Genomic DNA, 60,948 nt, shown 5'->3' with positions numbered 1-60,948 from the left:
AACCAATGGCCAACTAGCAGTGAGAGACTACGTTGGTTCCTCCCTACTGTTCCTCCTCCAGAAGACTGCACTACAGAGAAACCAGCTTTGAACAGGAGATGCTGCACTTTTCTTCTTTGGAACTGTTTTGATGATGATGATGATGATGATGATGATGATGATGATGATGATGATGATGATGATGATGATGGTTGTTGTTGTTGTTGTTGTTGTTGTTGTGTTGTGCATGTCTTTTTTCTCTTGAAATTGTTTTAATTGTAATGGTCTTTAAATATTGTTATTAATATTGTTTAATTGCACTTTTAGTATTTTAATTGATGTAACTGTTGTTATAATTCCATTCCCCCACCCCTATGTCCTGGAAATGCGGAAAAGGCAGGATAAAAATGAAAGACACTATTTACAGTAGGGGCGTGTTTTGTATTCAGACAAATGTGCAAATAAAAAAATGATTTAAGGAATCTGTGTCTTTCAAAGGCAGCCACGGGGTGGAGCAACACCCCCATTGATCTGTCATATTAAATCTGGCATTCATACATTGCACTTGGAAGCAACAAAAGAGAAAGTAAAACTGAAGAAGATGAAGGAACATATGGTTTTTACTGTCCTTGCTAGTCATACTGCAGAGTCATTAGTTAACTTATCAAAGCCTTGTGGCTACACAGATCCAAGGAACAGGAAGGATGGGGGCGAGATAAAAGACAAAAAGTGTAGAAAAGAAGGTTCACTAACATTGCTTCTACTAGGGATGGGGACTTGAGTCATGGGACTTGCTGTCAATTTGGACTTAAGTTGCATTGGTGACTCGACATAGACTCAGGGTTTGTTTGTTTTCTTCCAATGACTTGGACTCGATTTGGAACTTGGAACCCACCCCTCCCTTGGGATTTGGGACTTGATACTAAAGACTCAGACTTGGGACTCAAAGACTTGTCAACATCTCTGACTCTGATAAGAAGGAAGCAAAGAGGACTGAGCCCATTGCCCTTTCAAAGGCCCTCACTCCTTTCCCAGTGGCTTCTTTGGGAAGTTGATCAGGACTTTCTCCAGCCAACTGGAAAGAAAAGGAGGAAATAAGTATAAAAATTAAAAGATCACTCAGCTCTGCAGACGGTTGTTGGTGCCTTTCTGTTCTGCTTGTTGTACATGGTCTATGATGACCTGGCTTTACCATTATTGCTCATTTGCATAATACAATACAAAGCAATAGACAAATACTGCTACAGATCAAGACAAGGGCTGTGTTGGAGCGTCAGCCCTAATTTAGGTGCCTTCTTTTTGGGAGGGCCCTGTGCATATCCCTAAATTAAAGTATTTATAATGCTCTGCATAGCCTTGGGCAAGCTGCACAGTTCCATAGTGCTATCAAAAAGGAGGACTTGGAGACCACTTCTGAATTATTTATCCCTAACCCCAGTAGACTCACCCTAAGTTGGAATTCACATGGTTGCACATCCTTAACTATCCGTTAGACTAATTCTTAGCCAGGCATAACTTTCGCAAAGTAGCAGACAGAATGGGCTGGAGAACCAAGGATTAAATCCAACTGTTTGGTCCCTGGCTGCAGAGCTAAAGGTTGGGATTTGAGTTCCCCACTGTGCCTCCTGAGTGAAAAGCTGGTCTGTTTAGCTTTGGGGAAACTGGACAGTCCCACAATGCCCCCAGAAGAAGGGGAAAATAAACCACTTCTGAGTACTTTATATTTAGAAAACTCTAGAAAGGGTCACTGAAAGCCAGAATTGATGGCACATAATGATTATTATTATAGCCTCAAGTGGACCAGATCCGCTAAATCAATTATACTCCAGTCAAAACTTATATAAGTCCCATTGAGTCTAGCTGTCCGTTCTAGGTGGAACTAACAGTTTAGCTCTGAGATACATTAGAAACTTTGAACTAAAAGCATATTTTCTATTTGTAAGGGGTATCGGAGTGTCAATAATGAAGCTCACAAAAAGATGGTTAAAGATGGACACCCTGAAGTAGGTATGTTTTGAAAGCCTGTGCTGCAGAGGCCATTGTGTAGTTCAGTGGAAGGAAGAACCATTTGATTACTCAGTCAATGTATGGCCATCACCTATATCAATGGTTCTCAAACTTGGGTCCCCAGAAATTCTTGGACTGCAACTCTCAGAAATCCTGGCCAGCACAGCAAGTGGTGAAGGCTTCTGGGTATTGTAGTCCAAGAACAGCTGGGGACCCCAGTTTGAGAACCAGGGATCTGTATAGCATATCAGATGACCTAAGAAGTTGAGGATTTAAATGTCACCATGGCAACAACCATAGAAGATGTCTTCAGACAAGTTGCTGCATTTGAGTCATTCATTTGCAGATTGGAGTGACTGCTCTGTCTTTCAAGATTGTTGTAATATAGGTATGGGGTTTATGTGGCCTTCTGGGAGTTATTACACCGCACATCTCATCATCCATCACTACTGGCAATTCTGGCTAGAGCCAATGGGAACTGCAGTCAAGTATGTGCTCATAGATTCCACGTCTGTGTTATAACCGCTATCAAGATAAGGTAGGTGTGATCACTTTCAACGAAGGGCTGTAATGCCTGGTCACATGCTTGATTATGCAACCTAGATGTGTCGCTTAGCAGGAATTGGCCACAATTACTTATACAAACTATGCTTAAGCATCAATATATAATCCTTGCCTAAGGATTATATTAATGGCAATGAGCGAGCAATCCAAGGTTTTTTTGACCTCCAACCATCCCATTTCAAGGAAGCAAGCAAAGAGATTCATGGTTTTACATTACTCAGCACCCTACCTCGTATATTCACACACTGAATTTCTTTAAAACATATACCTACACTGGGTTTTTTAAAGTATCTTTGTTTCATAAAATGAAAACATATTGTAAAAAAAACAAAAGAATAACAGACAGAACAACAAACAAATAAAAAACATTAATTATACACCAACAAATTGAAACAAAGTTCTCCCCCGCACTGGGACCAATGGAGAACTAGCCCTTTTCCTTTATTTCAAAGATTCCCATTCCCCTACCAAAATTGTAATGTTTCTTCTGATGGTGCTCTTCCCTTCCCCTTTATTAATACATAATTAATAAAATCTCCCCAAATTTCTGCAAAAGTATGCCTTTTAAGGCCTCCTTTCTTTACTTTAATATTACATGTTAATTTGTCGTTAATAGCTATATTTCATACCTCTGTATACCATTCACTTAATTGAAAATTATGTTTTATTTTCTAGTACAGTACTTGGCTATAATTAATCTAGCAGCTGTGATTAAATTAGAAATTAATTCTATAATTGCCCAATTATATTCCACCTTATCACCTTATCGAGTAGACCAGATAGGCGGGGTATAAATCAAATAAATAAAATAAATAAAATAAAAATATTAAAACACATTTACAAATGTGTGATGAATTTAGTCTACTGGTTGGTATGTATGTTACGTGCCGTGAAGTTGGAAGCAACTTATAGCAACCTCAATAAGGCTTTCAAGTACTGTATGTGAGATAAATAATTAAGGAGTGTTTTTTACCAGTTCTACACCTTCATTGAGTTTCTATGGCCAAGAAGGGATTCAAACCCAGGTCTCCTGAATCCTAGTCTACCACTCTATGCACTACACCATTGCTGGTATTTACATACATGTAAATGTTTGTCTCTCCCGCCAACCTAGCAGTTCGAAAGCATGCAAATGCAAGTAGATAAATAGGGACCACCTCGGTGGGAAGGTAACAGCGTTCCGTGTCTAAGTTGCACTGGCCATGTGACCACGGAAGATTGTCTTCGGACAAAACGCTGGCTCTATGGCTTGGAAACGGGGATGAGCACCGCCCCCTAGAGTCGAACACGACTGGACAAAATTGTCAAGGGGAACCTTTACTTTTACCTTTAAACGTTTGTCTAAACAAGAGATAGCATGGCGTAGGCAACCAGTCTGATGCAGTGGACAGAGTGGTCCGCTAAGACTCTGGAGACCTGGGCTCAAAACCCTGCTCACTCATGAAAACTTACTGGGAGTGCAGAACTAGTAAAAACCACTCCTTAATTATCTCACATACCTTGAAACCATTATTAGGGCCACTATAACTGAGAAACAAATTGAGGCTGCATAACATAACAATATTGCCTATGTGTTTCCATCACTTTGTGTCTCCAGCTTCATTATCAAGTTTACTGACAGGTCATAACCACCCTCCCACCGCAGAGAAACATTCACATCTCCAAATGATACCTCTGATGCACTGCTGCCCAAGGGCACCAGTTGAGGACCCTCAAAAGTTGAGGATACATGACACATGTACGAACACATAGGAAATGGTTATACTGATCAGATGTGATCAATGGGGAATTTGCAAACGGGGAATCATTTTGTTTTTGATTATTTTGGAACGATTTCCACAGTTTTACAAATTTATTGATTGATGCAGCAGGAAGAATTTGAGCTGTTGAACACAAAAAAAGTGTGGGGGGAAGCTAAACTGATCAATTGCCCCATCCCTATGGAGAAAGTATATCTGTTTCTTTGATGCATCCTTTCGCATACAAGCCAAGGTGCACATAACACATCTGATTTCCACCCTTTCAACTGCCATTAAATTTGTTGCTGCTGTTATGCACCACTAAAATATGAATCAGGGCCTTCTGCCTCCTACTCCAACACTCTGTCTATTAGGCTGGGCTCTCGACTGTTACAACAGCTATTTGTTATATTTCAGGCAAAATCCAAAGAAATACTGTAAAACAAAACAACAACAAAGGCCAAAATCACATGATACCTGGAAGACTAGCTATTATATTTTAATGTGGGCTTTCATGGACAAGTCCACTTTGTCAGACATATGGAAACAGAATGAAATGTTGAATGAACTAGCATTGTATTTCGGAATACAAAGCAGCTGTCGAGCATGGCTAGAAATAATTAAAATGAGAAGCCCTTTAAACGGTAAAGATAGGCTCAGGAATTACTGTGTAGAGGAAAAAGTGGAGAAAAAAATGCTTCTGGGCGCCCTTGCCCTTCCTTAAAAAGCAGCAGGAGCTGGAAGCACTGATGGGAATACCGTTGGTTGTAATGAGCGAAAAAGACCTCTAGGGGGCTCTGCGTTCTTTTCCACACGGAAAGGGATTATGGAGTCCGTTTCACCGATTTCAGGAGATTCCTTCCCGCCCCCCTGCCCCATAACCGGGTTTATGAACAAACAAGAAAACGTGGACTTAGACCTACAACATTCAGTCTATCTACCGAAACTTCAGGGCCCTGGAGACTGCAAGAACAGGACGTTGCTTTGCACTGACAAAAGTCGTTTCTACGGCCTCGTTACTTAACGTATTTATTATATTTTATTTCATACGGCGATCTCTTCTGTAGTACTTCGAACACATGTTTCTGTATGGGAACAGTTTGAATTTACCGTGCCCCCCCCCCAAAAAAATGGGGGCCATCCCATAAACAAAGACAGTTTTCTGTTAATAGTGTTAAATTCATTTGCGGGGAAACGGGACGTGTACATGCTCCACCAGTCCGTTAAAAAAATTAAGAAAGAAGGAAGGAAAGAAAAGGACGAGCCGACCAACATTATTTTAACCTCTTTTGGCTTTCATCGGAGAACAGCGCAAAACAATCTCGCGCGTTTACTCAAAATTAAAGTCCCAAAGTACGGAATGGGCCTTGCCGTTAAAGAAACGTGGCTACGGTTTCCTCAACTTTTTCTGGATCGTACCCAAAACTCTCCTCCCGTCCCACTGCAGTGAAAGTATTCAAGGGTACACACGGTCTTTGCTAAACGCGCTTTTGCTGCTGCAACACCAAAGCTTTCTTGGAAACAGGCCTGCGATTTAAATAGAAATTACATTTCCATTAACTGTCCTGCAGGCCTTAAATTAAAGGGTTTATTAATTAATTTAAAGTCACCCGTCGAAATGAAGATTCTTTCCCTCCCGTCAAAAATATTTTCAATAAATACCTGTTCCACAACAGCAGGAATGAAATATTATTGTCTATAACTTTCCCTTCCCTCTTACAACAAATACCGAAACCAACATACCTATACCTATATCTGTATATTGCGGTATAATCTATTTACAGCAACGACGTCCCAGATTGAGCAAGTTCTCTATCGGATCCCTAAAAAGTTACAAACAAGGAACTCGGAATCTCGTCTTACTTGTAGCTTCTTAGTGATTAAATAAAGGTTTCACCCAACCTCAAACTTTCCTTTTTCTCTCCTGTCCTTAACGAAGGTGGCTTTAAAATCGATCGTCGGGTTTGCAGGACGAATGGTTTGTTGTTGTTTTTTTAAAAAGGAGAAGAAAACCAGTCCTGAACGCGTTACAAATTTTAAACAACAACATCAATCTTATTTAAACTGCGAAAGCAGAAGGTTATTTGTATAGCGGGTTTTTTTGGGGGGGAGGGGGGACCCGAAAGCATCATCCAACGTTTCCAAGCTCTGCGAAACCAAGTTTTGTGGTACAGTTAAAGGCTCACAAGTTGTAAGTACTGTAGTATACACTTTAGTGGATGGTAGGTCGCTTACACCTGAAGCGGGCTGCAGTCCAGGAAAGCTTAAACCAAGAAAACACGATCGTCTTCAAGATAGCGCAGCACTCTTCGTTTTGTTTGCAAGACTTCCCATCTAAAAAGTAGAACGAGGAATTAAGCTGGTCGTCAAAACTCCACCATTAAAACACCAATTTCACTTATTGACAAGTGCTTAATTTTGACGACATCGTGGTCGGAATAGATACAAATAAAACAACTCCCAAAAGCAGAAATCAAGTGTAGTAACCATAAACGAAGCGGTGGTGTTGGATTTGTATTAATGGTGTTTTCAGATGCACTGTGGTCGTCAGAAGTTAACAGCGTCTTCCTAATCCATATCTCTACGAAGTATTTCTCACGGGGCTTAATCCAAATTCAAGACTGCCTCCTAAAACTGTTTCCTAGATTTGAGACTCCATTTTAAGAAAACTCTACAGTACATTTAATAGTTTTCGGAGAAGAAACCCATGGATGCCCACGGGCGAACACGGGGACGCTTTTATCCCCCAATCTTAAAATTCATGTATTATTTTAATGTACACAAACAAGCACAATATTACTGCGCCCAAATGATGCTCACGCTACTAAGCGGAGAGTCTTAATATAGCCCTATATTATTTTCTTCAAGTGAAAGCATCGGCATCTTATGTACTTTTAAATACTGTCAAATTATGGTTTGCTCAAACATGCGAGTGCTGTATTTCAATTACGGCTATCTAGAGTGTACATCTATTTCTGGGGGGATAGCAAAGAAGGAGAACCAGAACGACTGCTTAATTTTCTAATTTTTATTTTTTAATCGTTTCGTTCAAGTTATCATTTCCCCCCAGTAGAATGTAATTTTATAAATCAATATTTCGCTTGCTTTTACTCAGACAAGTGTTTTTGCGCACTTATTGAGACTGCCATCTCTCATGTCATCGCAAGCAGCAAGAATTAACTTAAATCCCATCCGAGTGTGCATCTTGGCTATTCAGCAGAAGGAAAGGGAGGAGTGTGAGATGCTATTGTTATTAATGATAATAAAGATGCATTTGTAGCTCATTGATTAATTCTCATCAAAACTCTAGTCTTCATTTATCTACTCTACAGGGGTTTCTTTGGTGTCATTTAACTGTATTTCCTGCGCTAATTAAAAATCTTGAAAGAAGACCGTAATATCTGAAGGCAAATTCTATCAGAAGAGAAGAAGAACAGGACCCGGTACGAAAACAATACTAATTACGTGTTACAAAACAAATGAATTGTTTCCAGTCGGGCTACGAATTTTTAATTACGGAGCCCCTCCTCGAAAATATGGAAACCTCGGGGAAAGCAAGGAAATGCTCATGATACCAAAACGGAGTTTTTCTTTGTTTCAGATGTAATTTTATGTTATTAACTTGACGGGTTTTTGAAACAGAGTTATCAAAACTTCGAAATCAGGGCTTGAACGCAAATCCACGGAAATGTTTAGAATGTGGTGTTGGTTTTTTATTTGCCAAAGCAAGTCGTATTCAATGCCGTTTCCCCCACGCCCCGTTTTCCAAAGGGTACCATTCAGGATCGGCTGCGGAGCCATTCCCGTGTGAACCGTTGGCCAGAGAAAAGACACGCTCGTGTCAAACTGACACGGGATTCCGCAACGCTTGTGAAAGCACGTCGTTCGTTCACGTGCGTTGCAGAATCCTCGGGAATGTCCCCTGTTGTGTTAAAAAAAAAAAACATTTTTCTCTCTCTCATCTGCGAGGAAAACTCAGCAATCATTCTGGGCATCGAAGTCTCTGGAACAGGATATGGACCATCCCATCGAAGTCGGTAAGATGGATTTCCCCGGTAAGAACGTAGCATCTCCGCTCATAAGACGCCCCTGCGACGGCAATCTGGGGCTCGGCTGGTCCCCCTCCCAGGTTCATCTACTACTACACCCCAATTCCGCGGCCCCCCCCATTTCCTCCCGGTCCCGTCCTTAGTTTGAACCAAAGTTTCCTCGACGGCCAGAGAGAGAAGGGGGCGGGACAAACGGACGGACAGACAGGCAGGCGGCCGGGATCGCAGAGCTCGGGTGGCGCCTAGGTTAGGCAGTGCCGTCCCATTTTGGCACGCCGACCCTCGACTGGTTGTTGGAGGAGCCCCTCCTCCTCCTCCGTCAACCAGCCCTGAGCCCCGAGCGGGAAAAGCTCGGCAACGCGTTGAAGCGCTATACGGATCGGAAGGGGGGGGGCGAAAGAGAGAGAGAGGAATTGGAAGGCAGCCCCCCCTGGAAAAGAAACTTTTGGGGCGGGGACTGGACACCTGCGCGGCGCGCCCTTTCCTCCTCCGCGACTTTTTCTTCTTCTTCTTCGCCGCCTGGGCGATGAGCGCCAGCGAGCTCCAGCCGCCGCCTCCGGAGTCGGCTCCCGGCTCTCCCCCGACGGCGCCCGGCCGCCCTCTCGCCCCTTGGTCGCGCGGCCACCGCAGCAGCGGCACCACCGACGCCCGCGAGGCGCCCGCCATGGCCGTCTACTGCAGCGAGGCCTTCAGCGTCTATCCGCAAGCCGCCACGGCGGCGGCGGCTGCAGGCACGGCGGGGCAGAGACCTGCCGCCGCCACCTACGCGCTGGGCGACTACGGGGCGCCGCCGGGCGCTGCCGCCGGCTACCTGTGGGGAGTCAGCGGGGCCGGGCCCTACGTGCAGAGCGGCGGAGGAGGTGGCGGCGGGGGTGGGGGTGGCGGCGGGGCCCCTGGGAGCGCGGGCGCGCCCTCTTTCCTGCCCTACGGCTGCCCGTCGCGGGGCGTCGGGGCCCCGCCGCCGCTCTTGGGCCCGGCCTCGGGTCCCGCCTCGGGCTCGGCCTCGTCGCCGTCGGAGCTGGGCTGGCTGAGCCTCGCCAGCCAGGAGGAGCTGCTGCGCCTGGTGCGCCCGCCCTACTCCTACTCGGCGCTCATCGCCATGGCCATCCAGAGCGCCCCCGAGCGCAAGCTGACCCTCAGCCACATCTACCAGTACGTGGCGGAGAACTTCCCCTTCTACAAGCGCAGCAAGGCCGGCTGGCAGAACTCCATCCGCCACAACCTCAGCCTCAACGACTGCTTCCGCAAGGTGCCCCGCGACGAGGACGACCCCGGTGAGTGCGGGCCTCGAACCGCCCCCTCAGGCGGGAGCGGGAAGGCAAGGCAAGGGCAGGGCAGGGCGGCGGGCGAGGGAAGGAGGGAGGGAGGGAGAGAAAGCCCAAGCCGTCTTCCTTGCTTTCCAAGGAGCCCGCGAAAAGAGTGCTTCTGAGCATGGGCAGAGCGCTGACGCAGAATTCCCGCCTGTCGACTCCTGGTTTCTCTCTGCCCTCGATAGGAGCTAGATAGAGATTGGTTCGCGGGCCCTAAATGGATAAACTGGGAAGTTTGAGGCCGGTGCGTGAGCTCCGGGGACAGGTGGGGCGGAGGGGCTTTGTACTGCCCTTGGGACCGAAATGAATGCCACTCAGCAGCAGGTCGACTCGAAACTGAAGTCCTATTGATTTCCTTGGGAATTGCGCCCAGTTTACGCTCCAATCTTCTCAAGAGGGGTAAATTCCAGAAGGATGAGGAGTATCAGCATCCAGGGTGGGTGGGGGCTTTACTCGCAAGTAAGAAAGTTAAATCTGCTGCATGTTTGCTCTGAAGTTCCTCCCCCCCCCCCTTTCGCTGGGATCTACTTCCAGGACAGTGCCCCACATGTCTTTTTAGGTGAAAGCTGGATGATGTATCTAGTAAAAGTACTTGGGTGTTTTTTGAGAGAACAAAGAACGAATTTGAGGATAAATCCCATGGCTTTTTTCTGAGTGTAGCTATACAGAATTGTGCTGCTCTATGCCTATAGCATGCGAAATGAATGGTCGTGATGGAGCTTTTTGTGCTTTTAGGATGAGGAATGTGCTCCTCAGATGACCTAGTACTAAATATCACTATTTAAAGTAGTGCGCCCCCCTCCTCTTAATTTCTGGTTGCCAGAGCAGATTTGCACATATAGCTGCAAAAGTGGCAAAATTATCACTCTCTCATACTTTGTTTTCCTTCCTGGAAGTAAGAATTCTAATCCATGGTAGTTGTAGATGAAGATAATTCTGGTTAATTATCTGTGTGTGGCATGTATTCAACTCTCTGATCTCCATGCCTGGGAGTTATGTGCTAGTCTACTGAAATTGAGATTCCTTCAGTCTGGGAAAGGGGACTTCCTTTCAGATCAAACAAAGACGTACAGTACACACACACCTTATTTTGGTCTTCATAGTCCATGGTTACTCTCCATCTTTATATCTGTAACTAACAAATGCGAATACATGCACCGGCCTTCAAGGTGTTTTATCTCTGCTAAGTGATCTTAAGGTATACTGTCTGGGAACTGAGGTGGGAAAATGCATATCCAGGATACAACTTGTCACATTTCATTTTCCAGTAATGAAAAAGCTCCTGTGAACAATAGCTTTAGTTAGATGTCCTTGAAAAATATTTGGCAAATTTAATTTAGTTCCAGGATTTACATCCTAACTTTGCAGTTCTGTTTTTTATTTATATATGGTGGCCCTTCAGACTCAGTTCCTTTTGGGGGTATAGAAAAAAATGGTACAGTCATACTTTTCAAGTTGATAGTGAAGATAATTGAGTGAAATTACTGAGAGCCTTTGGATTTTCATAATGTTGTAAACTATAGGTTGCTCTCTCATGATAAAAGATTATCCCCATTAAGCATAGCTTAGCAAATTTATTAATCAGAGTTTCAAACCATTTTTTTTATGCCACTCCAAGATGGCCTAGCCACTATCGCTGGTGGTCTTAACACCTGTTGGATTCTGGGAACTGTAGTCCAAAAAGTCACACTTCCAAGCCCACCTGTTAATAACCTTGGTAATTTATGCACACCACAAAGGAATACAAAGATCAATTTCTTCCTGGCTTTTTCAGAGTACACTAAGAAGAATTGCCATTACGCCACATAATGTTTTGTTTTTACAAACTAAAGATTTTTGAGGTATTTATTTATCTTTTTGGCTCTCTTTGGCTATCCCTGCAAGTGGCTAGATAGTGTGCCCTGACCTCAAACAAATGTATTTGTTTCACGTTCCCTGTGACTCCAGAAATCTAACAAACTAGCCTGACTATATTTATTTTATATGCCAATAATGGTTTATTATTATTATAGACAGTGTGCCCAGACAATGACTGCGCTCAGAAGTCTCTTAGTAATAGCTTGTAACACATAGCCTCTTTTACTCTTTGCACTTCTTGTGTCCTAGGCTTTATAGATGGTTGCTTCTAGATCAGTGGACCAAATTAGATGCAACATTAATCATGCATTTAGTGACTGCAAAAACAAACATGTTGTTTTAAGTAAACAGCAGCTGGGGAGGTGCAGTGTAGGCTTCAGCCACCGTCCTGATCTTGCTGTTGCCCCTACTAATTATTATATTTTCATATTAATGCGAATTACATGATAAATGCCACTTCTTTAATTATCGGGAGCGTCCTTAGAAGATGTAGTAGGGTCCCTCTGGACTTCATCATAAGCTTTACTGGGATTCCTCAACAAGGTGATCAGCAGTGGGGGACAGATTTTCTTGAAATACGAGGCCTGAAATACGTAGCCAGTGTTCCCTTGTGATGCTTAACTGGAAGGGGACTGTAGTGCAAGCTCTACTATGCATCCTCGCAACCAAAATATAAAATTGGAATACTGTAATCAAATTGTTATTTACATTTGTGCCCCGCTTACATGTAAATTGAGGATGTTGGTTTTTTCATTAAAGCTTGGCAAAGTTACGTTTCTGGGATCGGAATGTGCTAACTAACATGGTACCCAGCTAGCTAAAGTTGCCGTACTCTCACATTTTATCTAGCCAAGTGCTATTTTAGCTAATACAATTCTAGTCCCAGAAGTGTGTTGGGCTGATACAAAGAAGCAGGAGTGCCAATATGCAAGACAAAAGATGATTTGGCTCATCTCAGATGCATATCTGAGAAATGAAAATGGTATCCAGTTAGCTAAAATGAGTGGTACCCAGTATGGTGTAGTGAACAGAACAAAGTAGGGATCGAATCCCCATGCAGTGATGGAAACTCACTGGGGGAGGGGTAATGGCACTGATAAAACCACTCCTTAAATATCGCACTTACCTTGAAAACTCTCTTAGGATTGCTGTTCGCCAGATGCAACTTGACAGCACATGACACAAGCACATAGCTAAAGCGTACCCAGGACGAGGGACCACCTGGGATAAGGAGTGGGGGGAGTTCAACTTCTCTCCCTTGTGTGTTCTTTTTGGAGGAAAAATCAAACACACCCACTATAGAAAAGGGCAGACATGTGAATACTAAACATGACTGCTGCTGTCTCAGCTCCCTTGCCCCTCAATGTAAGTGTGGAGTACCATCTACCAACAGACCTTTCCTGCTACCGTCTATCTGTGATACTGTGTTCTGCTGTTGTAGTTCCAGACAGTTCTGTTTACTCCAGTCTCCACAACTGTAATTGCTTTGAATCATTAAATCATTGATCATTAAAACTCACCCTAAATGATAAATACTGGCTACATTATCTTTTAGGGTGTACAAATTAAATGATAATATACCCTAAATGATAAATACGGAGGCCTGCAAACACATAAATGTCCATGCTTGGAAAATGGCTTTTGTCTCTATCATAGTGAGACCCAGATTCTTTGGCAGAGTGGTTTTGGGGAGATATGATATGAAAAGTAGGAACTTACTGCTTTATAACATACCTACTAATTTCTAATTTGAGTTTCTGAAAAACACAAATTGCTTATTCATACTGTACCCAGCACATAATAGCCTGTACAAGAAGGAATAACCTAGCTGCTCCAGACAGCTTATCTGCTTCTAAATGGGGACCCTTGTACAGAAAAAAAGTAGCCCTACTCTCTCTCAATCACACACACACACACGTGCATGCACGGACAGAGAGAGAGAGAGAGCGCTGGTATTTGTACAACACCTCCCCATACTTTTTATTCTTGTGGTCAGGAGGAAAGAGTCCTGATCTTTTCACTCTGGCATGGGAGTGAAAAATTTCACAGCATATGACAACTTTTTTGAAAGAGTGTGTCATCAAATTGCACTATTTTTATACTGTTGCTGCTACTCATTACACTGTAGTTCCCCCCCCCCCCACCTTGGATCATTCATAAAATGCCCACATGAATCAGCGGTGTAGCTCGTACCTTTTGGACATTTTGCTCTCCTGATTTCAAGAGATTCTGGAAGGGGAGGTTTGTAAGAGGAGACCCTGACTAATTTTAATGTTGAGGGGTGGAGACTCCAATCCTTGCTCTGTGAAGAATAACCTTATCAGATTTACTACTGAATTTGTATCCAGGCTTGATATTTCAAAAAATAAATGAGACTGTTGTTCTCCAGCCTGTTCTATTGACATTGTCCATTACTGGTTGGAACATAAGCCCACAACACTATTGACAAAATCATCATCTAGCTGCTGTGCAGGAATGCCTCTTGTTTTTTCTTCAGCCAGATAGAGAAACGATGCAGTTGCCATAGGTTAGGCGAGGTCAGCGTTTGAACTTTTCTTGCTCTATAAATATCAGAACTCACCCTTTTGGACTGTAGTGCTCAGAACCAACCATCAGACTTAGCCAGTGGCCAGACTGACTGGGGGATTCTGGAAGTTGCCGTGAAACAAACAAACAAAAAACAGGAAAAAGCCCCAACTTCTCCAAGCTCTGATTTCTATAAATGTCAACCATAGATCAAAAAGGCGAAATATGTTTGGTCTATAGCTCCTAGAATACCTTGACCATCATTGCCACTAAACTGTACTGGAATCTATAGGACAAAAATAGCTTTTCCAGGTTTTGCCACAGTTAAAGCAAAAGAGAATGCTGGACATTCGTTATGCCAGTGATGCATTATGATTAATATATAGCAGCAAACACCATTTTAAGTTTCAGTGCCAAATAGTTCTGAATATAATTTTACTTTGCTGGAATTCTTAGCAAGTTGCTTGAAAAGAATTTAAAACTCCTCCATCTTAGCCATGCAGACTTTCTTTAACAGAAAAGAGTCCGATGGTCACTTTTCAATTGTCTCCATGTCAGTATGACTCATTAGTCAGATATCCAAACAGATACTGGGTTTGCAAATATTCAGATGATGTAGAACTGGGTATTTAGGACAAAGCAGGCAGAAGAGTGGGTTTGTAGCAGAAATATATGCTTGTGGAAGTTGGTATTTTAAAGTCTTTCCTTTACCAGACTCCCATGAAATTTCTTCTCTGAGCCATTTCTCCCAATTTGGACAGGAAACCTGGTGCTTGAGTAGAGGAAAAAGCCAGTGAGGGAAGGGTTAATAATTCCAATATGCATCTGCTTTTCTTACTTAAGCCAGCCTCTTGACTTGCATTGCATGTTGGGGGCAAATATGGAACTGGAGGCCCTGTGGTTGCTGCCAGGATGTAGCCTTGCAACGGAGATGGGAATTTACTTTTGGAGGCCATGACAGTTTCCAGAACAACTCCCTGAGAGTTGCAATTTAGAAAACTAACTTCTCACATCTCTGACTGTTGTACAAGCTTGGTTTTTGATATTGCCCCAAACTATCCAACGTAATAATTTGAACCATGTGAAATGTGACTGCATTTCACAACACCAGAGAGAACAGCCCAATTAAAGAATTGATTTCATCATCCTCATCTTAAAACTGCTGAATTTATATATCATTTGTGATAAACCATTTGGCTTCCAACACCCTACCATTTGTAGCACAAGAGTTATGCAGTTTATTGTGTAACAGGAACATGTTAGAGGGTAAGTAAGATGCAATGTAGAAAGTTACTGTACATGATCTGGGCTGGATACAATAGACAGGGATGTGGCACTGCGTGTTAAACTGCAGAAGCCTCTGTGCTGCAAGGTCAGAAGACCAGCAGTCATAAGATCGAATCCACGCGACAGAGTGAGCTCCCATCTCTTGTCCCAGCTCCTGCCAACCAAGCAGTTCGAAAGCATGTAAAAACACAAGTAGATAAATAGTTACCACCTTGGTGGGAAGGTAACGCCGTTCCTTGTCTAGTTGTGCTGGCCATGTGACCACGGAAACTGTCTTCGGACAAACGCTGGCTCTATGGCTTGGAAACGGCGATGAGCACCGCACCCTAGAGTTGGACACGACTGGACTAAATGTCAAGGGGAACCTTTACCTTACCATAGACAGAATTTAGAGGTCTTTGGTGTGTGGGCACCAGAACTTTGCGGCAGCTTGTGACTACAGACAGAATACTGTGCTGATAAATTGGGAACCATCTGAGGTGGCGTCCAGGCTGTACTAATGGCCATCACCAGAAGTAAAAAATTAGGGAATCTGTGCATGAGGGCATGCATCTGGGCATGCATGCGCTCATGCGCAAACTCCATGTGCGTGCACATTGCTCTTGGGATCTCAGCCAATAACAGGAATTAAGGACATTTTGCATTTGGTTAATGGAGCTTTCCCTCTTATTTCCTGCAGCTGTGAAAACTGCCCAGTACCAAAACAGTTTTTGTAAGAAATGAGCTGCAAGAAGAAAGGGTTCAAGTCTAGCTTCCCTCAGATGAGATGTGCAGCTGCTAAGCAGTGATACCTGCATTACTCTGTGGTTAAGTTACTGCATAGTGTTTAGAATACAAAAGCTCTACCTGATATAGTTGAGTAGGTCACAGTGAACACAGATGTGAAGGTGTAGCAATAAAAGGGTCATTTACTGATGCATAGAAGGTGGGTCAAAAGCTGTTGCACATGCACAGAAGTATTACCTGTGCCTGAGATCAAATGCAAATCTTTGTCTTTTTCATCCTCAATGACATTGGTTGGTATCCTGACCCAGAACTATAAACGGAGATATTTGGGCAAACTAGCTCATGCAAAAATAAATAATTAAATAAATAATTTTTTAAAATATTAATAATATAAACATTATAGTCCACAAAGATAAATATATTATGATATTTAATTTATATTCAGGAGGATTTTTTGTTATATATGTGGACTACCTGAAGATGGTTTTGAGAACAAATATCACTGTAAGGGAGAAAAAGACTTGTCATGAAGTTACACATTTATCTGCTTGATATTATTCTATGTTAAAGTATCATTTTCAGGTGTATGGAAAGTCATAGTCAGATGCCTAGCAATAAAGAAAAGTAAAATAAAATAAATAAAGTAGCCATGCTGACATTCCTGATATTGACTGCCTAATACACACTTGGATCATCACTAGAAATGGGGATGACTCACGATTTTGGTGAGTCGTCCTGCTTCGTGAGTTGTCAAAAGCTGATAGCTCACGAAGCACAAAGTTGCCCCCATGAACCAATGAATAATGAATTTATTCGTCGATTCATGGGGGGGGTACTAAAAAACACACACACACCTGCCTCCCCCGCTGCCACACCACTGCAGTGCCACTGCCCCCCTCCATCCCACACACACCCTGACATCACCACCCCTTCATTCCCATACGAAGGGAGGGAAGCCATCCTATGGCTTTTCCATTCTGCTACCGGCCTGCTGATCAGCTGATCAGCAAGCTGATAGGCAGCCACGCACTCCCACAGCCACCCACCCCCACAGCCTACCCCCATCCCCTTCCTCTCCCTACCTTAGCCATCCCCATCCCCGCTGACACTGCCTTACCGTAATCGTTGCTGCCACTGCTGAGGTCTCCATCAGGCCTCTGCACCTGTAGAAAGGGAAACTGGCTGCCCTTTGCAAAGATGGCGGCTGCGGCTTCATTTAGGGTAGAGGGCGGGTGGCTGCCTATTGGCCCGCCAATCAGCTGATCGGCGGGCCAGTAGGCAGAATGGAAAAGCCATAGGATAGCTTTTTTTAAAAAAATCGTATGGGGATGAATAAAAACGGAGAAATATCCATTGATCTGTATTCGTTGAGACTTAAAATTTGACAAATACGGATTGATGAATATATGACAAATTGGCTATATTCGTCAAAAAAAAGTTCCGTTTTTATATTTGTGCCCATCTATAATCATGACCATTAACTCAATTCATTGCTGTGACGTTCATGGAGCTCTTCTGAACTTTTCTGATTTTCATTCCGTTTTACTTCAGCATTCTCTGCCAAGCACGCAGTGTGCTATGATCCCTTTAGTCCAGCTATTATGAATCACAGGAGACTAGGACACTTTTCTGTGGATGCGGCTGCCCCCTTCCTAGGTAGAGGTAGCATGACAGATAACATGTTTTGTTTTATTCATGAATGTTTTTCTATTTTGGTGAAGGCTGATTGATCCTACACTGGCAGGTCTCCTTTCAACGGTTTGAACTCCATTTTCTCTTTGGATGAGAAGTGCACATGTATATTTGGTTGGGTGGTTGTCAACAAAGTGCCTCCTCCCACTCTGTTTCCACAGGTGTTCGATTGGCAAGCGGAAATAAAACTGGGAAAAATGGTCACTTGGGAAATGGCATTTGCATTCAGCAATTGAGTTGGCAAATGAAATAAGAAATTCTGTTTTATTGAGCCCTGTGGGATGCAGGTGTGTGGAAGGAACGCAGGTATCATCTGTACCTGAAAGCCCTTGCAAGCCAGAATGCGGAGGAGCAAATGGGTTGTTATTGATCATTTACTTTAAGCAATAGGAGGGATGGTCTTGAGCGGTTGTCTCATCTTGTATAATGGTAGCCCGTCCTAATAGCCATTCTTTGACTTACACACTCTTATATTTGAACAGTGGGTTTCACTTTCCTATCTGAAAAGACCAGGACTCCAATGTTTCATCAATAGTTCATCAGTTTTAAGGACACATAGATCCACTTTTTAAAAGGTACTTGGCTGGTGTTGCTGTAATAAGAAATGAAAAAGAAAATATTAAAAATGGGCTTCCTTTTAACAAAGATTAATACTTCTTTAATAGATAGTAATTTCTTATGCATCATTCACCCTAGAGGCTATAATAAGAGTTGGGCAAAATGCATGTTGTAAGAAAGCTAATTGCTTGTTTAACTAGTTAAAAGACAGATGAACTTTGAATATTTTATTCGACTGACAGCCCAAGCATTATATTTTGTACGCCGTATCCATAGTGTCTCTATTCTTTGTCTGATTCTACAGTAGGTTTTATAGAGGGAAATCCATTCCCCCCTCCCCTTTTTAGTACAGTATTTCAGTGTACAGGCATAGCTAAGATCACGTGTGGCACATGTGTGGATTTTCTGCTCTTTGCAGGAAGAGGTTTCCTCTTCATAGGGTTGCCAGATACATGTGTACGAAAAGGAGGACATAGAAAGCCAAAAAGGAGGACAAAGGAGGATGTATTGGGGGGGGGCTCTGTGCACGGGGTAGGGTGGGGGGGCGTGTCACCTTTGGAATTAGGTATTGGGGAGAATAGCTCTTTGATCATGGGGCAATACCATAACCATTCAACCTACTCAGTCTTAAAAGGTTAAGACTGGGAAAGTTACATTTTTTGGACTACTAAACTCCGAATCCACTGGCCACTGTGTTTTCTTGTTTTAAAAATGTTTTAAAATAAAAACAAAACAAATCTACATATACACTTACTGGGCTTCCAGGACCAATGGAGACAATCTGTTCTTTCCTTTAATGGAGACCCATCCCCCTTGTTTTATTTATTGATTTTTTAATTTAATAAAAGCATAATAAAGTGAAATAAAAAGTTTAAAAAGTTGTGTGACAGATTTGAAACACGTTATAAAAACCAGAAAAAAAAAACAGAAGGCGTGGATTTCTCTCAGCTTGAGAAATGCAAAGGGTGGAGAAAATGGATTTACACACACACACACGCACACACACACACACACAAAGCCATTTTCTCCACCCTTTGCAATTTCTCAAGCTGAGAGAAATCCGCTTTTGTGTGTGTGTATGTGTGTGTTCCAGCTCCCACAAGCATAGGGGATAACTCTGCATATGCTCCTGGACCTGGAAACGCACTCTGCACATGCCCCAGTGTCAGGGGGTTAGGGCAGAAGGGGGGGATAAAAGTGCCTCCTGTTCCCTGGCTTTAGGAGGAAGGAGGGACCGGACTGGCCCCTATTTCCCTGGCTTTGAACCGCCACCCTCCCCAAACCCCAGAACAGCCTCCCCTCCAGCAGGCAAGCAAGTGCACTCACTTCACTCCTGTCCAGGTTTCCATCCATCCATCTCTCTCGCACCTTCCTGCCTTATACAGCTCCCAGGCAGAAGCAGCCATCCACAAGCCGGGGATTGATTACCCAGGGCTGTCAGCCCTAAACAATCAAGCCACCTTATTTCCGATCTCTGAAAGAACCGGAAGATTTACAAGTGCCTCAACCAAGGAAGTAACAGGGGGTGGTTCGGCTGCAAGGGGTGGGGAAGGGGTGGGGCGGGGGTGGAGATACAAAAGCCAGACATTTAAAAGTTTTTTAGTTTTGCCTGCAGGACGGAGGACATGATCCTGAAAAGTAGGACATGTCCTCCTTTTGCCGGACGTCTGGCAACCCTACCTCTTCATCCCTTTTTTTTCTGTCATCCTTCAGGGAAGGGCAATTACTGGACCTTGGATCCCAACTGTGAGAAAATGTTTGACAACGGGAACTTCCGCCGCAAGCGCAAGAGGCGCTCCGATCCTGGCAACGCCTCCACAGCTTCCACCGTTTCTGCTTTGGGGACTTTGAAGACTGAGGAAGGGCACACCTCCTCTGTTGCTCCAGAGAAGCCCTGTGGGGAAAGCCCCTCCTCTGAGCTGGAGCCTGTGGCCTCCATGAGGAACCATTCCAAGAGCACCTCTCCTCCCGTGATTGTTTCGCCTACCCCCAGCTGCCTCAGCACCTTCTTCAGTGGCATGAACTCCCTGAGCAATGGAGGCCGCCTTCCCGGGAGCTTCAGCGGTGAGTTGCATCACAGAAATCTCTCAGCTGGGCCACTGACTGGCAGCAGTTTCTCCCAGGAAGTTCCTCCAACAGAGCAGCTGCAGCGAGTTTCCGGGCCTGCTGGGGCCTATTACAACCCATTCCATCCAGGCAATGGTGGCCAGTCAGCCCAATACAACCATTTATACAACTTCACAGTCAATAGCCTCATCTATGCCCGGGAGGGCACAGAAGTGTAGCCCATTGTTCTGATCGCTTTGATCCCACAAGGTAACAAGAAGGCCAGGTCTATTACTCTTGCATCCAGGAAAATTACGCCTTCATTTTGTTTTGTTTTGAAAACTAACTCCATGAGTTCTGGGAACAAAAAGCTTCTGAAATATGATCTTTGAGGGAAATTATGCAACACAATCTGGACTTGAACTAATATTTCTGCATATTGCAAAGGCCAGTCATCACTGAGTGATTCCAAACATTTTCTGAACTGAAATCTAATGGGGTTTTTTTTTAGGTTGTTTTGTTTTTAAGTGCTAGAAAAGAGATCATGTATAGGAAAATAACTGTATTGCTTGTTGGCTGAGTTTTTGTGTTATGATTTCTATTGTTAAGCCTCTGTTTACAAGCGCCGTGGTGTAAAACAGGAAGATGAAGAGGTCTTATGAAGTGCCTTGAACAATGTTTTTAAAAAGTGAGGACAGATGCTTTTGCCAGGAAGACTGACCTATTTGAAACTTTTGTTAGCTCCCCACTTCCATATCCTTGTTTCTGAAGTTCACAGACCAGCACAATGTATAGATGTACTGGGATCTTGATGGGTTTGCATTTGATTTGGTCAGGGTTGGCTCTCATTAGGCAGACTGAGGCAACTGTCTAAGGTGGTTGATGCAATGGTAGCCTCTCCTTTCCTCCTGATTCTCCTCAACATGCCTCTGTATCGGAAGAGAGAATGGTGTGTGCCACATTGGCCCAGTCAGTGCACCTTCAACTTGCCTGTTGCCTCAGTGGGACTGTCCCATTGCCAGCATTGAAGTAAAAGTTCAGCTGTCCAGGTTGCTTCAGAATGTCATCTCATCCTTTGCTTCAGGCAGCAAAATGTCTTGGACCAGCCCTGGGTTTCATGAATCACATGTGCAGGCTTGTCCCAGAGCAAAACAGTTTATGGGTGCCATTGTGTGTTTGATTAAAGTGCTGTATAATTCTCTGGGACATTTATGCAAGCTTTGCAGGTTTGTATATTGAAAGGCATAACTAGTAGCACCTTTGTGTAAGCAAGCAAATCATTTGACAGCAATTTTTGGGTACACAATTGGTAGGTAAGTCCTACAATACAGTGCTCCTGGGACTATGCTGCTTTAGGATGCAAACTTCAGTATTTCTGTCTCCACCATAACAAACATTTCTAGCCTATAGGAAAATCTGCTATGATCCAGAGAAGAGTGCAGCATGCTTTTTTCCCCCATTGAACATCCAAACACACAGTTGCACAACAGCATTGTACATAAGTGTAGTCCTAGAACAGTGACGATTAACCTTTTTGGGCCCAAGTGCCCAAACTGGAAAAAACAACAACAAAAGCCCCAGTGGGTGGTGGTGGACGTGGCAGTGGCAGAAGTGGTGGTGGAAGGGGCAATCCTGGGCATGGAGGTGCCTCGAGACCCCACTCCGGATCCACTGCCAGTGCCAGCTGCTCCAGATCCTGACCCGCTGCCTGTTGGGGCACTAGTACCACGGCTGCAGCTGCCTTCTCAGTTTTGGCTGCAGGGTGGGGAGTGTGGTAGCGATCCGGCGACTTAAGGCTCATGTGCCTGCAGAGAGGGCTCTGCGTGCCAGCTGTGACTTGCATGCCATAGGTTCACCTTTGCTGTTCTAAAGCAAGAGGATGTGGTGGATACGATTATGTGAAGGAACCCTGCCTTCCATGTCACATGAGCCTGAACCCAGCTGCTTCTCTGAAGTAGATCAGACCTATAGAATAAATTGTTGAGTGGTAAGCCAACACTTCTGCAAATCATGTTGTTTTAATGGGTCTGTTCTGGCTAGGACGAATTACTGAATTTAGGCTGTAGGTACCAGGATCAGGACTTGTTCTCTGAAGCTATGCAGCTTTGTACCAAAGATTATTTGGGGGTGGGGTGGGGAGGGAATTGCAGTTTTAGCAGAGCAAACACCTTGCTTTTTTAAAAAAATACAAATTACTTTCTAATACTGTAAGCCACTCTGTAAATTTATTTTTACACATCTTTATTTGTAAATTATAAACTTGAAAATGTACTTATTTATAATGCATTGGGAAAGTTTTACATATTTCTTTGGTAGTGTATTAAAGAAATCTAGAAATACTGGAAATAAAAAAAAATTGAAGTTGTTACATTTTTAAAACATTTTCTTGGCTTTCGATTGTTGTATCTTTTGTGTCTGCACTGCAGTTGATTGATACACAGACTATATATAGACATGCAGGTTTGGGGAACCATGTTGATTCACTAAAAGCAAAGCGTGCTGCTTGTATACTGCCCCATAGTGCTTCAAGCACTCTCTGGGCGATTTACAAGTTAATTTTGCAGGCTGCACATTGCTCCCCCCCCCCCCCAGCAAGCTGGGTACTCATTTTACTTACTTCGGAAGGATAGAAGGCTAAGATAACTTCTTTTTGAAATCTTAGAGTGTGGTCAACCTTTCTTTACAAACCTTGCTGAAACGAAGTAAAAACTACACCTGCACTTCTCCCATTCATTCCAGCGGGTCTTCTTTAGGAGAACTATGCCATTTATCAGATGTTTCAATTTCATAAGCTAGACTAAACTTGAGACCTTTAATTGGTGTTCAAAGCCACAGTTTCACAATTCCTTCCCATTGCATGCGTCTGTTTCTTTAATATGAAGATGTGATCAAGAGCACACAGATCCTGGACCAAGTCAAATGCAATGGGCATCTGCTTGTAATTCTTATGAATGAACTGTATGTATACTAACTTACTTTTTTTTTGAATGAAGTTGAATCTAAGGGCATCACTACATGTTATATTAATCATGCTTTTAAAAAGCACACTAAATGATGCAATTTTTATTTTGATATAAAGGCAGTCAGTAGGCTTGCTTGCTTTCAGAATGGAACCCAGTGTTTTTACTTCTACGAATGATCATTTCTGTGACTGAAACTTTCTTATGGAAAAGATTTCTTTTAGAGCTTGGCTGGGCATTCTCTAGAGCAGTGGTTCCCAATCTTGGATAACCCAGGTGTCCTTGGACTGCAACTTCCAGAACCCCCAGCCAGCCCAGCTGGTGGCAAAGGGTCCTGGGAATTGCAGTCCAAGAACGTGTGGGTTACCCAAGAACCACTGCTCCCAAATCAACATCTACTGTTAGGCCTTGGACTGATTGTAACTCAGGGACAAACTACCTGCCGCAGTGGGATTTCCTCACAGATATTGTGCTTCAGTTTATGTGATTTGCAAATTAAGCCTATATTTATGTTGGGTTCCCAGTCACATAACAGCATACAAAGTGTAACATGCTGAATTCAAAAAAACTTTTCTTACAAGTTCTCATTTTTAAAAAAATATCTCAGTCATTTACAATAAACAAAATGGCTAAAAGTATATAGCATAATAATAAATAACAAGACAGCATTAAATATAATACATGAAAACCCAGGTGTAACCAACAAAGCTAACCAATGGGGAAATGGCTAATAAAAGAAATCTAAAGGTTACACTATCTATTGAGAAATAAGTTATACCCATTCCTGAGCTATAAATATGTGTAATAAAAACAACATATGGCCTTGATGGCTCTGGCCTGTTTCTTAACAAGAGTTTCACATACAATACGGAGAACAATGTTTGAAACTGTAGACTTGTTTGTGATAGGGCAGAGGGATCTGCTACTCCATTCAACAATGCTAGGGTTAGGAGGTGTCCGACCACTGTGTAGTTCAAAATTCATGGATAACTCTTATGCCCTTGCAAATGTAAGTACAAAGCATAAACAGTTGGTAGGGGACACACACACTAGCCTTGACCAGTGTCAGCCTCCTGACAGGCCCCACTGCCCTCTCTTGCTGCCATGTGGACCAACCATGACAAGAGAAGGGGCAGGCCAAGCTGCTGCCATCAGACCGAGGGGCAGCATACGGCCAACAACAGGACCCTAGGTAAGTCTGAGACCCGCCTTTCTCAGGCCACTTTCTGAAGACAAATAGCACAGAATTCATTCGTTTATTTATTTATTAAAAGTATGTAACCAATACTGTTCTGTTCAGGTTTGTGTAATTAAAGAGAGAAGTGTATTTAGAAGTCAAATTTTCAACTGGGTGCTAACTAGCCCCTAGGATCCCAGGGGTTATACCTGTGCAATGTGGCACATATCTACGCAGAACATATCCTTGTTGAGTTTAATGAGGTTTACTCCCAAGAAAGTGTTACACAATTGCAGCCTTAACCTCCTTGGGGTGCATGTCCAAGGCCTCAGAGCATACGAACTCATTAACTGCCACATGGAGGCAATGGCAACACATCAGGTTGGTAGTGGTAGTAAACTGATACTGCATTAAAGGCAGCTGCATAGTGGGGTCTGAGAATTTTCACCCCAGAGCACCTTTCACAACCTTTTACATTTATTTGGGCTGGTGCACTGCTGTACCCATAATCGTCATTTCCTGCAGAACTGTGGATTTCTCTCCAGCCGGGAGGTTGGACTAGATGGCCCTTAATGCTTCATTCCAACATCACATAGCATTCCATTCTGTGAAACCCCAGAGGGTGGCGACTGCAGGAGCTTCAGCAGAAAAAGGTCAACAGAGCAGGGCTGCAGTGGAACCAATTAGCTCGAGAGGTGGTGAGTGCATCAACACTGGAGGCATCTAAGAGAAACTTAGACAACCACCAGGTAGATATCCTTTGATTTGTATTCCTGCATTGAGCAGGGGGCTGGACTCGATGTTCTTATAGACCCCTTCCAACGCCCTTGTTCTAGGATGTCTGCAGGATAAAGAGTGGTCTGAACAGCACCATGACCCATCACCATACCCCATGTGCCATGAAAAATTTTAAACTAATTTTGGTATTTTAAATATATATTATAGCTCAGATTTGATTCTCAGCTTTAGACTTCTACAATAAGGTAGCACATTAAAATCTTTCTAAACATGTGCCCAAACTGATCAGGAACAAGCAGAAATCAGTGGGAAAACAGTCTCCAGTGGCATCTGTCAGTTGCCATTGTTGGGGATCCCTCTCCCAAAGGCTCCGTGCCACAGAATGACACCAGAGGCTGATCCTGTGTTGCGAATGTTCCTGAAGGGGTTCATGAGAACATGCTGAAGCCCTTTTATGTTTGGGAGGAGATGGGTGTGAAAGCAACCTGAGATTTCCACCTGTCTGGAATTTCCCTCATCTGGCAGAACTGAGTGTTCACAACCTGTTTTGCTACAGGGACAATGGAAACATTAATGTATTTGTATACCGTACCACTCCAGTGGTAACCTGATTAACCCTTTACCAGTTGGGTCACAATGCTTGGGCATCTATTGTACACACAACTTGCTTTTGGGCAGCTTGATTCTTGTGCCCAATTCTGATGATAAGAAAGAAATTGTTTTCTGACCCCCATGTGCCCATGTCAGATTTGATTCTCAGCTTTAGACTTCTACAATTGGTAGCATGTTGAAATCTGTTTTTCTTTCTAAACATGTGCCAAAACTGATCAGGAATTCTAGAGAAATGTCTTCAATCCACACTGATGCTATTGTTTTCCTTGGTAGAACTAACATTTCTTCTAAGATAAGTGATACCACTGATTCAAAGCAGCCGTTTTGCACTTAAGCAAAAGGACAAGAGTGTAGACTTACGTAAGACTATTCTTCAGTTATCTGTGTTTCATTATACCATAAGGATTAGTTTGATGCTTACAGTATTATATTTTGACACAATCAGTTCAATGTATACCTTCTCCACCTAAGTGCATCTTGTTGAGATAATAACGTTTTGCATGCTTTGTAACCCTGGGTGGGAGGGAGGCTTTTAGGAACTAAAGGAATTCCCTCCTTTCCCACTAAACAATTGCTAAAGTATTTTTCTCTCACCTCTGTCTTGCCCCTTTCTCTTCCTGTTTGTTTGCTTTGCATCCTTTTGTTGATCTCTGTCTGCTCCTGATCTTTGACCATGTGGCCAGCACGGAGGTTCTATCTTCCACATGGTTGGAACTCACCTCGCCTCATTTTTTATCCTTCTGACTGTGACTATAGAACCAGCTGTAAGTAAAGATACCTTCTTTTCTATGTTAAATTCTTCTAGAGTGACTACTTTAATAAAGTGCTAGTCTATGGATGATGAGACCGGGCTGATCTCTGCACAGTTCTTACTCTGCAAACTAAAAGGGAATAACCAAAGTAATTTTTCCAACACAACCCACTCTCAAACAACCTGCCCTCTTCTTTCTTTCCTTCAATAAAGAGACAATACATTTGATGCTGGTGTTTACAGCCCTTCCAGGAACCCTAATTAGTTACCAAGGCATGTGTGAAGATTTGATTCAATAGTCAAGGGTCAACATGTATTGTAGAGCTCCATTGGCACAACAGGAATGATGTCAGCACAGCAACAGTTTGCTGCTAATTAAAGGCTTCTTTTTTATTTCAGGGCAGAATTTAGTCTCATTGAATGTTCATGCACCATGCAATCAAGAAAAGAAACTTTTCAATTAGCAGTAATCTGCTTCAACCAGTGGCATCACTCACACTATACTGGCACATCTCTGAAAGAAGATAATGGCTAATACAGTGGTGCCCCGCTTGATGATTACCCCATTAGACATTAAAATCGCTTTATGACTAGTTTTTTGCGATCGCTAAAAACGACGATTCAATGGGGTTATTTTGTTTGATGACGATCGGTTCCCTGCTTCGGAAACCGATTTTTCGCTTCACGGCAATCAAAAATAGCTGATCGTCAGGTTTTCAAAATGGCCACCTGCTGTTTTCCGGACCTATTTCCGGAAGACAGCGATTGAAAATGGCTTCCCCTATGGAGGATCTTCGCTTTACGATGAGGCATGTCGCCCATTGGAAGACATTGAACAGTTTTCAATGCATTTCAATGGTTTTTTTACTTTCGCTTGATGATGATATCGCTTAACAGCGATTTTAACGGAACGGATTATCGTCGTCAAGCGGGGCACCACTGTATAGGAATATATGTGTGTGTTTATGTGCTTTCAGAACAGAATTGTTCCACACAACCAGGTGTAAAAATAATGACACTCCCATGAATGAACGTTTGGGTGTGGCTATTAGGGGTTTTGTCTGGTCATGAGGACAGGTGTACAGGATGTGGCCTAGTACAGTAGACAATCCTAACTCTTCAGTGGTCATGTGTCTTCTTTTATGATGATGAATCCCATATTTAGCAGTGTCCTCTTTGAAGAGCTGTTTGGCCATTGTGCAATAATGCTACACTATGTATTGTCATTTGATACCACTGCAACTCCCATGGTTCCCTCCCACAGAATCCTGGGTTTGTAATTTAGTAAGATGAGATACATACTGTAGAACTTCACTGATGCATAGCTTTGGTGCTATGGTTCAAGAGAGACTTGAAAACACTGTTGAACAACAAAAGTTAGACAGATGTAAGAAATGAATAAATAAATATGAATAATTCTATGCATGTAGAGCAAAGCATTCATATGATCTGGTTTTAGAGGAAATGCCTAGGAAATAATGTACATGTCAAAATTCTGAATAACAGGCAAACTTTTTTGTTACAACTCCCATGTTAGTAATGTGACCGAAGTATTCTGGTAGTTGTATTCTCTATTTTTCCAAGTTTGTTTTTCTACTCCTGCAGGCTGTTGGACCTGAGGCACCTACACAGGACTTGACCTGGCCAAACCACATTTGCCTCAACACATGGATAATTTATGCTGCTGAGAGGATTTTGGCCTCTGAGTCCCAGATTCCGCCCCCCCCCCCAAGTTCGGAAGATCAATTGGAAGCATTTCTGACTGGCATATGGATTCCGAGCTATCGCTCCCCCCCAAAGCTACCCGTCCCTCCCATACACATCTGCTAAACTGCCTCCGGCTCTGGCTCCAGCACAGTGTGTGTGAGGAGACAAAGAGATCCCCCCCCTCTACATCCCTGCCCCCCCATCCTATGGACTGCTATGTTGCTACGTTTTCCAAAACCCCTCAGAGTCATGAGCACCACTATTTTGGAGGAGCCTGAGAAAAGACAGTCTGTTCTTTTTCTTTGTCAAATTTGAGAAGTTACAGCCAAAAGGTCTTGATTTTTTTTAATGTAAAACCTTTAATTGCCCCTGCCCCATGCAGACACAAATGACCTTTTTTCTCTGCAAATTTAAAACAGATGAAAATACAAATCTTGCTTCTCTTGAAAAAGAATGGTTGGTCACAGCTGCTTTTATTTGGAAACAAATCCAGGCTACAGGGGGTGAAATACTAATCCTGAAAAAAGGCCTTTTAATAGTGAAACCGTCCAACTTTCTTATAAACTGCCTTACCAACATGAACCTTCCAAAGTTAGAAAGTTGAAGCTTATGAGCTGGGAAGGGAGAGCTGAACTTTTGACCTTGCCAGTCAGGACCAAATGAAATGATTCTCAGGAAGAGAACTTTTAAACTCCTTCCTGGCCAAACAGACATTAAAAAGCATGTTTCTGGTTATAGCAACATTTTAAGTGATATTTAAAAAGGAATAGAGAATATTCAGAAGCTCACTAATTTAAACTGAAATTACTGGGCATTTGGCTCTGCAGTTGGGATGGTCTTATTTGATATTAGCAGAGCTTTGGTGCTTATTCCACCCATCTTTTCGCTACACAATTCTTTGGTAATTAAGTTTTCTTGGAAAAGGCCAAGCCAGAGGCTTCTTCTCAGCCCATATGAGAATATGGTGGGAGGGGGGAGAGGCACACAGTAGGTGACAGGAAAGGAGGGAAGGATGATGGCTTCCCTCCTCCTTTCCTCCCTCCCTTTCTCCCCCCAGCTTCTCCTCCCCCTCCTTCCCATCTCCCCTTCTCTTTCACTTTCCCTTCTTTCTTCCCTTGCCCCTCTAACCCTTGCAAGGCAGTGGAAGAGCCAGAGGGTCAAGACAGAAGAAAGGAACCTGGGAGAGAGAAGAGGGAGACAAGAAAAGGAAAGGAGGGGGAGGGAACCCTCCTTCCTTCTCTGCCATGGTGCCCAACACTTGAACTGGATCCCCATCTTTGCTGGAGCCAACAGCTGCAGCCATCAGGTAAGGGTGTCTGTGGGTCCACAGGTGCGGGGATGAGATGCGACTCACGAGGGGAACAGGAGGCCTGGAGGAGGCTCAGGTACACCTGCTGATCAAGACTATTACATTGTGGGACATTTCACACCTCATGTCTGAATTTCAAGAAATGCTTCAGGCATCAAGTGTTTGGGCAGACCTCAGCCTGGCCCCCTGGAGACCTGGCAAGTTGGTTTTAGACAAAGGGAGGGACAGAGGGATCTGCTGAGAGCAGACGGGATCCTGGAATACAGATTTGCAATTCTGACTAATACAATAATCCATCCCAGTAATTCCTGATATTCTCTCCCACCTTTTTGCCAGGCCTGGTCTGACTGGTGTTCACAGAGATTTGCAACATTCTTTAAAGAGACCTATTTAGGGAAGGGAAGAGAAATTTGTCAGAGAGATTACTACTTTCTCCATAAACGCATGCAACGTGGAAGAAATTTGAAAATTCAAAGGGCTACAACTTTAGATAAAGTTGTTCAGCAAAGAAAAGGGAGTGCTATGGCTTCCTAGCTGGATGGTAGGGCGTATAGCCAAGCTGCAATAAGGGGAGGAGCCATGTTCATGAAGTGGGAATCAGGATGGAATCTGATGTTACCACAAGTCAAGGTGGAACAAGGCCAAGAGCTGGTACGTTTAGGCTGCTTCGGCAATGTTTGCTGAAGGCAGAATCTAGGGCGGATTAGTGGAATCAATGTCTGTTTCCCATATTTCCTGATTCAAGCAATTCTTATGTTGAATCGCCACACCAAGGTGCAACCAGTTTTCCAAACTTACATGGTTGAGCAGAGGTATTTACCGAGGTCTCTTGAGTCCTAGTCCATCCTTCTATCTGCTACATCACACTGGGTCTTGAACACTCATTACCGTTCAGCAATTGGCATGGCTGCACATGAAATGTCTAAAGGAGGTTCCTTCCTTGGTCCTTCAGCATTGTCTTCTTCCCATCATCCATGGCTTTTTCAAGTTGCCACACATTCTTTGTAGGTGTCAGTTGTCCTTCTTCCACTGGGCCTAGCAGGAACTGATTATTAAGTATTAGGTCCCTGCGGGGGGGGGGGGGGAACGGTACAAAATTAAGACATTTGAATACAAATAAATGAGAGAGAGAGTCTCCCCTCTTCTCCTTGCAGAAATGATGCATCTGAAGAAGACCTACAGGTGAAACCAAAGCATTTAGCCCTTTAGAAAAGTGTGTGTGGACATAATTAGCATCCCATCGCTACTTCTGCACCCTGGAAAGAGATACCTTCACAAACAAAATGATGCTGGAATATGTCCATGAATGGTTTTAGGACAGGGTTTCTGAAAGCTACATGGATGGATTGTCCAACTGATACAGTTCCTTATTCCTGCCAGTTAATGAAGCATCCCTTTTCTCTACAAAATGAACATGTCTTCCTTTCTTTCTTGACCACAATAGCAAATAGTAACTATGGCGATAACCCTGCTTTGGCTCATGTAGGAGGTTATTTGCATGTACCAATGGGAGCTGTTGGGAGGTGGAGTCAGAGATGAGAGACTGAAGTGAAGAATTAGTCAGTGGGAGTTAGAGAGTGGCAGAGTTAGGAATTAAGGGAGGCAGCTAAGAGTGTTGAACTCATAGGGAATTTGTTTTTTTGTTTGATTTATATACTGCCCAACTAGAACGTGTCTACTCTGGGTGGATTATATATACAGTGGTGCCTCAACTTATGAATGTCCCGACATATGACCATTTTAAGCTACAGCCAGCTCCAGCTGCAAATTTTTGCTTTGATTTGCAGCTGGAGCGTCGAGTTACAGCCAAAAAAAGGCAGAGAAAAAAGGCAGAGAATTCAAATTGCTAACTGTTGGTAGGCGAAGGGGCTGCTTCTTTGTAGCTCTTTTGCCCCAGCAGTTAGAGTGTGTGCAATTGGAGGTGGCTTTGAGCTGCCTGGTAAGGTAAGGTGCTGCTTTCTGTTTTTTAAAAACTGTTCTGGGTGGGTTTTGCAGCATGGTTTTGGGCTGTGGGGGTTATGTTTCTGTGCTGTGATGGATCTTGCAGTCATTGTTTTTGGGTGTCCCCCCCCCAAGTTTGCTTGCTCTCTGTTTTTTTTTATTTTTTTTTTTATTTTTTTTTTTTTTTTTTGCATTTCTGAAGGGTCTTGCATGGTTTGTTTGATTTTCTTTTCTTCTTTTTTCCTTCGGCCGGAACAGATTAATCGCATTTCCGATGGATCTTGCAGTTATTTATATATATATTTGGTGATTTTTTCTTTGGACAGAATGGATTAATTGCATTTCAATGCATTCCTGTGGGAAATGGTGCTTCGACGTACGACCATTTCAAGTTATGACCAGAGTTTCAGAACCAATTAAGTTCGTAAGTCGAGGCACCACTGTAATATAAAAATAAACTAAGATAAAATCCAAATTAGTCCAAGATGGGAAAGGAAAAAAGAAGAAAAAGGAGAGAGAAAAAGAAAAGAAAAGAAAAGGGGAGATACGCTAGGTAATGGCTGTAGGGAAGGCATGCCTGTATAGCCATGTCTTTAGGTTAGTCTTGGAGGCTCTCAGTGAGGGAGCCAGGCAGATCTCTACAGGTAAGTCGTTCCAAAGGTGAGGGCCCACTGCCAAAAAGGCCCAATTTCTAGTTTTTTCCCATGAGGAGTCTCTTGGCGTTAGGCCCTTCAGCTGCCTGGTCTGACTGGAGCGGGTGATATGGGTAGAACTGGGCGGAAGAAGGCGCTCTGCCGGATATGAATCCTAAACCATTAAGGGCTTTATATGTAATAGTTAGCACCTTGAAATCAATGCAGAAGCCGATAGGTAGCCAGTGTAAGGTGGCCAAGGTGGGGGAAATATGGTGAAATCTTTTATAGAAATCTGTTAATAGACTGGCCGCCATGTTCTGGACTGCCTGAAGCTTCCGCCTCAGTCTTAAAGGAAGCCTCACATAGAGAGTGTTATAGTAGTCTATTCTTGAGACTATTAGTGCATGGACCACCGTGGTGAGCACCCCGGCATTTAGATAGGGACGCAGCTCAGAGATCTGCCAAAGATGTAAATGCGCAGACTGAACCACGGACGCTACCTGGGTCTCCATGGTAAGCGCCGGGTCAAGATGGACCCCCAGACTGCAAACCAAATTCTTTGTGGTGAGAGTCACCCCCCCCCCCAAAAAAAGAAAGGGAGTTCTCAAAACCACTCACTTTGGGACCACCCACCCGCAAGACCTTTGTCTTGTCCAGGTTCAACCTTAGTCCGTTCAACTGCATCCATTGCAGAACAGCCTCCAGGCAGCGCCCAAGAGACAGAACGGCATCCACTGCAGATGGGAAAAAAGGTAATGTAGAGCTGGGTGTCATCAGCATATTGGTGAAGAAAAGCTCCACCTCCCCAGATCACCCCCACAATAGCCTCATATGGATGGTACCAGCATTGCGGAGATTATCGAACCCTGCAGGACTCCACAACTGAGGGACCACAGGGCCGATACATTCTCCCCAAGCTGAATTCTCTGGGGACAGCCCTCCAATAAGGACCAGAGCCAAGCGAGAGCAAGGCCAACAATCCCCATCTCAGAGAGCCTCCCCAGGAAGATACCATGGTCAATGGTATCAAAGGTGGATCGGATATCATGGAGGACAAGCAAGAACATTTTGCCCCTGTTGGCCTCCCCAAGTAGGTAACCCAGCAGGGCAACCAATGCCATTTCTGTGCCATGGTGCGGCCTGAAGCCCGGCTGAAATGGATCCAGGGCATTGTTTTCATCCAAGAGAGTCTGAAGCTAATCGGCCACCACCCTCTTAACTACCTTGCTAAGAAAAGAAACATTGGTGATGGGCCTATAATTGCCAATATTTCTGCCACCAAGCTCGGTGTGGTGTCCATCCTCGTGCCCCTTGCTTGACCTTCAAGCCTCAGAGCACCCAAAGGCAAACAAACCCCACTCTTTTACACTTGCTGCCACCAGGTGATCTCTAAATCACCATTACTTCAGAAAGATTCAGGTCCACACTTCAAGTCCTTTTAAATAAAACTTTAGTTTATTGATTACAGACTCATAAATATCTTCAGTAGCTAATTACTCCTAAATTTCCCAAACTACACACTCTATTATTCTGTCTGACTCTTACTCTCTACTGCCTGACTTTTACATTTCTCTTACTTACTCAATCTACCTCTTGACTCTCTGACTCCGCCTCTTATAGCATCTCTCTCTGCTCTGCCTCTCAGCAACATTAATATGCATGAATCATTCCATTCCATAACAAACATGAACCATTACATGATATAACATGAACCATAGACCTAGTAAATAGAGAACGCTACACTCGGTTTCTTTCTAATGGGCCTAATGAGCATTTCCTTCCTCAAGAAGAGACCCATTTATTATTTCAGTGGCCCATTCAGTTATCACTGTTAAGAGAGTTAAGAGTGAAACAAGTTATTACTGAACTACTGAATACTTTAAAGTCATTGAAAAACCTGTTCAAGTGAATGGTATCCAATAAACCTGCTTTTGTTAAACTTTACATTAAGCATGGACCTCGATCTTTCTTAGCAAACATTGTTGACAGAGATCAACTGGTGGCAGCGTAAAGGAAGGAACATGTCATGGGCCTCAGGCTAGTGAAATAATCTGGGGACATGCGAGGGGCGCGTCACAATTGGTGTACAGCAACAGGATACAAAAAAATCCAGTGAAGTCAAAGTACCTTTGGAGTGGAGTCATGGGTACCTTTTTAGTTAGGATCTGTGATGAAGAAGTGGGTGACCTGCTAGAGCTTTTGTGGAAAGGGTAAGTAGTGGGGCTTCTGAACCCAGATCTGGGGGAACTTAATATAGGAAACTGACTCTAAAGGAAACTCTTTTACCTCAGGATTTTAGAGACCCAGTGGGCTAGTTCAAAATCCAAGGCTCTGAGAAAAACGGAGCAGTGGTGGATAAGAGTGGAAGCCAGGGTCAAAACAGATCTGAGGCAATAGGAAAATAAAAAGTTAAAACTAAAATTATTCTGTTATCTAAAGACAGGAATTGCTCAGACAAAGAAACTCAATAACAAAGGTTGTGAGCTGGAGAGCAGCTGGAGAAAGCTGCTGAGTAAAGCGCAACAGAGTTACTGGGGAAAACAGCTGAAAGAGAAGTTCTTTTAAAAATACAGTAGCATAAGAAAGTCCATTTTAACTCTAAAAGAACAACAAAAAATCAGCTATGGGGGAAGTTGAACCTCAGGAAGCTGAAGGTAATGGAAACCCACAAATTCAAAGTGAGGAAGAAACTGAGGTCTCATTAATAATTGCCTCATAGGGAGAAAATATTCAAAGCTCCCAAGATTTTGAAAAGTGGAAGCTAGTACTGTACAAGAATTTAAACTGAAGGAGAGGGTACTAGAAATTAAAGCCAGCGCTGAAGAGAAAGCTAAGGATCAAGAGCTCAAGTAATTGGAAATTAAAGAGAAATCCAGGGCTGAAGAGAAAGCTAAGGAATCAGAGCTCAAGGAATTGGAAATTAGAGAGAAAGCCAGGGCTGAAGAGAGAGCTAGGGGATTAGAGCTAGAAAATAAGCAAAGGGAATTTGAGCAAGAAAACAGGCAAAGAGAAATGCAGTTTCAAATAGAGATGAAGAAACTGGAAATTGCTGCGGCTGCTGCGGCTGCTGCGGCTGCTGCTGCTGCTGCTGCTGCTGCTGCTGCTGCTGCTGATGATGATGATGATGATGATGATAATAATAATAATAATAATAATAATAATAATAATAATAATAATAATAATAATAATAATAATAATAATAATAATAATAATAATAATAATAATAATAATAATAATAATAATAATAATAATAATAAAAGTGTGGGAAGTCTCTCAAAAATCAACCTAAAGAAAATTTTCCAATATAGGAATTGAGATTGTCCTGAATCTTTCCTAATTTCATTTGAGAGAGCTTGTTGGAACTTTGAGATTAAAGATAATGAGAGGATGATAATTTTAAGATCACAAATAAGTGGAGTTTTGGCTGAATTTTATTCTCAGATGCCTCTGGAGCAAGCTAGAGATTTTGAGGCATATAGAAAAATGTTGTATTCCAGATTTGGAATTAATTCAGAAGGAAATTTAGTTCAATTTCCAAGAAACCTGAGGAGTCTTTTGCCCAGTTTGGAGCATGTTTGACACAATATCTCAATAAATGACTGGAACAGGAACATATCACCTCCTTAGACCAAATGAAAAATGTGTTTGGCTTGGAACAATTTATTCAGTTTTGCCAGGGGAATTACATTATTTGGTCAAGGACATGGATCCTAAAAATGTGCTACAGGCATCTGAATATGGTGATGCCATTAGTGAGATCAGACATCCTCAATTCTCTGAGGTAAAAATTGGTAGAAAAGGTTGGGATGACAGGAGGAAGTGCCCGTACCCAGTAGAGATTACCTCATAAATACCAAAGCTAATGGAAGCCATTTCACAGCCAAAGCCTCATCTCCAGGTGGGCATCCAGGTGGGCGTGCAGGCACCCGTGCACATACGCGAAGGGGTGAGGGACCGCTCACGCTGGTGCTGGCAGGTGAGCACTCCCCCACCGCTTCGCGCATGCACCCGAGAGTACGCGCACACCCGCATGCACATGCGGGGGGGTGCCTTCCTCAGAGGCTCAGCCAGTCTGCGGTCCTACAAAGGTTGAGGATGACTGCTCTAGAGAGACTATTTTTATTGACAACATACACTTTTTCCCATGTTAAAATGTTAAGGTGACTGTCATGTGCCAGCAAACCCCTTCTGACTTCTAGTGACACTAACAGTCTTTGAGGTATGCTAAATATTCCAGGAGTGGTTTGCCATTGCTACTTCCCAGTGGCCCAAGCGGTGGTTGAATCCCATACCACAGAAGTTGTCAAAGGTTACTACATCCCCACACAAACAGACATACCTTTTTCCTTTTGTATCACAAACATCCATCCTGATTATGTTAAGGCTCAGTCTGACTGTTAACTGTCTCTTGGTTTGCAAAGAAACAAAAACCAGTCCAGATTGTGACCTCATTCTGACATCAAAGAGCTGTGTTTCTGTTTGGCCTCAGCTGTCTCCATGCCAACTGTAGCAGCCAATCAATGTCTGTGAATAGGGAACCATTGATCTGACTCTTCAACAAATCAGGTGGTCAGTTGCATCACAGTCCTGAAGAAGATTCTGTTGTCATCTATGGCTATTGTAACTCAGGATTCTGAGAGCTGTAGTCCCAAAATGTAACATTTCCAAACTTTGCTTGGTATGTTGTTTTTTCTGTACCATCAAGTTGCCTCTGACTTATGATGATCCTATGGACTAGTGACCTCCAGTGTGTCCTATTATTAGAAACCTTACTCAGCTCTCACAAATTCAAGGCTGTTGTTTCTTTAAAGAAGTCAATCCATCCATTTCACACTCAGTGTTTGTCTTTTCCTGCTGCCTTCCACTTTTCATATTTCAGTCTTGTCTTCTCGTGGTATGTCCAAAGTATGATAGCCTCAGTTTAGCCATTCTTGCTTCCAGATAAAATTCAAGCTTCATTTAATCTGGAACCCATTTGTTTGCCTTCATTGCAGTCCACTGTTATGAGTGAAACTCTCCTCGGATACCACTTTTCAAATGAATCAAGTTTTTTTCTGTTGACTTTCTTCACTGTCTACCTTTTTCATTTGTACATAGTAATTTGGAACAAACTTTTCAATGTTATGAGCTAATGAGTGAAGCCATCCACAGTTTGACAGGATCCGATAGATGAATGAACTAAAGATTCAATCTTCTTATAGGTGAATGTTGCAGTTGTGGGAGAACCTAGCCTGACATAGTTTGCAGATCTCTGAAATCTGTTCACAGTATTGCCTACCAAGAGTAAATAGAAAGCAATGAAACCACAAACCCTGTTGATAATAGGACTTTTTGGATTTCACTCCTTCATAGTTTCACCCAAGTCTAAGTTGCTTGAGGGCAGATAACAGCGTGTTGGGGGGAGTGAGGATTGGAATCCAGCTGGGGATGGTCCTGTCTAGGTTGACAAGAGTTCTTTTGGAATTGGGTGACTATGTACACATCAATAGACAAAAAGCCACAGCACTTTATTAAAGAAACAAGAGACATTAGAGCAACAAGCAAAAAGTGTAAAACAATAAAAGAGAGAATAATCACAGGGTCCTTCTGTGCATGAGGGATCCCTGGAAAATGGTGGTAGGCAATGCCAGGAGGAGAGCTGTTGCCCAGTGCCTCTCTTGAGTTACATACCACCTTCTTTTCCTCTTTCCTTTAAATTTAAGAAAGAACATGATGCCTGCTTAGCATATTTTACATTTATTAACAGATGTGTATTTCTTTGTTCACTGCACATTTCATAGATTGAGCTCCAGACAGCATACCTGTTTATTTCCCTCCTCATGTCATCACAACGACCCTGTGGGGTACCAATTTTTTTCGTGCTTTGTTATATATCTATAACTGTACAAAATTGTTAGCATACGTTACTTTGTACAATTTCCTTTCTCGCACCTTTTGTGTTTTGGCTTTAATGTTCTTTTTTTTTTAAAAAATCACATTTTCAAGCACATAATATAATCTCCCTCATGTGGGATGCAATTTAAAATAATGACAGTGTATCAGTTAGCAAATAAACATCAAGGGAAAGATCAGTCTAACTAGAAAGAGAAATATAGTGTTACAGCATGCATGGGGAAATGGTTATGTGAAAGGAATTATGAAATGGATAAATGAGAGGTGGGAAAGCTACTATGCCATCAGGCACAGAGATCAGAATTGGGGAGAAACCAGTTCAGTTCCTCTTTGAGCCATAAAGCTCATCGAGTAGCAGGGGGCCTGTCACTTTCTCTTGGTCTGGCTGCGATTGTGAAGACAGAACAGAGATGGAAGGGGAGAACAGTATACACTGCCCAGAGTGGGGGCAATTTTATCAAGGAAAAGAAACGGTGCCTATATTATCTCCTGCTTTGTCAGTGGGCTATAAGGTGTGAAACTAGGAGTGGCTTTTTAAAAAAAGGAAACGAGGGGGTGAGGGTATGATTCCAGGAACTAAGGCTTGCTTGTTTACTTCTTTCTTTCTTTTTTTAGCACTTCCAAAATCTGAATGTACTCAAACGTCAATGGAAACAAGCTACCCTAAATTCCAATCTCTCTACATTTAGGAGGATTTTCAGCCAGCATAACTGTTTTTCCAACTGTCTTGCCACCTGTAACTTCAGTGCATTGTACGTGTTAATCTGAGAGTCTCTTCTGTTTCTAGAAATGTCTCAAGTATTTCTGCACTGAGGAAGTAAATCCAATTAGACCCATATGATACAGAGCCAATTTTTTTTCTTTTGAAACTACAAATATGAGTTTCTGGGTTTTGGCACACTAGATTGGTTGCCAAAGTTTGTTTCTCCTTGTTGTTTCCTCCTCTTACTTCTCCAAGCAGTAGACAATAACAGGGAGGCCTCCTTGTGAGGAGAGAATATTGGAAAGATCTGCTCTTTTTGTCCCATGGGTTGATGTACAAATGCACAGGAAGCAAGTGGGCACAGGAAATGGCATTTTAATCCTGAACAACACTGGTCATCCAAATCAACTGAAGGTCCTTTGCAGTACTCTTTTTCTGAGTTAATACTGAAAAAGTAACAAACTGATTTTGCCATCTGACTAAACTGTTCCTTATAGAGTCTACCTGAGCAGGTATAACCTTCACTTGAAGTATTTTTCCATAATGAATCTTAACAAGACCGTGAGCTATAGCCGAAATACAACTGCTACTTCTAACTAGAGTAGATCTATTGAATCATTGGGATTTGCACAAGTGTTAACTTATTATTATTCAGCACTTGATTCAATAGTTCTGCCTTATTAAAACTAATAGCTGGATTTATGTCTTAAAAAGGGAAGAAGTCGACCAAACCTTCATGGCACAATGCAAAATTACGGTCTTGTTAGTCCACCTGAATCATTTCTTACTTTTCTCTAGAACGCCATACAGGTACAGATATTGCATAGACATGAGAGAGATGAGGATAATGCACTCTTCTACCACTCTTGTGCAGTCAACATAATTTGTGAAAGAGGTTAGGGATCTACAAACTGCATGTATCAATTCTGTATGTACAGTAAGGGCCCCTGTTCTTTGCCCCTCAACAACTGAATTAAACACTTTGGATTGCAACTAGATTTAGCAATACAGTATCTAGTGTAGGTACCACTGCAACCTATGGACAACTTAAATGTAATTGATTTCACTGAGTCTGCTGTAAGTACGACTGTGCCTGAATCTAACCCAGAAGAAAAATTTGGAGTTGAGATATGTCAATTCTCCCAGAATTCTGGAGCTGTGGTCCAAAACCACAAACTGGCATACCTCTAATTAGGAAGTTATAACAATAACTTTGAAGGCACAATGGAATAACAAAGCTTGGAATGCCATGTAAAAGTGCCAGTTTTTCTACAGTGTAATTGACTTCTCTGATTTGAGCTTTTACAGTTCAACTGCAAACTCGGATTGTAATATACATCCAAGTTCCAACACTGTTTGTTTGTTTGTTTTAACTCTATATGGGTGTGTATGATGTCACTGTTGGGCATGTCAGGGGCTGAGCGTGATGTCACAAGACTGGAACCCTGTGTCCTGCTCCCACCTCCAAGCTCTGGGGCATGAACCTCTCCATTGTCTGGAGCTGGGTACAAGAATATATGCACATGTTTGATTGCCACGTACTTCTTTTTGCCCCCAAAGCCTTTGTATCTCCCTGTGTACATTGAAATAAATAAATGAACTTAATCTGAGGGGTAGCACTCCCTTTCCAACCCCAGCAGAAACCTGTATAGAAACACACAAGAGGCACATTACCCAAAGAATAAATCCTTTGGCAAAGTTATTGATTATAGTGGCTCTTCCACCCATGCATTCTCTCCCTGCCAAGATCTCCATCATATCCATCACCTCTTTGGAGCGTCCACAATATAACTCATCTCCTGGAAGAGACAACCACCATCTTCCATGGTCAAGAATTTTTGGATCTGTGATTTTAATGTGAGCCTTTTAAAAAAATAGATTCACACATCCATATGTGCAAACAGAAGCCCAAAGCGGGATGGAGTTGAAGAGACAACAGTCAAGGGGGAAGCATGGAGGTAGGAGATGATGAATGGGGAAGGGGCAGGAGTTTTATCATAAATATATATATATACCAGAAGTGAAAAACAAGATTGAGTGCCATTCTGAGCCACTGTACAAGCTGGCATTGTGTGTTACGATGGGAGTCACTGTTGGTTTTGTCCCCCTGAAGAGTGTAATTTTGCCATACTTGGTTCTCTACTGTATGCAAGTGGAGTGGAATCTCTATCACCCTTTCTAGCCACAAGGTGAGGGGACACTGACCACTTGCCCTTCACAGACCAGCCTGTGCTGCCCTTACACGTAGAGCTCTCTCCATTTTGAGAGAGTATTCACAGAAGAATTTCCCATGGATTTGATGTGTCTGGTTTCCCATTCTGCTATTCTTAACGGCAGTCAAAGTCTGCTACTTGGAGCAGTTGCATCATCTTACCCTAACAGTAAGGCTGCCTTTAAGACTGAAACTAACATGGACATTATGCAGCTAGTCCCATCACACATATACAATCCCAGATGAGACGGATACATAGCCCTGTCATCCACAAAGGTTTCCTTCTGGATCCATACACTCCCTTTTATTTTGTGACTGAGGGAACCCAGTCTTCATCAAACTCTGGGTTTCTTGTAATGCAGAGTGGCAGAACTGATACATGCCGTCTTCCTCTGTCACTCAATTAAATGGTTCGTTTACGCAACAGGCTGCCTTTTTGAATCCCAGCTAGGTCACTCTTAGGCTGAGGTAACATTAATTATTTTTCCGCTTGTCGGATCCCATGAAAAGGATGTGAAAATGGCCTGTTTATGAAAGAGAGTGGGCAAAGGCTGTGAGCTGATTATGTCAAACATATTCAAAGCTTCCTCTGGAAAAGGGATTGTGATCAACAAAGCATAGCCCACACCTGCACTCTTTTCTCTACAATGTGAGTTGGTTGAGCTATGAAGCTAGTTACCAGAGAGAGAGGGCGGGGAGAGAGAGAGAGAGAGAGAGAGAGAGAGAGATTAATCTTTTTTTTTTAAAGGAAATTAGGTTCTTCTACTTTTAAAGAGAGGGAAATCCCCTTTGGTTACAACATGGACATCATTGCTCTTTGGAACTTTGGAAGAATTCCTTTTATGGACTACAGGTTCCAAAATCCCCCAAGATACCCTGGACAATGGGCGGGATTTGGAAGATGCACAAGGTACTGACACCTCTGTATTCATACATTCATCAGTTACATAAATGAGCAGAAATGGATAGAAAGTCCACATCTCTTACCTCACGGGAGATTTGATGGGCTTCCCAATTAAAGACAAAAAGGCCCAAGAAGGGATAGAAAGAGACCTTGAAATTGTACATATATCTTTAGCAGCACACCCATAGGTCACTTGGCCATGCTGCCTGAGTAGCCTGCGGGCAGAATCCTGCTCCCTTATGTGATCATGTAAAAGTAATTACATAAACAATGCTACCAGGCTGCACCTCATACACCCAGCTTCCTCTGGTTGCACACCTAATCAGCCTGTGAAAAGCAAAGTCCCACTTGTGTGACAACCCTTATGTGAGTGTTTTTCCCCAACAGAATCTGCCCTGTAAGTTGTCCAGAAAAGCAACTTTTCTAAGCTCCAGAGATGGGTACTGGAAAACAGAGGCAGTTCCTGAACATCTGGAATTTTTATGCAACATGCTTTTCATAGTTGGAAACAGTAATCTCTCTGGACAGCTCTAGAGACCAGTTTTTAAAAGGAGTGTCTCTATATTCTAGCACTCAACCCCAAAGCTTGGAGAAGTGACTTTATTATGAATGAGCACTCTCTGAATTGAATCGGTGTAAAGCTTCAAGATGTGGTGGCGCTGCGGGTTAAACTGCAGAAGCCTCTGTGCTGCAAAGTCAGAAGACCAGCGGTCGTAAGATCGAATCCATGCGACGGAGTGAGCTCCCATCACTTGTTCCAGCTCTTGCCAACAAAGCAGTTTGAAAGCATGTAAATGCGAGTAGATAAATAGGTACCACCACGGTGGGAAGGTAACGGCGTTCTGTGTCTAGTCGTGCAGGCCACATGACCACAGAAACTGTCTACGGACAAAATCGCTGGTTCTATGGCTTGGAAACGGGGATGAGCACTGTGTCCTAGAGTTGGACACGACTGGACTAAATGTCAAGGGGAACCTTTACCTTTACCTATAGCTTCAAGAATTTTCGATGCTAATCCCTGAAAAGTACCAATGTGAAAGGCTAAGTCAGATGATGGGAAATATACTCAAGTAGAATCTAGATATTTTCTTTTCCTTTCCTTTCCTTGACAGGCCTCCTACTTCACCATAACAATTTACATGGCAGCATTTTTTCACAAGATTATCTGTGCTTTAAATCAAAAGTTAAAATTGCAGTCTCATCTAGGTGAATTGAAGCTCAATACATTTTTACCAATTGCAATCAGAAAGAAGCTTGACTGAGTTCAATAGCACTTTCTGTCAAGTACAGTACACCTAAGATTTCCTAAATTTTGTTCCTAAATTTTAACCGTGAGCTCTTGTTAGCAGTTTGTCTCTGTTTGCCTGTCTGCCTGCCTGCTTTAAGGATGCTTTTATGACAGAGAGCGTGATCACATAATGGAATCATTCCCTACTTATGTCCAAGTTAGATCATAGCATAAATTTGCGGCCACACAACACAATGCCATTAGTGATTCATTTTACCTGCCAGCAGTGTAACTGTGGTTCAATTCCCACTTGCAAGGAGGTTTCTTTTTGTTCTAGTAGCATTTCAATGTGTTCCTTAGAGGCATGACATGTGTGTACAATCCTATCAATACTTTTTCAAAGCAAATTAACTGGGGGAGGCAACAACCATTACTGCTGTGTGGCTGCCCTTCTATAATTTTTTTAAATTCTGTGGCCAGAGTGTTGATACATTGGCAAACCCATGTCAACAGCTCTAAAGGGGGTTGGTAGGTTTTGCATCAATCCACCTACTGTTTGGCAAGCAACACAGCCCTGGGTGGGGATACTGGGTCCATTGAGTGTAATGTATTGCTTCCAGAGGAACTGGCTCAACAGAGGAAATTCTACCCATCGGGAAACACTACCAATATATATAGGTATTGTTGTATTGTTCTTTTTAAAATTAAAGTTAAGGGCCTGCAGTGCCCCATAAAAAAGAGAGAAAATAAACTGATAATGTGGCTGGCCATAATGATTCAAATGGAAAAAAAAATCAATTGATAATGTTAAATCACATTGGGATGTTCATGGGCTGATGCTATTTAGCTCTTGGTTCTTCCAGCTATATCACTGGGTTCGTTTCCTCAGCCATCCACTGCCTTTTGAGATGAGATGGGCAGCCACGAAGAACAGGATCTTCCCAGATCTGAAGCCCTTCTTGAGGGATTCTTGGCCTAAAAAGCCCTACCAAGACTGTTCATTTCATTACTTTCATAGTCTATCCTTTGCATATTAAAGAGTAGCTAATTGTAGCAATGGTTTCCAGTCTTATTTTGACGACTGACAGCACTTCTCTTGTATTTAAGTGCTTTGAATGGTTTGATCTTTTAATATTGTACTTTCAGTGCTGTGTAAACCACTTTGGGAGCTGTTTTAGGGAAATACATTTTTAAATAAATGTTTGCATTAATTACCTTTTTTTTGGGGGGGAGCAGAATCTCCAAAAGTGTATCAGAACATACAAAGAGTTCTGCTGAATCAGTCCAAAGATGCAGCTAGTTCAGGATCCTGTTTCTGACAGCGACTAGCCAAATGCATCGTGGGAATCCTGCAAACAGGATGTGTAAGCCGATGCATAATCCTGCTCATGTTTCCTGACAACCACTGTTGATTGTACCACGACTGAGCTAAAGAAACAAAAGCACACTCAGAGAGAAGTTATGAGAATAGGTATAACAATTTCATAGAGACGGTCACTTTAGTTTGTAATTTCGAAGTAAAATGCCAAGATCAAAAGGATCCTTCTGGTTTTTAGCAATGAAGCAGGGCCAAAAGCTCTATTACCGACTCCTGCAGACAATTCATAATAATTAAAAATGAATAATCTGGGAAGAAAAGGAGAAGAGAGAGAAAGGGGGAAGGGAGAGAACAGAATAAAGAAGGTGATGCTAATTTAAAATGACCTATTACATTACACTGCAAAAAAGATCATAATCCCCCTAAAACTGCATTCCACAAATTAAAATCCTCTAATATACCCCCCCCCAACTCCTAGCTCTAATATGTTTATTCACTGGGAAGATTAAAGAAAGGTCTTTCCTCACTGTACGTTAGACAATTGCATAAGATAGGATCTACTGTCTTTTTCATTCCACTCATATAACATAAATCAGAAGCATTTTGCCCAATACTGAAAATGATGCTATGAGATACACAATGTTTACCCAGTATTAAAAAATGTAAGTCCTGGTATGCAAAACCTTCCTGATCAGATTTGGAAATCCTCCAGAATAGGACAAAAGAAAAAAAAAACTGTGACCAGTGTTATCTAGCTCCCACCACTGCTGCCATTATCTTTCTTCGGGAGATAATATTTGATTTGATTTTGAGATAAGGGCTGAGGAATGTCAGTGTTAGAGTGCTGCAAGTTTTTTGTTTGTTTGCTTGTTTGCATTTGAGTTGGTCAGTTCATTTCCTTTCATCCCAAAATGAACAGGTATCCAGCAAGAAACAGAACTAGTTGCCTATAAAATGGAGTTCTGTGTTCAACGATCAAATTTTGTTGACTACCGCAGTAGTACAAGCCATGTCTCCAGCTTAGTTGGCTAAAAAATATGAAAAGGAAGGCTGTCTGATCATTAGCCAGCTCTTTGTTTTCAAATTCAATTCAGGTTCTGGTTTTTACATTCATAGACCTAATAACGTTTTGGGTCTTGGGTGTCTGAAGGAGAATTTGTTCCTATACAGTATTTGCCTGCCCTAAGTTGATCCTGAACCAAGCAGAGCCATTTTGGAGAGAGATACTCTCCTGCTTGGCCTATGAACTACCTCTGTTCTCTGGGCTTTAAGAATGTCTTCTGGTCTGAGTGCTTTCCCCTTTTTCATAATTCCCTTGAGGGGAGTCCAAAATGCAAGCAGCTCTATTGATCCATATCATCAAACCAGTTTTAGTTGTTTTCATCTTCATCAGGAGCTTTTGTTAATCCAAGCGGTCTTATCTGCCCATTCCAGATCAAGGCTGCCCCAATATTTGCATAATTATGCAGTAGCAAAGCCTTTGTGTAGTTAGGATTGATGAAAGCTTTCGTTGTTATTTTCCACAGAGAAGCAAATGACGAGGATGGTGGCGGGCTGGGGGTGGGTGGGAGCCTTTTGTTATGGCTGTTATTTGCTGATGCTGCAATTTAACCTCTCAGCTCTGAAAATCTGAATTTTCTACTGTTTTATATCCAAATGGACAGCACTCTATGGAAATTAATCAATGGGGTGATCATTATGGTTTTTCTACCATGCCTCCACGCCTTTGGTGAGGATACAAACTTTGTGTAGCTTGTCTGATTCTGCAAGGTATTTCCAGGTGAACATTTTGAGCAATATACCATTTGCTCGTATAGGCTAAGATCTCTGAGTATATGGTTGTTGAGGGTTTTTCGGGCTCTTTTGACGTGTTCTGAACGTTGTTCTTCCTAACATTTCACCAGTCTCTGTGGTTGGCATCTTCAGAGGCCACAGAGACTGGTGAAACGTTAGGAAGAACAACCTTCAGAACACAGCCAAAGAGCCTGAAAAATCCACAACAACCATTAGATCCTGGCTGTGAAAGCCTCTATGAATACATCTATGAGTATACTTTAGATTAGGTGGGACCTTTCTCATTAATAAACCATTTGTTTATTTATATAGCATCCTTAAAGTATTTTTGGTTAATTTAATCTGTTCAGAGTCCAACCTGCCCCCCTCCTGCATTAAATATTTATGTGTCCCCATATTTTATTAAAAACAGAGACAACCACACCAAAGTCTTTGATTTGAAACAATAAGTTATGGTCGATGCACTCTTTTTGTACCTTAACTTGACATTAGGAAATCCTCTAAATCCAAGCAGTTAGTAACTGTCCATTACTACATACCGTCCCTCCACACTCATGTCATTCTGCTGCCCAAATTCTTTTAAAAAAAATAAGCAAAACAAAACAACTATGGTGTATGTCCTTCTATATTAGTTGGGTATCTGGTACAATTTGGAACAGTCCTGTGGTTGACATAGAGGACATGAAGTACTGAACTATTCCTGAGCAAGGGGCTCTAAGAGAATGAGGAACTCACTTGATACCATTGCTCTGGTAAGCTCAATACACCATGCCTAAGAGTACAGTGCCTCACTCAGATTGGGTAACTATTGGACAATGGTACACCAGTAGAATCCCCATTAAGTGGAGATTGCTTACTAAAGGTGGGCACAAACCACCAGTTTGATGGTTCATACCAGTTTGTTTTTCAGGCAAACAGATATTTGACACTTCCTAGCCTTGCTTCCTCCAGCAGGTGCCCCCTCAGAGAAGGCAGGGCAGGGAAGCTGGGATGCTCCCTCTGAGTGGATACCAACTAGAGGAGGTGGGACTGGGAAGCACTGAACACCTGTTCACCCAAAAAAACAAACTGTCGTACCAGTGCTTTGTCCCCACCTCTATTGCTTACCCTTAAAAAGAAACACCCAGAACTGGTAAATGGCTGGGTGAGATTCAGTGTACAGTGGTGCCTCCCTAGACGATGATAATCCATTCCACTGAAATCGCTGTTTAGCAAAATAATTGTCTAGCGAAAAGCATTTCCCCATTGGAATGCATTGAAACCTGTTTAATCCGTTCCAATGGGGAAGAATCGTCGTTGTCTAGCGAAGATCGGCCATAGGGAATCCGCTTTGAGAACCGCCGATCAGCTGTTTAAATCGCTGTCTTGCGAAGCTTAGGTCCCGAAAACACCTGTTTTGCGAGTGTGGAGGAAGCTGTCAAAATCGTTGTCTAGCAAAAATCGATTTGCGAAGCAGGGACCAAACATTGTCCAGCGAAATTCCCCCATAGGAATCACTGTTTTGCAAATCACTACAGCGATCGCAAAAAGTCAATGTCTAGCGAAAAAACTGTCATGCGGGGGTAACTGTCTAGCGAGGCACCACTGTATACTAAATTCAACGTGTACATTATCTTGTGTCCCGTAAAAGAATGTAAATAAGATAGAAAACAATCTCCAGTCCCTATTGGCTCAACATGTCAGTGCTTCCATATGTTATTCCTATCTCATTCTAACCATCCAAGTCAATGCTTACGTGCCCATCATGAAAGGGAGGTTCCATAAAGAGCCTGCTCAAAATTTTTGAAGTGTTAGATTACTAGGCAACCCCATAAATACTTAAGCTGCAATAGGCTGCACCAGTAGATGTTTCTGAACCATTTTTAAAGGCAGCCACATATAGAGAACATTACAGGAATCTACTCTGGATGTAACTGGGACAGGTATGAACTATGGCAAAGTCACTCCCCTTAAGGCAGGCAAATGTTAGGAGTTTTCTGACTAAAATATTTAGTAATAATTTCTGACTTTTGGTTATTATAAACATAAATAGGAATCCTGAAATGACGAAGTACATAAAATCTTCAAGGGGAAAAATTATTTCAATGTTTCATTGGTGGCATAATGATAAATGCCATGCAATTCTGTTTAGTATATAACAGCATTTAATGGCAGGCATGCAGTGATGTGTAATGGTATTTACAGCCTGAACCTATCTATACTTGCTAAGTTGCACTTAGTTCAATAGGACTTTCCCCCAGGAGAGAATGAATGGAAATTCAGATTTAAGATACACCATACAAAATGTTTAGTATTTGACAGCAGGTAAGTGCTTAGGTCTTAGGTTTCATGCCTGCCAAAATAAGTGGTGCCAACAAGCCTAAAAGATTCATATTCTGAATTCCAAAATGAAAAAAACTTCCACATTCAGAATTTCAGAGTGAGTAATGAAATGTTCAGCAAATAGTAAATATTTGCAAACACTTGTTTTTGGTTATCAAAAAAAAAAAAGGTCAAAATTCAAAGCAGGAAAAGCTCTGAGGAGGATTTGGTTTTATCCCAAGCTAGGTGGCATAAAAGAAAACACGAATAAACTCATATCTGAAAGTAATGTCATAGTAGAAGCAGAAAAGACTTTGTTGGCTATTTAAGCCAACCTTGCAGATATTACTTCATACACAAATTGGCAGAGAGCTTCAAATAGCAATTCAGGCCATTGTGATCCCCACAATTCTTCTTAATGATCCAGTAACGGCTATACATGTTTGAGACAATGAATGTAAACATTGAAGGTAGAAGTGAATTGTCATGCAGGTAACAATTAAGCAGGATAAATGCCCATTATCATGGAGGTCTAATGACTAGTGGCGATCACTATCTGTTCAGGAACTGCTGGTTTCCCCCCTCCAATTAGCTTGCCTGAGAGATTCTGCTGCTTTCCTCAGCATTTACAAATAACAGAGTACAAAATCTCTTCACTAAGAGGTGGCATCCAAGAGAACTGCCAAGGTCTCTTTCCTGTCTTTACCCTCCATCTGCCAGTGGGAGATTTAATTACATGGCAGGGTTCAGACAGTCCAGGGTGGGCACATGCGTACATTTCCGGAGCTGATGTGAAGGAACATCTTCATAGCACTTCCTAGCAAAAAAAAAATCCAGGTAAGCAGAGAAAGTATATACAGAAGAGTCAGCAGATAGAAATATCAACGTATTTTGTAAGAACATATTTGTTTTCTTCTGAGTTTTGGTTCATTGTTTAAGGAGCTCATGATAGCACACTTGAACATACTCCATTTTGTTTTAGGAACATCTCCATGAGAGAGAGTGGTCTCCCAAAAGGAGTTTCTAGTTGCATATTTAATCTAGGGAATTTACTACCACAAGATGAGGTGATGCCCATCAACTTAGCTTTCAAAAGACTCCAATTTCATGGAGGGTAAGGCTGCCAATGGTTGTCATCCATGCTTTTCTGGATACAATCTAATGGGGGGAGAGGTGACAGGGCCAGCACCGTCATTAGACAAACTGAGGCAACTACCTCAGGTAGCAGATTCCAGGGACTGAGGAGTGGAGATGAGTTGTCTTTGGCCATAATTACATGTGCTACACTGCCTTATGCACTGCAAGCCAGGTTACTATCCTGGAGGGAAGCAGAATATGGTGTCCTGTTGACGGTGTTGTTTCAAATGCCAATGTAGTTATCGTGTAGACATGGAATAGTCAGAAAGTTGCTACAGTGGTGCCTCAATTTACGACCATAATCCGGTCCAGAAGATGGACGTAACTTGAAATGGTCGTAAGTCAAAGCACCATTTCCCATAGGAATGCATTGGAACATGATTAATCAGTTCCGGCCAAAAATTTTTTTACCAAAAAAAACAAAAAACAAAAAACAAAACCACACAGCAAGCCCAATTGGAAGGCACTGGGGCTTAAAACAAAAAAAAAAAATAAACAACAGAGCAAGCCCCATCAGAAGGCGCTGGGGCTGCAAAAAAATCACCCAAAAACAAAACAACATGGCACAGAAACATAACCCCCCCAGCCCAAACCCACCCTGCAAAACCCACCCAGAACAGTTTTTAAAAAGCAGAAAGCAGCACCTTACCTTACCAGGCAATCTGAAGCCTCCTCTGATTGCACTCACTCTAACCGTTAGGGTGAAAGAGCTACAAAGAAGCAGCCTCTTCACCTACCAACTGTTTACAAATTTGAATTCCCCACCTTTTTCCCCTGCCTTTTTTCCGGTTGCAACTTGAAGCTCGGTCTGCAAGTCAAAGCAAAATTTTGCAGCCAGAGCTGGTCATAACTCAAAATGGTCGTAAGTTGAGATGTTCGTAAGTCGAGACACCACTGTATTTTGTACTCCGCCTCAGCAAAACAGCAAATGTTTTGGGCTGGCCCAGAATATTGCCCATATGTCTTGCTTTTGGGTTTTCCACAGGCAGAGAACAGGATGCTCAATCAACAAGGCCGTTAGGCAGCACTGGTGCAAGGTGTCCCTCTGGTTGAGGTGGGAAGACAAGCTCTTCTGCTTCCACACACCAACTTTGCACCCTGCCGCACTTACTGGAACAGAGAAGAAGAAGACATTGGCAGTGAAGGCCATGGAAGTGACTCCTTGTTGCCATCTGCCTGCATATATCCCAGATGCTCCTCAACCATCTATCCGAATCATGGGACGGAGTAGCCAAGACACCTGGACACTTTTCCCCACAATACTCTGAAGAGCCTCAGGAACAGGTTCTTATTCACACAGCCTGCTGAAGAGCAGTCAGATCATGCAGGTAATGGAGAGATAGAAGCCAGTGATAGGAACTGGCACAGACAGCAAAGAACAGGTGGCAGCTCCTTCATCAGCACACAGATCTGTTCTACGTGGAAAAGCAGGAGCTGGTTTTGTAGATGCAGATACAGAAACTGGTCCAGACATCAAACCTAGAGTGATCCATCCTTGGCTTATAAGTGTTGTAATGTTGTTCATTGCGCCTTACTGTATTTTTATAACAATTATTCCACCAAATTGGCATTCAGAAAATGTCATCAACACTGTTAAGAACTATAGCAATTGTTAAAAAAAAACCACTCAGGTCGTAAGTCCAGCCAAACGAATGCTCATTGAATGTTCATTAATTTCAGTAGGACTCAGTCAAGTACATGTTTAAAGATACTGTTGCAGATCTCTGAGAGACAACATTTTAAAGCTTTAACTGGATCTTACAGCACATTTTGAGTATTTTATGCTATCGTTCACTTTCTATTGGGTTCTGTAATTCTGCACTTGAGAGGAAAATAGAAAGGAATAACAGATGAAATGAACAGCTGTATATCGATGTAGGCCTGACATGAAATATTTTAAGCAATAATGTAATTTAGTAATATTGGAAGGCATGGAAAGTTATTACCTTGCATTCACTGAGCCTTCAGTGCTTATGTATTGCATAAAAAGGGATTCCTCCCCTCCCACACAACTTGAAAATTGCATCTTTAACTGACTCTTAGATTCATTTCTTTTTTAAAAAAGCTACTGAGTGAAATACTGTCCAGCAAAGTGAATAGTATTGTCCCATAAGGACTTACTTAAGTGAGAATAAACACAGCTGCAAGTTTTAACAGTGGTTTCACTGACTTCTTCATCTGTTAACATGAATCCAGTTTTACAGTTTATACCATAGGTGCACATTCCAATATCTAATAATGTGTGCCATCTAGTCAATTCTGACTTATGGCAACCTCTTCTCCCAGCTTTCCAGGTAGAGAGGAGGTTTTCCATTCCCTTTTTCTGGAGGTGCCCTGGGACTGACCAGCTTGCCCAAGGCCACACAGGATGGCTCTTCTCCCAGAAGGCACAGTGGGGAATTGAACTCCCAGCCTCTGGCTCTACAACTAGATACATAACTCACTGAGCTACCTAACCAGCTACAGTACATTCCAATAACTGAACTCTAAATCAATTGCCATCCTTATTATCATGGATTTAGTGAGGTCTCCATTTTGAAAAAAAAAGATGTATACAGCAGATGTACATTTATTCATGTACATTTACTCATTTGTATGTCCATTCTTCATGGACAACCAAAAGGAGGAAATAGGATTTGAGAATCAGTGGCTCCAAGAATTGTGAGGGGAAAGTGTAAGAGCAATGACCAGTGCTAACATGCACTCTCCTCAGTTGACTTTTCGCAGTTCGAATTAAATCATGCTGAAAACTTGCAGAATAGTCTCTGCTGCCCCAGCCCCCAGGTTTTGCCTGGGAGAGAAAAGAGTATGTTTATTTAGAGGTAAGGAGGATGCTTTCTAACCTGCTAACATTGCCCCTCCCCAATTCTGTGTCTGTCTTCACCCTAAATGTCAACAACTTGAGGGTGCAGGGTATGTCAATATTCTTTAGGTTGCCACAGCCTTAGGTCTGTAGGTTAAAGAGTTTTGAAACATTTCTGTTTTTCTTGTAGAATTATGGCATGCTTGTAGTCAAACTAATATATTTGAAAAGGCACCAGAAATGAATATGTCCTCTCAGGAGGTGCCCTTTGGTGGCAAAGCACAGCATTTTCCAAGATACCATCTAGGTTGAACTCCATCTTCAAAGCAAGATCAACTCTTTGCCCAACCCTAATCTCTCACTGCTCCATTATCTTAGAGAATCCAGAGCAAAGCACTGTGGGAAGATCTGGGATGGTTCAATTAGGGTCATCCCATTGCAAACTGCGGAATGTTTACATCAGACAGACACTGAAGAAGATTATAAAGAAGAAAATAAGTTAACGTCTCAAGGTGTTGTAGAAACTCATTCAGTCACTTATTTGTAGCCAGGTACATGTCAACAGCTGTAAAAATCTGAAATGCGCTGCTGACTGATTTAACAGGAGTTAAAAGATGTTTCAATTTTAGCATGGGAATTTAAGCCAGAGACTGTATCTTTTACAAAAGAGTGAATGCCACTCTTTTACTAACATGCTCTGCACAGTTTTCTCTTTCTAAAAATGTAGCGAATTATCCTTAGGAACAAAAGGTATAAGGCCCTTGTGAGCGTCTCTCAGTTTGTGGTAGGACTAATTCATTAATGTGGCTCCACCAGGAATGTGGGCGACGTTTGTTCTAATTGGACATGACTGTTTAAGAATGTCTTCGGCCTCCATCCAGATTACACTGTCACTTACGTTGTATAATAAGCTTACTACTACTGGCCCATGAATCAGTTTTAAAACAATCTGTGGTAATGAACTTGGACATCTCATTGTTATTGACAAAAAATGCACAGTCCTACTATTGTCAAAGGCTCAATTATGAGTTTCTTCTGATAAAGCAGATTGGAGGGAGGTTATGGGTGGGACGTGTTCCATGGACTGGAGTGACAGACTGAAAGAATGTTTTCATCTTTCCCTCTCTCTTTTTAAAAGAAAATGACAAACAGAAAGGTCAGTTACAGTGAGCTTTAACTTGAAACGTTCAGGAAAGGTGGTGGTGGGAATTATCTGGCATCATTAGGAAAGGCAAACTTTCACTTGACCCATGGGAAACCCTTATTATATAACTTGAATCACAGCTCCAATAAAGTTTGCCTGCTGAAACGGGAAGGAAAGAAAGTCACGTTCACAACTTCAAAATGACTATAGGATCTGAGCCTTGCTTTTGCTGCTAGCTGAACACCATCCGCTTCTCCAGAATGAAGTATATTTGTCAAATGCCAGTAATTCACCTTCAGAATTGTCCTCTGTCTCAAAAGAGAAAGAAGAAACACTCATATATACCAACAAAGATGAGATAGAGGGGAAAGCCAAATATTACTGGCTGTAGCATGCAAATGTAAAACAGGGATCTAAATATTTATAGAATGATTAGTAAATATTTATTTGCAATATTTGTAGGCAAAATCTCTGGGAATTTTCTTGGAGTCAAACTAAATTTGTGGGTCTGGATGTGAAACAGCAAAGTTAAGATTTAGCCAAGACTAAGGTTGCAACTACACAGTTAAATACTGGTTCGGTTATAAAATGGATTGATTAAAATTAATTTTTATTGATCACACAACGCAAAAGCCAAGTTGAACAGTCTAACCCTTTTTGCTCCCAATGCAGTTTTTCCTCTGCTGCAGGAGACTTCTACTTCTTCCAAGCCAGAATGATTTGCCTCCTGGTGTGATCATTTGTTTTGATCTGCAAAAGGAAGTGCGGTCTGTCTGTGGGTAGTGTTGTGGTGTGGTGATGTAGACATTTGGTCCATGATGTTTATGGACTGCAGGAACACCCTTCTTCATGATCTGTTTCCCAAGTGAATTTTTAATTTTTTAAAACATAAATGAATCTAGCAACACTGAGTTTAGCGCTAGATCACTTTGGCAAAGAAAAAAAATTGCTATGAAACTAAAACAACCCCAGTACAACACAGAAGACTACATATGTTTCTGTTGCATACAGGGAGGAAGGGACAGGCTGTGGGCTGAAATGCTGATTATACTATATCCGTGTGTCGACACTGGCTCTGAATCAATCCACAGCTCCTGTGAGATCACTAACTGCAAATTGAAATGGAAGATAGTCTGCAAGTCAAACTGCAGCAAAATCAAATCGTTCTGATTTGTCTTGCCAGTGAAGTTGCAGCCTTGATCTAGTCAGGTAGTTAATTCTATGATGGAAAACAGAAGCTGGTTGTTATCATACTGCTTCCCACCATGTGCTGTTTTCATTCTCTTTCAGTTCCTACCCCCACTTATTTCGTGCCCTTTTCACATTAATTGTATTTTCCCCTCTCTTCTTTCATCTTACGATTTGCTGTACATTGTTGTTATATATGCCACTCCGATATAAAGTTGTTGAGGTACTCAGCAGGCAAAGTCATACTTCTGGATGCCAGAGATCACATCCAGAAGTATGTGTGTGTCATGTACCACATAAACACCACGACACTGGCCAAGGTGGGGAAGAAAATGGTGATAATTCATGAGAATACCTTTCCAATGTGTTATCATAGCTTCAGAAAGGCACAATGTGAATCAAATGTATCCAAAATATCTTGAGGCCAGAACCTGGTATGGGGCGGGGGGATTTGTTTCATTTTTTGTGCACATAACCATATTTTTCATGTCATTTTACTAACATGCTGTCATGACTGCATACGCCCAAGGAAAGAGAATAAGAGTACTGTACAGTTATACTGGATATGTACTCAGATTAAGCACAGAAAAACTGAACTTACTTGTGATGTGGTGAAGGGAGGACTGCAAAGGCAGAGTAGAGAAAACTTTTGAGTAGACTGAAAAATACAAGCACAGGCCTTACATACCCACTAGGAACATGTATGGAGCACATCATCATAGCTTAAAATAGAACAAACCAAACAGAATACAGTATAGACACCATATACTATGAAACCAAATGCCAAAAGAAAGAAAGAAAGAAAGAAAGAAAGAAAGAAAGAAAGAAAGAAAGAAAGAAAGAAAGAAAGAAAGAAAGAAAGAAAGAAAGAAAGAAAGAAAGAAAGAAAGAAAAGAAAAGAAAAATCAGCAAGGTAGTTCATCATGCTGCTTCTTGCTGGTTTAGAAGTGGTGTGATTAAGTAGGATTCCTTGTGAATCAGAACAAGGTGTAGGTTGTTTTGAAACAAACAAATAAACAAAGCTAAAGTATAGCAAAACATCCTTCTCCTTTCCCCCATATTTCATATTATTTTCAAAGGCAGCTTAATACTTCAGAAACATTGGCACAAGTTCTGTTGCTTAGTGTGGGAAGTTGTAACCAGAGTAGGTCCATTCAGTCAAGGGAACCTTCAGGGGACCTGACTAACCAAATTCAGTGGGCCTGCTCTAGTGTGACTACACTAAGCAACAGGATTTCGGTCTCGGTGTACTTCATTCTTGAGTAAATGTGCTTGCTGAGAAAACAGAAGCCACATTCAGGGGTTACATAAGCAGGGGGTCTGAAATGAGCTAGAGAGGAACATCTAGCCCGCGTCATGGCATTGCTTAGGGTTTAAGCATCAAGTCCGAAGAAAAGCAAGTTGCTGTTCATGTGTAAGTCCCTTTACATGATCAAGAAGCCAGGGACATCTGAATTATTGCTTGCACACAGAACCTTCCTGAAAACTCCAACCGCCTCCTCTTCAGAGTTGGTGCTACCCTGAGCAATGCAATGGTTGAGGAGACTGGGGCTAGACGGCCCCTCTGGGTTCAGAACGTGAGCTAATATAGCTCATAGTTCTGTTGTCTAGCTTGAGCAGAACTTGGAAAAGTTACCTTTCTTTGACAAGTCTCAGAATTCCCCAGCTAGTATCATCATGGCCACGATGGCAATAGTACCACGCTCTAGGCTTGGGGCTGGTTTTGCTTAATCAATGAGAAACATGACATACAGTCGAGTAACATTTTCCTCCAAATTAAAGGAAGCTCTCAGAAAGAGCCTATCATCTATAGCAGGGGTCTCAAACATGTGGCCCAGGGGCCATTTGCGGATGATAGTTTGTGGCCCCTGCCTTGCCTGCCCCACCCAAGTGCCCACGCGTCCTCTGCTGTCAAGAGTTTTTTAAAAAAGCCTGGCCTCACTCACCGGCTCTCTCCCAAGACAGCGCCTCTTGCACCCTCCACCCGGAAGTGCAGCCTGCCAACCCGCCCGCTTGTCTGCCGGCTGGCAGGCTGCAATTCCGAATGGAGGGTGCAAGAGGCGCTGTCTTGGGAGAGAGCCGGCAAGTGACGCGCGCTGCCAGCCCTTTTCCCCGAGTCCCTGAGCTGCCACCGAGCGATGCCTGAGAGCAGAGCTCACTCCCAGCCCATCCTCAAAAAGCGCCACCAACAGCAGCTGCCGTCACTGCTGCCTCTTCCAGGGAAGCAGCTCTGTGGGTCTCTTTCTCTCTCAGCACCCCCAGCACCAGCCCGGCCTGCGGTCGCCTCAGCACCCAGCGGTGCTTCCTCCTCCTCCTCCTCATCATCATCATCATCCTGCTTCAGCTGCCTCGGCTCTGGAGGCTGCCTGGGCTCGCCTCGCAAAGTTTGCTCCTCTGTTGTGGTGGGGGTAGCTGCTGCTGCTGAGTGCGCCTTTTTTTGAGGGGGTCCTCAGAGGAAGGTTACTGGACCTCTCTCTGTGTGTGTGTGTGTTTGTGTGCATGCATGCACATGGACACCTGTGGGGGGACCCACCCCGTTCTGTTTAATTTCGCGGGTACCGGTGGGGGCTTTACTCCTTTGGCAAGGCAAATTCTGTGAGGGTTTTTTTAAAAAATATATATATGTCATGCCCCCCCCGGCTAAGCAGTCACAGGCATTCCCTCCCTTCTCCGCTTCTTTGTCCTGTTGCTGCTGCTGCTGGTAGTGAAGAAGGAGCCGGAGGGGGTCGTGGCCAGCAACGACGGCTCACGTGCACCTCCTCCTCCTCGGAGCCCCAGTTGGAATAAGAAAACTCCTGGGTGGTTTCCTCAGGCTCTTGCTCCGCTTGGTGGAAAATCTGATGCGGCCCAGCCTCAGCCAGACCCTGCCTCCATCGGCCCCCAGGTAAATTGAGTTTGAGATCCCTGATCTCTAGGAACAAGCTATGGGCATAAATTACCCAAGTATCCAGGCTAATGGTTATTATTAAACATATCCTACAGAAATTACTGGCTAGGATATTATGGGATTTGTAGTCCAAAAACACCATTATTAAATTCTGTTATTAATCGGGTAAGTGGTGGACAGGTCTACTTCTGAAATATACAACGCAGACTGTGTAGAGTCATGTTTGTCACAGATTCTGTTTAATTTCCCACATGTTCTGGGGTGCTACTTCTATGGCACAATGCCTCAGGAAATGGAGCACCAGCTGAATTTGTCTACTGAGAAGTCTTGCCAATTCACAATCTGTGAAACCATGGTTTCACATTCTTCCCTGCAACAGCAGTCTGGAAGCATGACGTGTCCATCTGAACATTCCAGCAAAACACACCTGACAGATTTGGCATGATCTCTGAATTAAAAAAATATACAAACACAAATAAATCTGTTACTGTTAAAGGTGATATAAAGCTTTATTTTTCTTTGGCTATCATGCTGAAACAGAGAAATATTACTTGAAAATTAATCCCAAAATGTAACATTTCCAAAGTTCCTCTCAAAAGGTAGAAAAGAGATTGAATAAAATTTCCAAGCTTGAGTATAGTTCAGAAAGGTTTGATCTTTTATCTGAGGATGTAATTCCCAATAATTTTCTAAAGTGTACTCATGCAATTACCATGCTGGGATTCTGTAATGCCCTTAAATAAAATGTTTAATTGTCTTTTTTTTTTTTAAAAAAAACCCTTTTTTAGACTACAACTCCCAGAATCCATCCTCCTGGATGATACATCACTATTCTGCAACCCAGTCCTTTATTCTGGGAGATTCAGATTATAGCTATAGCTATTCCACCAGAAGATGAAGGAAGAAATGAAGGAAGCTACTGACTTTAGGCCTAATCCTCACCAACTGGGAGGAACTGGTTGATGAAGTGAAAGTACAGTATAACCATTGATGTTACCTACACTGCACTGTTTCATACCGCTTTAACCATCATGGCCCTACCCTATGGAATCCATAGATTGTGGTTAGGGGAGGGGCTTATACTTTTGTAGTTCAGGGCAAACACTACACTAATGCTGTCTAGCAGGAATTCTAAGTAACTCATCAAAAGACCAATCACAGGATTCTTTAGGAACTGCTGTCACCTGTGCCATCTTGGGTTTCACTATACCCTGGATAAGGAACGCTGAGTCTGGGAAGATGCACCTCACCTACTTTAGGAACAGTTGGGGGTGCAATAGGCAGAGATAGTCAAGGAGAAAGGAATTGAGGTGGGTGGCTTCATAGACTGAAGATACAACTCCAAAGCATACCAATGGGAAAGAAAACAAGAGGCATCCAAAGTAACAGGAGTGGTGACTTAAAGAGCTTTCTGATGAGCCTTAAAAGGGATGTGTATCCTTTCCCCATTACAGGGGAAAGGAAGACAGGGTGAACCACCAAGGATGTATCTAAATGAGTGGCTCCAGGGAAGAATGTTAGGAGAGCCAAATCTCAAAACGATTTTAGGCTTGTGAAGATTTATATATATTTTAGTTGGGTTTGATGCAAAGAGAAGATCAAGGAAGTGGGAGGTCCATTGGAAGGAGAGGCTGGAGAAGTATTATTTGATGGAGACAAAGCAGAACTGGTCAACACTTCCTTTGCCTGAGGATTAAACTCAGAAAAGCTGTTTTCTTTTTCCTGGGTGAGGAATTGTATTCCAAAAAGCAAGATTTCCAAACTGTACTTCCAAGGCCTGCCACGTAGCTAGTTACTGAAAAAGTTACAATTTTAAAAAGTAAATATTTACATTCCCATTTCTAAAGAAGTAACTAACATGATTATTTTATGTTACTTTACAAAAAAAGAATCTGAATATTTTTCACTAAAGTAACATGAAGCAAAGTATCAACCTGCACTAAAAGCATGAAGCAAAGTATCAACCAGCACTTCCCTCACCAGGCCACACTTTTGTACTACAGTACTTATAAAACTAATTCAAAAAGTATATGTTACACTACAAAACATGTGAACATATTCCTCATTAAGTTATAGTCATAATATAATGTGGTGAATTCCAAGGATGATTCATGATTTGGGATGGAGGAATCCCTGCCCCCAACATTTTGGGGTGTGAAACATACACTCCATGGCAATCCATAAACCACCACAAGGTACACCTTATGATATTGGAAGGAATTAATTGGAAGTGTTGGTGTAGTGGACCTAGGCTTCTAGGAGTGAACCCAGGACAGTATGAGTAGCTGGAACGGCATTTGCCATTCCACCCCCTTACTCAAGCTCTCCTGTTCTGCCTGAGCCTAGCTGCAATCCTCACAGCAACAGAAAAAGGCATGGGTATCCCCAGGATATCATAAGCTATCCCTTTTGCAATGCAAAGTATCTGAGGACTGGTAGTCTTTCAGAAGTGGTTAAGAGCCACTAACTTTACAGAAGACCTGTACCCTATTTGCTGAAAGGACCAATTCAATTGGCTGCATTTTAAGGCTCTCCTTATTGGGAGGAGGGGAAGTTCTTTATGGAAACTGCCATGATGAGCAGCACCCACACTTCCAAATGTAATGTTATGCCACTAATTAGAAGTTACTGTATTTGGAGCTAATTCCTTCCAGTTCTGGCTAGCATACTATTAGCTACTGTCTACTTATCTTTGCCTTGCTGCCTGTTGTTTCTTTGTAGGAAAAGATTAGGGAATGATATACACATTATATTAAATATGTAGCTAACGGTTTAAAATCCATTTTGTTTTTACAGTGAAGTATGTACACGTGGCCCCAATAGGAACTGGAACCAGAATGTATGGGTGTGAGAAGGGGGCATATAAAAATCTGGTTTATTCGTTGGTTTTTATTTCAGAATTATGATGTATGAGTGGGCTACAAGCTAAAACAACAACAGCTCAATTTTGATAAAAAAATTGCTTTTATTACAAAATTTGCTGGAAGATTTTTAAAAACCATGTGCATTTGTCCTGATTCGGAGCCACATGCACATATTCAAGTGCAAAGAAGAAATTGTGCACAGCAAGTTTAACAAGATGTGCGGGTGGATCAAAGCTTAGAAAAGTGATTGTTTCAGACTACAGCCTCCAGAATCCTCTAGAATGGATACTTCCCATGTCGATTGAGGGATTTCCAAACCAGTAACATTTCCAAGCCGTGTTTTTATGTGCATAAAGAAAGAGCTACATGGCTCATTCCACAGACAAGTGATGTGATTCCTACA

The 60,948-nt window shown here is 42.4% G+C and overlaps 1 protein-coding gene across 1 annotated transcript; it reads left to right on the top strand.

The window, feature by feature from the left end:
• The first annotated feature begins 8,864 nt into the window (after positions 1–8,864).
• On the top strand, positions 8,865–26,950 carry FOXI3 (forkhead box I3). Its single transcript, XM_073004018.2, has 2 exons — positions 8,865–9,612; positions 20,008–26,950. The coding sequence occupies exons 1-2, from the start codon at positions 8,865–8,867 to the stop codon at positions 20,577–20,579; spliced, it is 1,320 nt and encodes a 439-aa protein (XP_072860119.2). The 3' UTR covers positions 20,580–26,950.
• Positions 26,951–60,948: the final 33,998 nt, after the last annotated feature.

This window comes from Pogona vitticeps, chromosome 6, assembly GCF_051106095.1.
Source record: "Pogona vitticeps strain Pit_001003342236 chromosome 6, PviZW2.1, whole genome shotgun sequence".
Classification (NCBI taxonomy): Eukaryota; Metazoa; Chordata; class Lepidosauria; order Squamata; family Agamidae; genus Pogona; species Pogona vitticeps.
This window is presented reverse-complemented; position numbering and strand designations above follow the sequence as displayed.

Excerpts from the sequence above, each read along its gene's own strand:
- FOXI3 (XM_073004018.2), top strand. The coding sequence starts at position 8,865 with ATGAGCGCCAGCGAGCTCCAGCCGCCGCCTCCGGAGTCGGCTCCCGGC. Across the intron at positions 9,613-20,007 it reads CCGCGACGAGGACGACCCCG|GGAAGGGCAATTACTGGACC; the intron begins GTGAGTGCGGGC and ends GTCATCCTTCAG.